Genomic DNA, 72,089 nt, shown 5'->3' on the forward strand with positions numbered 1-72,089 from the left:
GTGCACTTCAGCCATTCTCTAAGCCTCAACTCGATCTGCTAACCATCCGAAACCACCCCGAGGCCCCCGGGACCCCATCCGAATATACCAACAAGTCCTAAAATATTATACGAACCTAGTAGAGCCTTCAAATCACATAAAACCGTGCTAACAATACGAATTGCACATCGATTCAAGCCTAATGAACTTTAAAACTTCAAACTTCTACATCTGACGCCGAAACCTATCAAATCAAGTCCGATTAACCTCAAATTTTGCACACAAGACATAATTGACATTACGGACCTACTCCAACTTCCGGAATCGGAATCCGGCCTTGATATCAAAAAGTTCACTCCCGGTCAAACTTCCCAAAAATCATCCAATTTTCCAACTTTTGCCAATTAACGCTGAAATGACCTACGGACCTCCAAATCAACATCCGAATGCGCTCCTAAGACCAAAATCACCCTACAAAACTATAGGACCCGTCGAAACTCCATTCCGGAGTCGTCTTCACACAATTCAAACTACGGTCAATTCCTAGAACTTAAACTTCCAATTTAGGGACTATGGGTCCCATTTCACTCTGAAACCAAAAACCAAACCTTCCGGCGAGTTACGTAACCATAAAATGAAATAGAGGGAGCAATAATTAGGGGGTCGGGGCTAATATTCTCAAATCGACCGGCCGGGTCGTTACATCCTCCCCCTCTTAAAACAAACGTTCATCCTCGAACGAGTATAGAGACATACCTAAAGTGGTGAAAAGATGAGGATAACGGCTGTGCATATCATGTTCGATCCCCCAAGTTGCCCCCTCGATCGGATGACCCCTCCACTGAACCTTCACTGAAGCGATGTTCTTCGACCTCAACTTCTGAACCTGCCTGTCCAAGATGGCCACCAGCTCCTCAACATAAGATAGATCTTTGTCCAACTGGACTGAGTTGAAATCCAACACATGAGACGGATCGTCGTGATACTTTCGGAGGATGGAAACATGGAACACTAGATAAACAACAGAGAGACTAGGTGGCAGTCCAAGTATGTAGGCCACCTCTCCAACCCTCTCAAGAATCTCAAAAGGCCCGATATACCTAGAGCTCAACTTACCCTTCCTTCCGAACCTCATAACACCCTTCATGGACGAAACCCCAGAGCAAGACCTGCTCCCCAACCATGAATGCAACATCGCGAACCTTCCGATTCGCATAACTCTTCTACCTGGATTGGACTGTATGAAGTCGATCCTGAATTAATTTAACTTTTTCCAAAGCATCCTAACCAAGTCTGTACCCATTAGGCTAGCCTTCACTTGGCTCGAACAAACCCACTGAAGACCGACATTGTCTACCATACAAAGCCTCATACGGTGCCATCTGAATGCTCGACTAATAACTGTTGTTGTAGGCAAACTCCGCAAGTGGCAAGAACTGATACCAAGCACCATCAAAATTCATCACACACGCACGAAGCATATCCTCCAATATCTGAATAGTGCGCTCGGACTGTCCGTCCGTCTGAGGGTGAAATGTTATACTCAACTCTACCCGAGTGCCCAACTCATGATGTACGGCTCTCTAGAACCACGATGTAAACTGCGTACCCCGGTCAGAGATGATAGATACCGGTACACCATGAAGCCTGACAATCTCGCGAATGTAAACCTGAGCCAGCTGCTCCGAAGAGTAAGTAGTAATCACAAGAATGAAATGAGCTGACTTGGTCAATCTATCCACAATCACCCAAACTGCATCGAACTTTCTCTAAGTCTGTGGGAGCCTGACAAAAAATCCATAGTGATCCGCTCCCATTTCCACTCTGGAATCTCTAACTTCTGAAGCAATCCACCCGGTCGTTGATGCTCATACTTCACCTGCTGACAATTTAGGCACCGAGCTACGTATTCCATTGTGTCCTTCTTTATTCGCCTCCACCAATAGTGTTGCCTCAAGTCCTGATACATCCTCGCGACACCTGGATGAATGGAGTACTGCGAACTGTGAGCCTCCTGGAGAATCAACTCACGCAAGCCATCTACATTAGGCATACATAGCCTGCCCTACATCCGTAGTACACAATCATCTCCAATAGTGACTTCCTTGGCATCATCGTGCTGAACCGTGTCCTTAAGGAAAAGTAGATGGGGTTCATCATACTGACGCTTTCTGATACGATCATAAAGAGAAGACTGAGAAACCACACAAGCCAAAACCCTGCTCGGCTCGGAAACATCCAATCTGACAAACTGGTTGGCCAAGGCCTGAACATCCAAGGATAAAGGCCTCTCTGCTACTGGTAGATATGCTAAACTACCTAGACTCTCCGCCTTATGACTCAAGGCATCGGCTACCACATTGGCCTTCCCGAGACGATAAAGAATGGTGATGTCATAATCCTTAAGCATCTCCAACCATATCCGCTGCCGCAAGTTAAGATCCTTCTATTTAAACATATGATGTAGACTTTGGTGATCGATGTAGACCTCACAAGGGACACCATACAAATAATGCCACCACATCTTCAAGGCGTGAACAATAGTTGCTAACTCGAGGTAGTGGACCATATAGTTCTTCTCATGCACCTTCAGCTATCTAGACGCGTAGGCAATCACCTTATCATCCTGCATCAACACCGCGCCGAGACTAATGCACGACGCATCACAATACACCGTATAGGACCCCGAACCAGTAGGCAACACCAACATTGTAGGTGTAGTCAAAGCAGTCTTGAGCTTTTGAAAGCTCTCCTCACACTCCTCGGTCCATCTGAACGGAGCACCCTTGTGGGTCAATCTGGTCATAGGTGTTACAATAGATGAGAAACCCTCTATAAATCGACGGTAATACCCCGCCAAGCCAAGAAAACTCCGGATCTCCGTAGCTGAGGACGATCTGGGCGAACTATGTACTGCTTCAATCTTCTTTGGATCTACCTTGAACCCCTGACTCGATACTACATGACCCAAAAATGCCACTAACTCTAGCCAAAATTCACACTTCAAAAAATTTGCATAATACTTCTTTTCCCTCAAGGTCTGAAGCACGGTCCTCGGGTGCTGCTCACAATTCTCCCGACTCCGAGAGTACACCAGAATGTCGTCAATAAACACAATGATGAAAGAGTCAAGATAGTGCTGAAATACACTATTCATCAAGTGCATGAATGTTGCTGAGGTGTTGGTCAGCCCAAAAGACATCACAGGGAGCTCATAATGACCGTACCGAGTCCTGAAAGCAGTCTTCGGGATATCTGGCTCCCGAATCTTCAACTGATGATAGCTTGAACGCAAGTCGATCTTAGAGAACACTCTGGCACCCTGAAGCTGATCAAATAGGTCATCAATACGTGGTAATGGGTACATGTTCTTCATTGTAACCTTGTTCAACTGGTGATAATCAATACACATTCGCATAAAACCATCATTCTTCTTTACAAACAAGACAGGGGCACCCCAAGGCGACACATTGGGCCGAATGAAGCCCTTATCAAGCAACTCTTGCAACTGCTACTTAATTTTTTCAACTCTGATGGGGCCATACGATAAGGTGGAATAGAAATGGGTTGAGTGCCCGGTAACAAATCAATGCCAAAGTCAATATCCTTGTCGGGCGACATGCCCGGAAGATCCGCCGGGAATACATCTGAATAGTCCCTCACTATCAGAACTGACTCGATGGTAGGAGTATCAACACTAACATCCCTCACATATGCTAGATACACATCACACCCCTTCTCAACATAAAACTACGCTAACAATAATTACGCATCGATTCAAGCCTCATAAACTTTAAAACTTCAAACTTCTACATCCAATGCCGAAACCTATCAAATTAAGTCTGATTGACCTCAAATTTTGCACACAAGTCATAATTGATATTACGGACCTACTCCAACTTTCAGAATCGGAATCCGACCCTGATATAAAAAAGTCCACTCCCGGTCAAACTTCCCAAAAATCATCCAATTTTCCAACTTTCGCCAATTAATTTCGAAATGACCTAGGACCTCCAAATCAACATCCGAACGCTCTCCTAAGACCAAAATAACCCTATGGAACTGTAGGAACAGTCAAAACTCCATTACTGAGTCGTCTTCGCACAATTCAAACTACGGTCAATTCCTAGAACTTAAACTCCTGATTTAGGGACTATGGGTCCTATTTCACTCTGAAACCAAAAACCAAACCTCCCGGCGAGTTACATAACCATAAAATGAAATAGAGGGAGCAATAATTAGGGGTTCAGGGATAATATTCTCAAAACGACCGGTCGGATCATTACAGAACTATGGTTAATACCATGGAAAAACTCAAAACATATTTCTAAGATATTAGCTCTCTTACGGAGAATTGGGCAGCACTTCCCTTATATTTCCTCACTTCTCCGAATACAAAACAACACAAAACAACATCATCAATATCAACAACTAATACTATCTATTCAAACCCTCAACAATGTAAGAATAATTCAAACAATAGTACAACGAGCGACAAGCTCGGTTTGTGATTAAACCATTATAGTTTTAAACTCCTTCTTCCTTCTAGAATTTATCAACAACATCAAACGCCACATATTCAATAATCCCTACTTATTTTCAGCCATAATATAATTTTAAAACGACCTCATAACAGTCCCACAAGTTCAGCAACTCAAAACTGATTTTTTAGTTTACTAAAATACGCTTCCGACTTGTTTTTTCTTTCAAATCGAGCAACACAACAAACAGTACATAATTAAGTTTCTTATCCTATAAACCACCCATGAATTCAACTTAAAAATTGGTTCACAACCAGCCAACAGTGACAAAGCAACAAACAACATACCACTCTTTCGAAACTCACTAGGTCTAGTCTTTTCGATCGAGTTACAACTCGTAGAAACATAGATAGGGAAAGAGAAACATAAGCGTACCTTGGACTGAGTAGAACCCACGAAACCTAGTCCTTCTTCATCCAAAATTAGTCCCCAACGCAGCTACACAAAGGAGAAAGAGAAACTAGCAAGCTGTCCGGGATTTTCGGCACTAGAATCACATCGTATCACCCGAAATCACCTAGGGTTTGTGTAGGATTTTTAGGGAGGAGTTGCAAGGGTTCAATCTGATGTTCTTAGTCTGAAAAATGAGTCAAATAAATGAATTAATAATTCCTTAAAAGTACCTTCTTGGCCTCCCCTCTCTAGTCACTTTAGGAGCTTTTAATTGAGGCCTCTCCTTTTGGCAAGTAGGTGATGCACCTACTTGTCACCTACCAGTTTACGCAGTCTCGCAAAAATACGAATATCTCTCTACTTCAATGTTGTATTAATAAAAGGTTTAATCCGTTGGAAACTAGACTCGTAGATCTTCAATTTTGTAGGTGGATCATCCCATAATTCCAAGTACATTAGGAGAAACGCTCAACTACATTTGACCTAATTTTCACCATATTTATGAATGTAACTTGTAATGACCTTTGCCAACTTTCGTTCCACAACTCGCTTGACTTCAGAAAAATAACACACGACTATCATAAGACTAAAATAACTCATAACATAACTTCTTTATCATGTTGGGCACCCTAGTCTCACCCCAAAAGTACATGTTATAACATTCCCAACTTGTCGACTTTCGACGAAACTTATTTCCTTCAATTCGTTTAGCCTCTAATCCTTCCAACTCTCTTGGTACTTGTTATTCATGATCTTAAATATTTGTAACCTCTAAGGTAACATGATTAACTTACTTTGTGTACTTTTAAAGATGATCTTATTTCTAAGCTTACATCATTTGACTTACGACGTACTCTCATGTACGAAAATATGGGGTGTAACAATATATACGAGTAAGTGTAACCCGGATCAAATAAAACTGATGTATCCATATGACAGACCGAAACAATATCTGTGATGACAACATCTGATACTACAGCCTCAGTCCTACCGGGAAAAACATAACCGGCTTGGCCTCCCCCTCTAGGATATCCGCTACCCGCCTGTCCTCCACCCCTAGCTGGTTGTGCAGGTGGAGTAGCAACTGGAGCAGAAACCACAGCCTAAGTACCATGCGGAGGTCCACCCCTCCCAAGTCCGGGACAATATCTCACCTTTTGCCTAGTATCACCACATTAGAAACAACCTCTTTGCGAGCGTGGATACTGGTATGAGTCTGACTCGGACGGCTAGAATAACCGTTGTAAGCACCCCGTGCAGAAGGTGCACTGGAAGATGACTGTCCAAAATGAGTACTCTGAGGTCCCTGAATAGCTGGAGCACTGTGAGTAGCCTGAAGTGCAAAATGAACTAGTCGACTGACAAACCTTTACCATGACGAGTTGAAACTGTGATGCGGGAACCACTAAATTATCCAAAATCCCGAAGCCTCTTGGCCTCCCTATCCCCTCTCTCCTGATCACGGATACGCTCCAACCTCCTAGTGATCTCCACAACCTACTAAAATGGAGTATCAGTCTCCAACTCCCGCGTCATCCCAAATCTGAGACCATAACTGAGCCAATCGATAAATCTGTGCAACTCTCTCTCTGACTGTAGGAACCAAATCAAGTGCATGACGAGATAACTCACTAAACCACATGGCATACTCGGACACCATCATAGTCCCTTGGCGCAACTGCTCGAACTCGGTGTGCAACATATCCTTAAGGGTCTGTGGAACGAACTCCCTCAAAAATAAATCAGTAAACTGAGCCCAAGTAAGTGGCGCTGCGCCAACTGGCCTACTCTTCTCATAAGCCCGCCATAATCTATACACTGACCCTATCAGTTAAAGTAGTAAGGTCAACCCCGCTCACCTTCACTATGCACATATTGCGTAGAATACGGTGACACTAATCTAGAAATCCATGTGCATCCTCAGAAGTTGCGCCACTGAAAGTAGGAGGAAAGTACTTCTTAAACCTCTCTAGCCTCTTCTACTCCTCCTCTGATGCCACTAGCCTGACCTTAGGCTGAACCGTGATCACGGGTTGTACCGGCATAATACCCGAAACCTGATCAAAATAAACATGCTACTCTGGAGTATGGGCGGCAGGAGTCTGAGCTCCTCCCCAGCCTGAGAAGTAGTTGGTGCAATTGGGATCGATCCCGCCTGAGCCAAGGTACCGAACATGCTCAGAAAATGTACCACAGTCTACTGAAGTCCAGGGGTAGCAACAGGTGCCTGGGGTGCCTTCTCTAAAATTGGAGCTACTGGTGTCTCCTCAGTCGCGACCCTAACATGACCCCTCACTGCAGCACGTGCACTATCTCGGCCTCTACCTCTACGCCGGCCTCTAGCAACACCGGTACCGGGGGCAACATCATTGGTAGCTGAAGCTCATGTCCTCACCATCTGTGAGAGAATATAAAGACAAAGTCTCAATTTCTGAAATCAATAAATACGCACGATAATGAATGAAAGAAATGAAATTTCCTAATAGTTTCGTAGCCTCTCGAAGATAAATGCAGACGTCTCCGTACCGATCCGCAAGACTATACTAAACTTGCTTATGACTCATAGAACCTATGAACCTAGAGCTTTGATACCAACTTGTCACGACCCCAAATCCCACCTTAAGGATCGTGATGACACCTAGTCTCTAAGACTAGATAAACCCATTACACAACAATATTGAACAGGATATAACAACTTAAACAAAACTAAGAAAAATGCTCAAATGATAAACAATATGGTAATACAATAATAAAATCCCAAAACCCGGTAATATAGAGTCATAAGCTCTATTGAGAATATACTAGAAGTCTCAAAATACAACACTAGTTGGAAATAAAGTAAACAATAGTAAAGAAACTAAATAAGGTGACTTCGAGGCCTACGAGCGGATAACAGGTATACCTTGAAGTCTCTGCAACTCTATTTCAACTCAACTCTCTACCGTCCGGCATGATCCGAGGTACCTAGATCTGCACAAAATTGTGCAGAAGCGTAGTATGAGTACGCCACAAATGCTACCAGTATGTATCAAGACTAACCTCGGTAGAGTAGTGACGAGGTTCAAGTCAAGACACTCATTAGACATAAAATTTATGCAGAATATCAATATAAAGCTAACAACGAGAAGTAATCAATAAATGGCAACAAAGAGTAGCATGTAGTAACACAGCAAATTAACCCAAACACAGTTTAAATACAAGTGAATCAATTAAGAAAAATAATGACAATTCAAATCCCCAAGTCATTCCAACACAAGAATTACAACAAGAATCACCCTGAGGTACCACACCTCATAATCAAAAATCACAAGCCCCCTTATGATGTCACATGAGCTTCACATTTTTTAAACATTTTCTCGAAATATCTTCACGCGCATAAGCCTATCTCGCCGCGTGTGCTTCACAATGAAGTATTTTCCCTTACTAGCAATACGTGCATAAGCCCCCTTATCTCGCCGATTGTGCATCTCAATATACACATGTGCCACAATATTACCATAATAACAATACCAATGCCACAATAAGATATAGCCCACAACTTAACAACAATGTGTACAAGAGTCATCACAAATAATATAAGGTGTGGGGAGTGAACAACAAAATAAAGGCATGTTTCATATGACAAACAACTCCAAATCAAGGCATATTAGTAGCCTAAGGTCTAATCTGGTCATAACCATCACATACGCATGTGTACACACTCGCCACCTTATGTATACGCCGTTTCACATAGCACAAATATTGTAAATTAGACCAAATCCTAATGGATTTTTTTTTCACACAAAGTTAGGCAAGATACTTACCTCAAATAACCTAAATCAATCCACTAATAAGTCTTTCCCACGCAAATCAACTTTCGGACGGCTAAAATCTAACCAAAATAACTTAATATCATAAATAAAAGTCATAAGAAATGATTTCGAATAATAAGGCTTCGATTTTTAACTAAAAATAGAAAGTCAACCCTGAGCCCATACCCCAGAACCCGACAAAACTCGTAAATTCCGAACACCCATTCCGATACGAGTCCAACCATGCCTATTTCATCAAATTTTGACCTCAAATCGACCTTCAAAACATCAAATTATGTTTAGAAATCTTTTTACTAAAATCTCCAATTTCTTCAATTAAATTCATCAATCACACATTAAAATTGAGGTTGGAATCATAAAATATAAATAAATCTGAGTCAAAAATACTTACCCCGATTCAAATCGTGAAAATCTCCTCCAAAATCGCCCAAATCCGAGCTCTTTAACTCAAAATATGATAAATAAAATTAAACTCCCGGTTCAAGATATTTTTGCCCAGCCTTTTCGCTTATGCAGCCCATCAATCACATCTACGACACCTAATTTGCAGAGTTATCATCGCAGATGCGGACTCTACTTAAGTCCTAACATTTTCGCTTCTACGCACCTTCACGCGCTCCTGTAAAGTTGCTTTTGCGGATCAAAGAGCGCATCTGTGGAGCCACTTTTGTGGACCCAAGCGCGCACCTGCAGAAACCTCTGAGCTCAACCAATACTGCATTTGCGGTCCCATATCCTCTTCTGCAGACTTGCACTTGCGTGCCAAAAGTCGCATGTGCGAAAGCACCAGAACTGAGCTGCCAAAACCACCCCAAGTAACCCGAAGCCCATCCAAATCTCACCCGAGCCCCCTCGGGACCCCGTACAACCACACCAACCAATACCAATACATAACACGGACCTATTCGAAATCTCAAATCACACAAAATAATATTAAAACCACAAATCGTACCTCAATTCAAGCCTAATGAACTTTCAACTTCCAAAACTCATGCCAAACCCTATCAAATCAACTCGTAATGACCTAAAATGTTGCATGCAAGTCCAAATGGCACAACAGACATATACCAACTCCCGGAACCGTAATCCGAACCCGACATCAACAAATTCAATTAATTTTTTCATTATGAAAGGATATGTTTTTAGAAAATGAATATTTTTTGTCGGCCATCCCAAGAAAAAATAAGAGCAATATAAAGTTATCATCGATTTCAAAATGACATGCTAGAAAATCCCTAAAAATGCAATCATTCACATTTTAATGTAATATGCATTGTGGAGAAAGTTTTGGAATAAAATTTTGTGCCTTTGTATTGGATAATATTTATAAAATTTGAAAAACTGTTTAACATGAAGAAAGAAAAATTATTTTCTATTTACAAAAAGGAAATATTTTCTAAAATCTTGAGTTAGATTTGATTTTGAAACCAACATTTGTCATATTGCTTGAATAACATGACTTTGTTGGACAAAATATGCATTTCAACTTTACAAAAAAGGTATAATAAAGAACTTTATGAAAACAATTTCAATAAAATAAGAAAAAAAAGAAATTTGTTTGAAAGAAAAAGAGAACATTAAGAGAAACAACTTTACAAAAGTTTTCAGTATGATCAATTTGGGAATACGTCTGCAAACATTATTTTGGTAATTATCTTAATGTAATTTTGTTTTAGTTTTTTAATGTAACTTTATCTTTGTTAAGTTAGGTTATTAATTAATTAAGTCTTTTCTTTGTGAGGACGATGTAAGTATTTTCGCTAAGATGCTATTAAATAATGAATTTGATATTATAAGTATTGAACTTAAGATCTTTATATTTTTCTTGATATACTAAAATAGTATATTTGCGAAAAATTGGTTAATCAAGGTATAAATTAGTTTTGAAAAATATTTGGTTGTATTAAGCACTAATATATTATATAACTCAAAATGACTTCAAGAGAAGTATTGCAGATATAGTAACCTTTTTTGTAAGAAAAAAAAGATGAAGAGAGAATATCTTTTTTGGTCATGCAATTAGTGGTATTTTGATTACAAAATCAAAAGTGCTAAATTAGCAAGTGACTTTTGATTATTTTTGATTAACTGTCACACGGTTCACTATGATGCTTTAACTCTTAACTCCTCCAACCAACTTTATCTGCAAGACAAAAAGGACAAAAACAAAACTTTACAATCTTTATGGCAATCGGGAGCCCGGGCTCACTCTCCCCAAGTATATCTTAAATATTCTGGTATAAAAAATGGACCACGGCGATCAGAAGCCTAAATTAAACATTTCAGGCCAAAACCCCATTTTCCTCTCTCTCTCTCTCTCTCTCTCTCTCTCTCTTCACTCCATCTGCGGCTGACAGCGGCAAAAGGCAGATCTGCGCCATCAGCGACGTGAGAGCCGACCCCTCCGCCCATCTCCCTCACCCTTCGAAATAGGTGCATTTGGAAGCCTCACACTACTAAAGCAGAAATTTTCAGCTTTTGTTTCAACCAAATTTTCTTATTTGAAGAATGTTTAGAAGATGTTTTTGTCGATTTGTTGTTGTTCATTTCACATATTTAGGAGCTTCTAAAATGTTTTTTTGGCTTTACTGATATTTACTCCAAAAACAAATTCAAAGTCGCTTCTCCCTAAACAACCTAAAAACTGTTACCCAAAGCAAATCGGAATTGGTTTTTTAATTAAATGAATCTAATGAAAACTAAACCAACACCAATTTATTATCTAATTCAAACGCTGTTAAGTATTTAGTATTTAGATTTTAGTCGACTGCTTTCTTTTGATGTTTCAGATTTTGGTGAATTGGGATTACATGATGGTTGTTTTGTTTTTAACTACAGGAGATTCATGATTTTGTTTTGTTTCTTGTATATGATATGCTCTCTCCTAACTTGGATCTTGGAAACTCTAATTAATAGAAAATCTGCTTTAGAAATTTGAAAAGGTGAGTGCTGCCTGCTGGGATAGTTTTCTACTTTAGATATCGATATTTTGTTCTAGTGAATTTAAAAGTTAAAGGTTATTGATACAGTGAATTGCAAAAGAATAGGATAGCAGGGGTGGCTCATCTTGGATCAGAGAAAGAAGGTGAATAAGAATATCAAAGAGTGACAGAAAAAAATGTAGGGGTTTCTAAATATGAAGAGATTAGGGAAAAGAAAAATTAACTTGGACAAATTAAGGAAGAAAAGCAAAATTTTACACGTTATCTAATAAAAGAGTAAAAAGTTAAATTGTCAAATCAACTTAAATTGAAACGTTGAGAAAACAATTCATCTACCCATTTTTTAGTAAGTCAAATGTTTACTTTATTTATATATCTAAAAAGTTTTATTTTCTTTATATGAAAATATCTACTTTTTATATTAGAAGTACTAAATATAATTATTTTTTAAATACCTATAAACCTTATTTCTAAAAAATGGGCCCCCCAAAATTTGGGGCCTAAGGCACAAGCATTACTTGTGATAACAGTAGAGCCAGCCATGTAGGATAGATCCATGAAGAACGACATCCGCTATTGAGAAAATATAGGAAAAGTTTTAGAAAAGGCAGGGTCCAGTGCCGAGGAAATGCAAAGTTTTTTTGGCAGAATGCGTAAACAAGAGTCTTATATTAGTAGTTGCTAAGAAATTTTTTTTAGAAGGAGTTTGCTATTAATAACATTAATGTCTATATGTTATTGTTCACAGGAACCTCGTTAGTAGCAGTTGTCGTTTGTTCTCACAAGGAAAGCAGTTAAAACTGCTTGAGATACTCTGTATACAATCTTGCAATTCAACACTATCCAGTGAGTTTTCTTTACTATTTATGTGCGTCTATGTGTTTCACTGGTTTGTTGAGGAAAATCAGTAATGATGAGATCACCTTTTTCTTGTTTAGAGTATTTATTTATGGATTTTCAGTTGCTCAAAAGTGTTAAATACAGATGAGGATAGCAGTAGAAGGGTGTATGCACGGAGACTTGGATAATGTCTATGCCACCCTATTGCAGTTGCAAGAAGTTGAGAATATAAAGATTGATCTCCTTTTGTGTTGTGGTGACTTTCAGGTAGATACATTTGTTCCTTGTTAGCTTTTGACACATCAGTTGTTATTCGATTTGTCTGCACGAGTTAATAATGGAAATCGGGCTTTGGCTCATTTTCTTTACATATACCAACCAATACTGACTACACCGGGATTTTGTTGTTCTGAATCTTCTATGCTTATGGTTCATTCACTGGAATATTAGGGTTAGCTCATTCGTTGTAACAGATTCTATTCAGTTTAATTGTGCTCTTCGTTATTTTGAATCATTCTTTGTTAATACATCTTTTTGGTGTTTTGAATCTTCTATGCTTCATGATGTTGGTAATTGATATGAGATTCCATTATTAATGATGCTTAAATCATTCTTGGCCTTTGAATGTGTTGATTTGGCTGAGCAGTTTCAACAGTTTGATGCTCTAAAACACTTAAATCCTCAGCTTGACTAGTATGAATTGAGATATTTTATTTGTGCAAACAGGCTGTTAGGAATGAGAAGGATCTGGAAAGCTTAAATGTGCCACTTAAATACCGGAGCATGAACTCTTTCTGGAAGTATTACTCAGGAGAGAAAGTAGCACCATTTCCAACTATATTTATTGGAGGAAACCATGAAGCATCCAATTACCTTTGGGAATTGTAAGTTGGTCTCCATATATGACAGCTGCAGTCAATGTATGCTACTTTAGGATACGTCAGTTTTAGTATGCTACTTTCCTCAACTTGCTTAACTAATCCAGTGGTTGTTTGTGCATGCAGGTACTATGGAGGATGGGCAGCACCTCAGATATACTTCCTTGGATTTGCTGGAGTAATCAAGTTTGGCAATGTTCGTATTGGTGGCCTTTCCGGAATTTATAAATCACACGATTACAATCGGGGTATGTCAGTCTTTGCAAATATTACCTGGATTTAGATATTGGCATTTTTAGTGTTGATGTGTTAGTGAAAGCAACCTTGTAGGTTTTGCCAAAATGCAAGTTGTATTAGTGGACTAATTGACTGTTCCTAGCTCCTCTAGATTTGCTACTGAATATAAGCTTTAAAAACTTGAAGTTGGATATACACAATTGTTATCTGTGACGTGCCTGATATTGGGCAGGGCACTATGAGAAGCTGCCTTATAATCAACGGGATATTCGATCTATATATCATGTTCGCGAGTATGATGTTCACAAGCTCTTGCAAGTTGAGGAACCAATTGATATCTTTCTTTCACATGACTGGCCTGTTGGCATCACTGACTGTGGGAACTTGAAAGCTCTTCTTCGTCAGAAGCCTTTCTTTGAGCAAGAGGTAATCATTAGCGGGTTCACTTTTTCCATGGCTGATATACCTTGTTAAGATAAAATCTTATATGCAGATCTGCTTATCCTAATGGAAAATACCTTAGTCCTTTTATATGCTTTTTTTATTAACTTTATATGATACATAGACATGATATCTCTCTCTCTCTCACACACACACACACTTGCATGAACGAGCACACAAGGTAAAAACCAGAGCAAAATATAATTTCTGCTGTCTTCCATTAATGAATTGTTTGAGTAGTGAGATATTATCCATTAACTTATTCTCTAATTGACAGTTCTCCAGGAGGTTCTCTTGTCTGTGATGAACACTGTATTTGTCGTTACACACACTCTTCATGTTTGACGGGGAAATTCTCCTTTAATGCCCTTGTTGCATGAAGTTATCCTTAATATGCCCCAGATGTGCACATATACAGTTTTTTCTTTTTTATACAAGTGGGGTCTGAGGAGGGTAGTGTGTACGCAGACCTTACCCCTACCCCGAAGGAGTAGAGAGGCTGTTTCCGATAGACCCTCGGCTCAAGAAGACGAGAAGAGAAGGGACAATATATTAGTACCATCAAACATAAACCAAAGAAATAATAACATCATAAGAATTAGAAAATAGTTGAAATGCAATAAAAAACCATAAAATAAGCCCGATGCTATGAAAACGTAAGGATAGGGAGAACACTTGTTGTATTTGGTTGGTTAGTAGACAAGCTAAATCAAAAGATTCATTAAGTAGTGGCAACAAGTAGTAACAACAACAAAATACTAAGAAAACCTAAGCGAAAGATAATAAGAAAACAACAGTTAGTAATAGCAATCTAAGAATAAGAAAAATACCAGACTAAGATTAATATTACTGGTATGCGAAAGAAAAGGAAAAACGTTCGACTATTATTGGTATGTGAAAGAAAAGGAAAAATGTTCGACTACCTACTAATCTTCTACCCTAATTCTCGACCTTCACACCCTCCTATCAAGGTAATGTCCTTGGTAAGCAGGAGCAACGCCATGTCTTGTCTAATGACCTCTCCCCAATACTTCTTTGGCCTACCTCTACCTCTTCTCATACCCACCAAGGCTAATCTCTCACACCTCATAACTGGAGCATGTATGCTTCTTCTCTTCACATGTCCGAACCATCTTAGCATCGCTTCCCATATTTTGTCCTCCATGGGGGCTACTCCTACCTTTTCACAAATATCTTCATTCGTAATCTTTTCTAATCTGGTATGCCCGCACATCCATCTTAACATCCTCATTTCAGCTACTTTCATCTTCTGGATATATGAGTTCTTGCCCGACCAACACTCTGTCCCATGTAACATAGTATGTCTAACCACCATTATATAGAACTTACCTTTAAGTTTCAGTGGCACATTCTTATCATATAAGACACTGATGCGAGCCTCCATTTCATCTACCCCGCTTCAATACGATGTGTGACATTCTCGTCAATCTCCCCATTTTCTTGGATTACTAATCCAAGGTACTTGACACTTCCTCTCTTGGGCATAACTTGTGTATCAAGACTCACGTCCATGTCCGCTTCCTGGGACACGTAGCTGAATTTACACTCCAAGTATTCTGTCTTGGTCCTGCTCAACTTGAAACCTTTAGACTTAAGGGTCTGTCTCCAAACCTCCAGTCTCTCGTTAGCACCGCCTTGCGTTTCGTCAATCAGAACTATGTCATCTGCAAATAACATACGCCATGACACCTCCCTTTGAATGTGGCGCGTCAGTGTCCATCGCCAATGCAAATAAATAGGGGCTAAGAGTTGATCCCCGATGAAACCCTATCACAACTGTGACGTGTTCCGAGTCTCCTCCCACTATTCTTACTTGGGTCTTAGCTCCAAATACATGTCCTTAATCACCTTAGTGTTAGCTACATGCACACCTCTAGCCTCCAAACATCTCCATAGAACCTTCCTTGGGACTTTGTCGTATACTTTCTCTAGGTATTGAACACTATATGCAAGTTCTTCTTCCTCTCCTTATACTGCTCCACTAATCTTCTTATAAGGTGAATGGCTTCCGTAGTCGAACGACCCGGCATGAATCCAAACTAGTTTTCGAAAATACACACATTTTTCACCCACTTTTACCACCCTCTCCCAAACTGTCATAGTATGACTTAACAACTTGATACCCCATAGTTGCTGCAATTTTGGATATCACCCTTGTTCTTGTACAACGGAATTATCGTACTCTACCTCCATTCTTCAGGCATTTTCTTCGTTCTAAAAATGACATTAAACAAACCACTGAGCCACTCCAAGCCTGCCTTACCTGCGTTCTTGTAAACTTACACCGGAGCAGGAAAACCATACGGCATATTTTTTTTTTTCAACTCAGTGGTTCATCAATGCACATTGGAATCTTCCTGCTCAAGAGGATCCGATAATGCCTAAAGAAACATTCAATCAGATAAATCACCTTCCTCTGTTTCGATAATTTCTGCAACTCAAGGTTCTTCTGACCTTTTTTCCATTAATATTGGTTCTCTTACCCCAATCAAGTTGACGTCACCAACTATTTTTCCTGGCATACCTAATGGGAGTCTTCTCTTGTTGGCTATGATTTTGAAAAATACATTGACACCTCCTGCTTCTCAGCCAGGTTCGATTTTTTGGAAGCGTCAAGATAGTCTTCTTCGCACTGCTTTGATTTTCACTTTCAGCTGAGATTGTGCCTTTTGTCATCACTGCTAAGAATTTGTATGCAACTCCATATCGTGCACATCTAATGAGTTTCCGAGATAGTCTCGCAAAAGTATTGAAGTACTACATGACGATTACTGCCTACATTCAACATGTTCGATAAATAGCAGATCAATTTGCAAGCTCTAGATCTCCTGTTTCACTTGATGATCTTGTGCTTCATATTCTCAATGGCCTTCCCCTAGAGTTTGATTTCATTGCTACAACTATTCAAGTCAGAGATTCTGCAATTTCTATTGGGGAACTTCATCAAAAGTTGCTTGGATTTGAGGGTCGGATGAATCGACACATACTACAATTGCAACACCAATCACAACTAACTTTGTTGCAAAACAAGGCAACCCAAATCAGTCTTGCAGCCAAAGATTGAACCATCAGGGAGGCAACTCGAACAATCAGTTTCGGTCGCAACAATTTTATCCCAACATATCCTTGTTTACTAACAACAATCGGGATAATAAAGGTGTGGTAGGCAAATACTAGGTGATTTCTTCCCATCTATCCAAGCCTTGGTGGATAGAGCTACCTGGTACCTGTTGCTGGTGGCAGGTATCCTGTGGAATTAGTCGAGGTGCGCGCAAGTTGGCCCGGACACCACGGTTATCAAAAAAATAAAATAAAAATAAAGGTGTGGTATGCCAACCGCGTGATAAGCCAGGACACACTGTGAAGATTTGTTGTAGCCTATTGGGTGCTTTTCCGTGGATGGGCAACTCTAGTTCGCCAACTCAAGTCTTTTCTCAACAGCTACAAGCAAATGTTGCTACTACTTTACAACAAATACACCCTGTTGGTCGACCGACTTTGGAGCTTTGATCATGTGACAACTAATCTGTCCAATCTCTCCTTGCACTCAGATTATTATGGTATTCATTGTTGGTGATGGTAATACTCTTCTGATTACCCATACAAGATCTTTATCTTTGCTTTCTTCACAAAAGCCAATGTCTCTTCAAAATGTACTTTCTGTTCCATCCATGAAACATAATCTTATACTCCCTCAATTTCAATTTAGATGAGGTAGTTTGACTCGGCACGTAGTTTAAGAAAAAATAGAAGACTTTTAAAACTTGTGGTCTTAAAAGCTTAAGGGGTAAAAGCTTTGTGGGACCATGACATTTGTGTGGTTATAAAAGTTTCTCATTAAGGATGAAATGGGTAAAATGAAGTTTAAAGTTGAATTATTTCCAAATTTAGAAATGTGTCATTTATTTTGAAACAAACTAAAAAAAAGTACCTCATCTAATTTGAAACAGAGGGAGTATCTGAGACTATATCTGTTTATAGTCTCTGTTGTGATGATTTTTTATCTGTTAAGTTCTCATCATTCAACTTTGTTGTGAAGGATTTTTGCATGGGGGATCCGCTAGTGGACGGACTGCCTAAGAGTTGTGTTTGTGAATGGCGAACTGATATTCCTGCTTTGTTGGCATCTTCTCGTCCTCAAGTGAATGTTGCTTCTAAAGTCACTATGATCTGCTGGCATCATCGCCTTGGTCATCCATCCAATAGAATCTTGAATAAAGTCTTAGGACGAATTTTCCTTCAATGTCTACTGTTTCTTCTACATCTTTTTTTTGTAATTCCTGCAAATGCAATAAAATGCATAAACTTCCTTTCTCCGTCTCTACTTTGTCTAGCTCAAAACCATTGGAACTTTTGTACACTGATGTTTGGGGTGCTTCACCTGGAGTTTCAATTGATGGCTATAAATATTATTTTATATTTGTTGATCATTTAACCAAGTATATTTGGTTTTTCTCGATGACAAACAAATCCGATGTTCCTATAATATTTCCAAAATTCAAGGCCACAGTTGAAAAGTTTTTCCAAAAGTCAATTATCTCTCTTTACCGTGACAATGGCGGGGAGTTTATCCATCTTCGATTCTTCTTTGGAAGTCATGGATTCTCTCATTTTCTAACCCCTCACCCTCCTGAACATAATGCTCACGCTGAGCGGCGTTATCGCTACATCGTAAAGATGGTCTATCTATGCTTAATCTAGCCAATCTTCCACTTTCCTTTTGGTCATATGCCTTTATTGCTGCTGTCTATCTCATAAATCGGATGCCCATTTCTGTTCTTAATTTTGATACTCCATATTTTGATTATTTGGCAAAAATTCTAATATTTTCAAACCTCGGGTCTTTGGATGTTTATGTTATCTTTGGCTTAGGCCTTGTAATAGTCACAAATTACAACCTTGTTCCACTCTTTTGTATTTTCTTAGGTCATAGTAAGACTCAAAGTGCATATTTTTGTTATGACCAAGAAAAGTCAAAAGTTTTTATTTCTCGTCATGTGGAGTTTATTGAGAATATCTTTCCATATAAAGATTTACTAACTCAATCTCCCAAAGTTGACCTTGACAAAATAAATGTGTAGCTTCCTAATCACTATGTTATTAAATCAAATCATGCTGAGCGACGTTATTGCTACATCGTAGAGATGGTCTAACTATGCTTCATCTAGCCAATCTTCCACTTTCCTTTTGGTCATATGCCTTTATTGCTGTTGTCTATCGCATAAATCGGATGCCCATTTCTGTTCTTAATTTTGGTACTCCATATTTTTGATTGTTTGGCAAAAATTCAAATATTTTCGAACCTCGGGTCTTTGGATGTTTATGTTATCCTTGGCTTAGGCCTTATAATAGTCACAATTACAACCTCGTTCCACTCTTTGTATTTTCTTAGGTTATAGTAAGACTCAAAGTGCAGAAAAGTCAAAAGTTTTTATTTCTCGTCATGTGGAGTTTATTGAGAATATCTTTCCATATAAAGATTTACTAACTCAATCTCCCAAAGTTGACCTTGACAAAATAAATGTGTAGCTTCCTAATCACTATGTTATTAAATCAAATCATCCTGAACGGCGTTATCTCTACAACGTAGAGATGGTCTAACTATGCTTCATCTAGCCAATCTTTCACTTTTCTTTCAGTCATATGCCTTTATTGCTGTTGTCTATCGCATAAATCGGATGCCCATTTCTGTTCTTAATTTTGGTACTCCATATTTTTGATTGTTTGGCAAAAATTCAAATATTTTCAAACCTCGGGTCTTTGGATGTTTATGTTATCCTTGGCTTAGGCCTTATAATAGTCACAAATTACAGCCTCGTTCCACTCCTTGTATTTTCTTAGGATATAGTAAGACTCAAAGTGCATAATTTTGTTATAAAGTCAAAAGTTTTTATTTCTCGCCATGTGGAGTTTATTGAGATTATCTTTCCATATAAAGATTTACCAGCTCAATCTCCCAAAGTTGACCTTGACAAAATTAATGTGTAGCTTCCTAATCACTATTTTATTAAATCAAATCATTTTGACAATTCTTTCTCTCTCAATTCTCTTATTTCGCCATCAGTTGGTGACACATTGCAATGCTCAATCTTGTCCCCTTCATCAAGCGGATCTTCCGGTACTGATTCTTCAACAACCAGCGAAGCAGTTGCCAACTCAACAGGTGCAAGTCAACACTCACTCACTGTACCTCTACTAATCAACCTCCTTCAGTTCCATCCCATCACACACATCCTATGAAAACACGCTTAAAGAATAACTTCTTTAAATCAATTTCTCACCTTACACATTTTGTTGTCACAAAATCCAACTCCCAAACCTTGGCTATTGCACCATCCGACTCTGTTGTTTCTCTTGCACATCACCAACAACTTTCATCATACTTGACTTTAGAAACTAAGTGGGGAAAAGAGAGAGAAGGTCTGACTTCTCTCTAAAAAAAGTACTTTTCAACCTTTAGCTTTTCTGACATGGCAACTCCTTTTCCGGTACCAGCTTAGTCGTATTTTAACATGGGGAAAATGTTATCTTTAACGCGGGGATTAAATCTTTTGAACTCACAGATATTAACAATGGTCATTACAGGTGGTTCCTTCTTACCGAGAGGAGCGCTCGTTTTGTCAGCAAAATTAAGATTGACGAGAATAATCTACGATGGATATGCGTCAATTTACGACAGGCTTCTAGAGGTACATAGGATCTCTACAGGAAATGGGGACGAAAACAACAGAACTTATTACATAGGGTCTATCAGAACTACAACATTTATGAGCGTTACATTTGAATCGAGAAATGGGTTGGCGATAGGAAATCAACAGTCATAATCCCGGAGGCAGAATACAACTTGGGCTGGTGCGATGTTGCTGATAAAATTACCAGATTTCTGGGGAGCTCTAACCCAGACCTTCAGAGATTCACATCATCGGAGAAATCTTACATCCAAGCTGCAAACTTACAGAAATGGCCGGCGATGGAAACCCAGAACAAAACGGAAGAAACAAATTTGCAGTTCCTCTCTTGCTGCCTTGTTGGTGCCTTCAACGACTCCTTCTGTCATAACCCATCTACGGAGGTCTTGCAAAAATGGTTCACCAGTCAGTGGTCATTGACGGCTGGTCCGAGAGTTTCTTCTCTTGCTCACAGTCTTTTACTTTTTGAACTTTCGTCTTCGAAGGAGGCGGAGAGGGTCAAGTTTGGTGACTGGTTCTGGAATGGCATACGACTCTCTCTAGATTGGTGGTCACCGGTCTTGGATCTTAAAATTTCAGAGCAAATATCAGGTCACCGATGGATTAGGGCTTTTGGCATCCCATTGCATGAGTGGTATGAGAAAATCCTAAAGTTCATCGGCGATGAATGTGGTGGCTATATAGATTCCGATGAAGATACGAAGAAAAAGAGTAATCTCCTCTGGGCTCGCATCTGCATCAAGGATTCAGATTCAGAACCTCCTTGCAAGATCGATTTGGCTGTGGGTGATATGGTCTTTGAAATCTCAATTATTCTAGACGGGCATGTCAAGATAGCCGGCGACGGAAAGGGCAGAAGGTCACACATGAGAGACCAAAGGTCCAAAGAGTTAAACGCTATGAAATCCACGCCAGTTGATTTAAAATTTGAATCAAATTCTCAGGCTGGCCCATCTCACAACCCGGTCCATACTAAAGCCAACAATCAGGTCAATTTTCATTTACTAATGGGCCACCACTATTACTCAAAAGAGAAGAAAGGAAAGAGGCCCAACTCTTTTATTAAAAAGAAGAAGCTGATGGAATGGAGAGCCACTGGTCGGCCCAACTTCAACAGCTCTCAAAAACCCCAGGTCTGCCTTTACAAAAGGGAGTCACAAATCAGCTGGTACCCGATATTAGGTGCAACTCTGAATACTCAGACCAAGGTGAAGAAGACGCAGACGATGAAGCTGAACTCATGCAATCTCTTTCTCTCACCAAATCTTTTCCTTATCCAAATTTCTCCATGGTCAGATTTAACGACTCAGATGTGTCTTCTCTTTCGGGTAGCGAGCTCCTGCCCTTACCATGGTATGAGGGGAACTCTCAAGGGCAACATTTAATCAACTCACCTCAGGTTATTGAGACCTCTCATTGGACCAAGGTTGCTATGACCAAAGCATGCAAGGCTTTCGGAGTCCATTCTACGGGCTTCGAGCGTGAAATTTTTGATATGATTGTTAGAATGGAGCATAAGAGGCAAGCCCAAAAGCTACTGCAAAGGGAGGAGAAAAATGGGGAGAACAAAATCCAAGAAGAAGGGGGAAAAAGAAACCAAGAAGCTGGTATGCACTGTTACATATGAAAAGGGAGAAGGGTCGGTTAGGGGCAGGTATCACAAGGCTTTCTCAGAACGAAAGCGAAATTAATCGGTTGGAACATATGTGGGCTCAATGATACGAGCAAGAGAAGTACTATAAAGTCTCTCATTAAAAAATGGAAACCTGATTTATTGTGTTTACAGGAAACAAAAACTGAAAGTTGCTCTGTAGCTGTAGTTAGAGATCTTTGGGGTTCAAGATGGGTAGGATGGGCAGAATTGAATGCTAGTGGCAGAAGTGAAGGAATTATCATCATATGGGACAAAAGACAATGGACTTGCATTGAATCACAACAAGGGAAATATTCTATTTCTACAATGTTGGAGGGGGTACAAGTTGACTTTAGATTTTGTTTTACAGGGGTATATGGCCCTCACTCCAATTGGGAGGGTAGAATTCTGGGAAGAACTAGCCGTAGTTAGAGGATTATGGAATGACAGCTGGGTAATAGGTGGAGATTTTAATGTATGTCGCTTTTAGATGAAAGACTCAACTGCATTAGGAGAACAAGGGCTATGAAGGTTTTCTCTGATTTCATTCAAGACATGGGTTTGGTGGACCTTCCTTTGCAAGGAGCTTTTTACACATGGGCTAGGGGTGAAAACTCATTGCAGGCTTCTAGAATTGATAGGTTCCTAATCTCTACCGAGTGGAATGATTCATTTGACTTGGTTCATCAGAGAGCTCTCCCCAAAGTAGTATCAGACCATAGACCTTTAGTTCTGGAATGTGGTGATTGGACTGCTGAGTCCTCTTATTTCAAATTTGAAAACATGTGGCTTCAACATGAGGGATTTGGTGATTTGATCAAGCAATGGTGGTAGGGATATGTGGTGAATGGCTCTCCAGATTTTATTCTATCCCAAAAGCTGAAGCTGTTGAAGAAGGATTTGGTTACCTGGAACAAGGAGATATTTTGAAAAGTAAGCACAAGAACACATAAAGCTCTAGAAGAATTGTTACTAATGGAGTAGGCAACTGAAGGAAGGCTAACACAAGCTGAATCTAGCAAGATCATGCAATTGAAGATGGAGCTTCAATAGTTAGCCAAAGCTGAAGAGATATCATGGAGGCAAAAATCTAGATACTTATGGTTGAAGGAGGGGGACATGAATACTAAATACTTTCAAAGAATTGCCAACTCTAATAGGAGATACAGTTGTATTGACAGGTTACAAGTAGGAGATGATATAATTGAAGACAAGGAACAAATCAAAAGTGGGATTCTGGGCTTCTACAAGGAGCTTTACTCTGAGAATGAGAGCTGGAGGCCTAATGCTACTTTTGAAGGACTGGGAAGCCTGGACGCTAAGCAGAAGGACGCTCTGGAAGCTGCTTTTGAAGAGGAGGAAGTAGTAAATGCAATCAATTGTTGTGCACCTGATAAAAGCCCTGGACCTGATGGACTGACTATGGCTTTTTATCAAAAATGTTGGGATACTATTAGGCAGGATGTCATGGGGACTCTTAATCAATTTCACAATCACCGCCACATGGTCAAGTCCTTTAATGCCTCATTCATAGCACTTATTCCTAAAAGGAAATGAGCAATTCAACTCAAAGATTTCAGACCTATTAGCCTCATAGGAAATGTCTACAAGATTGTGACTCAGAAGGGTGATGGGGAACCTGTTTTTAGGATATCAAAATGCCTTTTTAAAGGGGAGACAGATCTCAAGGAGCTACTAATCTCTGTGCTAATCCAGTCTTCTGTTCTCGTATGAAGCACATCGAAGTAGATTATCTCTTCGTTCGCTCCAAGATTCAAGCCGATGTGCTTCGTGTTTCCCATATCTCCTCTGCTGATCAACTAGCTTATGCTCTTACCAAATCTTTGTCTCGTACTACCTTTGAGAAGATTCGATCCAAGATTGGTGTTTCTGTCCGACTCACCATCTTGAGGGGGCGTAATAAGGAAACATCTATGCTAGCTCCAGACTAGCTCCAGCTGGCTGATATTGTTACCATTTCTATTGATTCTCTTTGTTCGTAATTGCTGTAATCAAGTTATTTGATTTATTCTTATTTCGTATTTTTGATAGCTATCTCTCTGTATAAAAACAACACCATTCTTCGGTAAATAACTGAGAGAATATTTTATGACTTTCATATTCTTTACTTGAAGCATTCTTTCTTTTTGTTGCCTCCTCCTCTTTCTGTTGTGGCATCCCTGAGTAAACACTTTTCTCTTGGAAAATGATTAATCTGGTCTCTGCTAGAATCTAAGCCCTTTGACATGGCTTAATCACAATTAGGAGGAGAAATATCTTCCATCCTTGTTGAATTTGTTCCTTCTTTACATCGACTTTGAAGGAACTACTCTTAAGTAAAGCTAGGACTGTTGGCTGTTCTAAGGAAAAAGGTTTATAACTCTGCTTATATGTGGTTGTGGTGCATTTTGCTTGACCTTGTTGCTCAAAATTCCTAAATGAGTACATGCCTAAAAGCTATCCTGTGTGGAATGAGAGGCCTTGTTTTTCTTCTCGTCTACAACAGTCTGCTTGTTTCAGGTCATAGTTGATTTTTACCAATATTTGAAAGCACTTTCTCTCTAATAATACTAGACAAAATTTCTTTATTCAATTTATAGTCATCATCATATGCAGTACCAATGTTATCAAAGGCGAAAAGCGCAAAAAAGCTCTAAGGTCCGTTGGGGCTTTAAGCGCAAATAAAGCGTGGGCTTTAATGAAAAAGGCGCAACTGGAGAAAAAGTAAAAATATGTATATGTAGTTCAAGACTAATAATTATAAGCATGAAAAACAAATATACGTACAAAGAAATTGGAAAAAAATTATGATAAAGTAAAATATTAATTGTTTAATGTCGTCTTTTCATGATTACACTCATTGGCAAGGAATAGTATGCCTTAGAGCCTTGATGTGATACTAAAGCGCCCACAAGGCGAGGCGAAGCGCTCAACATGTTTTGAGCCTCGCTTCAGGGCTTAAGCGCGCCTTTGACAATACTAGCAGTAACTTAGCCGTAGAAGTGTTGAGTATTCTTACATTACAAATGGTTCATGACACAGCGCAATACTCAATTTTCTTGAGTATTGCAAATAGACCCAAGTTGCACCTTTGGTTGTTATTTAATCTGAACACTATCTAATGACGCTCATTGGACTTCCCTTTTCATTTTGTTTCAAATTGCTCAATGGCTGTAATTGCACATCTGGAGTAAATGTTGGTATGCCATTTGCTGGAGACATTCTTGTGATCACAGATCAAGTTCCAATTTTTCTAATGAAAAAAAATAGAAAAATCTTGCAGGTGTACAAGATATGTAGTTGGTTGGTGCATTTTGTCATCTGCAAATATTTCAGCTCCCTACTAAAGTCATGTGTAGTGTGCTTTTCTGCCTCCAGGTTAAGTTAGTGGTTTTTCCATGGCATTCCTTTCTAGGAGGTTCAGCACGTCCTAGACCACTACTACTGCCTTTTTTTTTTGGTTCCCCGGATATAGTAAACCCCACCTCCCAAACCTCCTCCTTGTAAGTCAAGAATGGCTGCTACCAAGAACCCACTTTGCTCCCTTGGTGACTCGAACTGCCAACCTCTTGGTTGGTTGGAGTGGAGTGTTTTATCGCCTGGAGCAACCTGATTGTCTCAACTCTCACTTGTTTTCTTCCCTTTCACATTTAAATGGACGACTCTTTGGTCTAATATTTTGTTATCCTTGGACTTCCTGTTAGTTTAGTTCTCTACGCCAAGAACATATCTAGATATCTGTTATGTTGATAGAAATTGTGTTGAAGCCATAAGTAGCACATATATATGTGTACATTTCTTTGACTTTGTGCTTGTTATTTGTCTTCTGAAGTCCAGAATTCTTTTTTACTTTATTTTTTCGATCCCTTAATGCTCTGATAATTTAAGATATGTAGTCTTTCAGATTCAGGAAGGAACTCTGGGAAGCAGACCTGCTGCAGAATTACTGGCAAAGTTGACGCCTTCTTACTGGTTTTCTGCACATCTGCACTGCAAATTTGCTGCTTTAGTTCAGCATGAGAAGGATGGTCCTTCCACAAAGTTTCTTGCCCTCGACAAGTGCCTCCCTGGTAGAAAGTTTTTACAGGTATTTCTCTGCACCCCGTTGTTTACGGACCTTTTCTACAGTTCACACATAAAGTTAATGTTTTGATTTGGGTGGCTGAGCTTCATAGGTTATTGAAATTGAGTCCGGACCAGGACCTCATGAACTTCAATTTGATGAAGAATGGTTGGCAATCACAAGAAAGTATAATGCTGTCTTGCCCTTGACAATCAGGAGTGCAAACTATAGGTATGTACATTTCTTAGTTCTGTTTTTTATTGTATTTCAGGAAATCAGCTTGTACACAACTCCCTCCTTTTTTATTGTAGTGATGTACATCTTGACACAGAAGAATGCCACCAGTTTGTAAGAAATAAGCTGCAGACAAGAGGATCCAAACCGTTTGAATTTGTTCAGACTGCACCATGCTACAATCCTTATCACCCTGTTGCTAATGGTGTCTTCCACGGTGATGATCTGTATACCAGGACATTATCTATGTGCTTACTTTCTTTTGTGTCATAAGATGCTTGGTGCAGTTGATTGAGTGTCTGTCATCGTCTTCTAGAATAAAAAATGAGTTTATTTGGAACTATTCAACAAGTGAGATTGAAATCTGTCCAGTAGAAGCTCACTGGTATCTTCATTTTGAAATCTCTGAATACAGTTAACCATAATACTATTTCAAATTGAATGCCATGCTTTCCATTTTTACCAGGCCAAACTAATGTCTATCTTTCCTAAAGCATAATACTCTTCCACTTATGATATACAGTTAAAAGCTGTGAATCTCACTGTAAGACTTCCAAACATCTAAATAAACCAAAAAGTAATTTATGACCTTACTTGTCATTGAGCAATCTGTACTCCCGTGCATTCTAAATAATTGGTTTTCTCTTAAAACTGTAAACTTGAACAATGATATTTGAAATGAAGTATTCGTTCAGATGGTGGTCACACGAGAACATTAAAAAGGTGTTGCTCTACTTGTTGGTCTATCACTAATTACAGCATCGAGTTGTTTTATTCTTAAGAAGGCGGCGCATTTGAAGTTGTTAAAGAGCAAAGACGAGGAGAAGAGGACGAACATGGAGTGGTACAAGACGGCTAAGAGGGAAGAAAAGTTAGCGGTTACGTCAACAAAGACATCAGCGTTTGGACGCTTGTATGAAGAACTTGAGGGGAAAGGCGGGGACATGAAGCTATATAAGCTAGCCAAGGTGAGAGAGAGGAAGGCCCACGACCTAGACCAAGTGAAGTGCATCAAAGACGAAGAAGAAGAAGTATTGGTAGAAGATGCGCTTATTAGACGAAGATAGCAAACGTACTTTCATAGACTCTTGAACGAGGGGGATTGGAACATTGTGCTAGGTGATCTGGAGCACTCCAAGAGTTGCCTAGATTTTGGGTATTATAGGCGGATAAAGGCCAAAGAGGCGGAGTGGGCTATGCGTAGGATGAACAGGGGAAGAGCGACCGGGTCCGACGAGATTCCGGTGGAGTTTTGGAAGAGCGTGGGTAAGGCAGGTTTGGAGTGGCTCACAAGCCTGTTTAATGTTATTTTTAGGCCATCCAAAATGCTCGAAGAATAGAGGTGGAGTACGATGATCCCGTTGTATAAGAACAAGGGAGATATCCAAAATTGCAACAATTACAGGAGTATCAAGCTGCTAAGCCACTCTATGAAAGTTTGGGAGATGGTGGTGGAGATATGAGGGTAAGGAGGGGAGTGTCTATATTCGAGAACTAATTCGGATTCATGCCGGGGCGGTCACCCACAAAAGCCATTCATCTTATAAGGAGGTTTGTGGAACATTATAGGGAGAGAAAGAGAGGCTTGTATGGAGGTTTGTGGAACTAAGCCGTTCATTGATCTGGAGACAACATACGATAAAGTTCCAAGAGAAGTTTTATGGAGGTGTTTGGAGGCGAGAGGTTTCCCTATAGCGTACATTAGAGCGATTAAGGATATGTATAGTGGAGCTAAGACCCGAGTTAGGGCAATAGGAGGAGACTCGGAATACTTCCCGGTCATGATGGGGTTACACCAGGGATCAACACGTAGCCCGTTCCTATTAGTCGTGGTGATGGATGTATTGACGCGACACATTCAAGGGAGGTGTCATGGTGCATGTTATTTTGCAGATGATATAGTATTGATTGGCGAGACGCGAGGTGGAGTTAACGCCAAGCTGGAGGTTTGGAGACAACCTTGGAATCTAAATGGTTCAAGTTGAGCAGGACTAAAACAGAGTACATGGAGTGCAAGTTCAACGGCTTAACTCATGAGGATTTAGTGGAGGTGAGGCTTGATACTCAAGTCATCCCCAAGCAGAGTAGTTTCAAGTATCTTGGGTCATTAATCCAATGTAATGGGGAGATCGATGAGGATGTCACACACCGTATTGGAGCATGATGGATGAAATAGAGGTGGAGTACGATGATCTGCGACAATTACAGGAGTATTAAGCTGCTAAGGCACGTGTTCATTGATCTGGAGACAACATACGATAAAGTTCCAAAAGAAGTTTTATGGAGGTGTTTGGAGGCGAGAGGTGTCCCTATAGCGTACATTAGAGCGATTAAAGATATGTACAATGGAGCTAAGACCCGGGTTAGGGCAATAGGAGGAGATTCAGGATACTTCCCGGTCATGATGGGGTTACACCAGAGATCAACACTTAGCCCGTTCCTATTCGTCGTGATGATGGATGTATTGACGCATCACATTCAAGGGAGGTGCCATGGTGCATGTTATTTGTAGATGATATAGTATAGATTGGCGAGACGCGAGGTGGAGTTAATGCCAAGCTGGAGGTTTTGGAGACAACCCTGGAATCTAAAGGGTTCAAGTTGAGCAGGACTAAGACAGAGTACATGGAGTGCAAGTTCAACGGCTTAACTCATGAGGATGTAGTGGAGGTCAGGCTTGATACTTAAGTCATCCCCAAGCGGGGTAGTTTCAAGTATCTTGGGTCAGTAATCCAAGGTAATGGGGAGATCGATGAGGATATCACACACCGTATTGGAGCAAGATGGATAAAATGGAGGCTTGCTTCCGGTGTCTTATGTGATAAGAAGTTGCCACCAAAACTTAAAGGTAAGTTATACAGAGTGATGGTCAGTGGCGTACACAAGATTTTTCGTAAGCAGTGTCACAATTTTTTAGTAGTGAACGACTAACAATTCAGTTTAATAATATCATACTTAAAAAAACACCGTTCAAATCATAATAATAAACCACAATTCAGGTATATTACGACAACTCTTATCGATGAATTTTCATTTATAAAAATGTATCGAAATAACCTCATTAGGAATAATATTAAATACCTTTTTTATATAAAGGACCAAGAAATCACACACAAAAATAATCATTTATTTGATTCCACTAATCGTTCTTAATCAATTTCATGCCGGGAGAGAAGAGGAAAGGACAAAAAGATGATTAAAAAAAACTTGAAATATCAACCAAATAATTTATTATCGCTATATTAACCAAATTTGACTCTTGACATATTGGTCGAGAGTCTCTCTCATAACACTAATAGGTCAGTCGTTCAAACTCCACCGAACACAGTTTCTATTTCATACATGACACAAAAAACAATTTAAAACAGAAAATGAAGCTGTCTGGTTTCGAACCCCTGACATCTCCCAAACATCTGCGGCGCTTGACCAAATCTGCTACAAAGGCAATGTGTCAAGTGGTCTCACGTTTACTTTATTTAACCTATTTTCATTTCTGCATTTTAATTATATGTACATGTTTTTCTGGCGAAGCGGTGTCATGACACCGCTTCGCCTAAGGTAGATCCGCCTATGGTGGTGGTTAGAGCGACTATGTTGTATTAAGTGTTGGCCAGTTAAGAACTTTGATGTCCAGAAGTTGAAATAGCGGAACTGAGAATGTTGAGGTAGATGTGTGAGCATACTAGGAGAGACATGATTAGGAATGAAGACATTCGTGGACAAGGTGAGCCCTCATGGAGGATGAGTTGCGGGAAATGAGACTGAGATGATACGAGCATGTGAGGAGGAGATGCCCAGATGCCCCAGTGAGAAGGTGTGAGAGGTTACACACGGTGGGTCTAAGAACTAAGAAGGGTAGAGGAAGACCTAAGAAGTATTGGGGAAAAGTGATTAGGCATAATATGACGCATCTTCAGCTTACTGAGGACATGATCCTTAATAGAAAGTTGTGGAGGTCAAAGATTAGAATAGAAGTTTAGTAGGCAGTATAGCGGATTATCCTTTAGGTAGTCTAGCGGATTATCCTTACATACCGGTAGCTTTAGTATTACTCGAGTTGTGTCTTATCCTTGGATTTATATTATTACTTGATATTGCTTTTATCCCGCTATTGCTTATGTTTCCTTTTCATGACTTGTTCATTTTCATTATTGCATTTCTTTACTGATACTATGCTTACCTGAGTCGAGGGTCTTTCGGAAACTGCCTCTCTACCTGCATAAGGTAAGGTAAGGTCTGCGTACACACTACCCTTACCATACCCCACTTGTGGGAATATACCGGGTATAATGTTGTTGTTGTTGAGTTGTTTTATTCTTAAAGCCACTTCATCCCCTTTTATATCGCCGATCAATATCTATCTTTGCTCCTAATTATCTGACTTCTTTTAACCATAAAGTGATTTGGTCTGTGATTTTCTCTGGTGAATACAAAGGAGCGTTTCTTTATGTACACCTGTTGCAGCTTTCGTAATACCAGTGTTTTAGTCGTATTATATGTGTCCAAGCTTTGCTGCAAATGGTGGTGTTAACTTCCTGTGTTGTTATCATTTCCGTTTCGCAACTGTTCCAGAGAGAAACCAATGGATTTTCCCATTTTTAATGTTTCTTTGGCATGGACAGTATGAGTCTCGAACTATCAGATACTAGATTAACTTCTGCAGTTATAGTTCTTTTTCTCTACCTAGTAGTACGTTGTAAGATAGTTTATAGCAGTGGATGTTGATTTTCTCACCTTTCTGTTTCCTTCACAGGTTTCTATAAAAACCCTCAGACAGAAGCTCTATTACAGCTTCTAGAACTCGAGTATGTTCTTAATAAAATGCCAGAATCAAGGGAGCCTGCTGCAGGTACAGCCTCATTTGTTTCAGGATGTAAATGTTCTTCCTCTATTTAACCGGAAAAATTATTTAGTCTTGTGATTTATGATCCATTATCTGTATTCAACTGATAATGGTTGAAGTTTTACTACTCTTTGTTTATTATGACATGGGAAGAGAAGAAACCACAAGTTCTAACACTTGAATTAGTGGTTATTTACATTTCCTCCCCTGGACAACGATTCTCTGACATATAATATAGAGCCTTCACACTTTTCCTCCTGAAAAACAATTCTCTGGCGTAAAATATAGAGCCATCTTAGAGTACAATTGAATATATAATGTGTTTGACCGTGGGCCGTGGCTAAGGATTCAATTAACTAGTGCAAGAATGAACTGATGCTAAAGCTTAAGCTCTGGTTAGTTTAGGTACATTACGTGTACATTAAGAACTGACAAGCAAAAATCTTATACGTAGTCCTTTGAAGAGTGATAGCTTTTACCTGCGTTCCTTGTTAGAACTACAAATATTTAGGTTAGTCATGTTTTTTTTTTTTTTTTTTTTGAATTGCCTTACTTGATTGATTCAAAATTTGCATTATCTGCAGCTGTAGAGACCTTCAATTTCGTGTTCTGCTGAGTAAAAACTGTGGATATTACCTTATATGCACTCACATTTTCTTTTCTGTAATGTCCTTTTATACTCTCAACACGGGTACTCTGCAATTTAACCAAGTATAGCTGACGTGTTTTTAGCATAGAGATATCTTGTATGCTAGAGTCCACATTCGAGTCTCCTATTTCTAGTTTGATGTATATATTTTATTCTAGAAGAGCTGCATGCTTTTTCTAAATATAAGTAGACTTTAATATTTTGGGTGTGATCTTTACCTAGTTTTGCTGCATTTTCAGGTTCCTTTGATTACGAGAGTGAAGATATACCCATAGATGATGTGGATGTGGATGTGGATGTGGATGATATCAACAAAGTGGACTCGGAAGATGCTTAAGGAGGATTAATCTAAAGCTCAGATCACAACCTAATCTAAAGCTTAAAGGTGGATTGCCGCTATAAAGGGTAAATGAAAACTGCAGTTTTAATGGGCAGCTTCACTTCACGAAATTGTTTTGACATTTTAAACGGTGCCCCTTCTCATTAATCTTGGCCATTTAGACGGTAGTACCTTCTACTTTTGCTCTCACCTCACTTAGCAAAACCTTCGAGAAAAAGGTTAGGTGGTGATAAGCTTTCTCGGAGTTCATGATTAGTTTTATCACGTCCCAAACTATCCTCTAGATTTGATTGGCACCCATTTAACACCACCCCAAGCGAACCAATTTTATACAAGTTCAAACTCATTAATAATTATTTAATGGGAAATATTTATCCAATCAAATCCTTAATTGATCGATAGAAAAAATCAACGAGCACTCAAACAATATATTTCGAGCCCAATTCCACACTAACATGACTTTATCGCGGAGGCCATCATTTCACCAATAGAATCACCTTGAACAAGCTCGTCAGCTACTAGTCTCGTCCCTAGCAATTGTATCTACATGGACATGCAGCTAAGGAGTGAATGATATGCATAACCCAGTAAGATTCTCGATCTACCCTTGAAACAAGTATTAAAAAATACGAAACCATACCACAACAAACATGATATAATAAGCACAATAGTTATACAACAACACAATATATATGTATTAATAACATCATATAATAAGCACAATAGTTATACAACAACACAATATATATGTATTAATAGAGTTAATATTACCTAACAAGAGTACACACATTTCAACATATTACACTAAGGACTTGTCATAAATGATAGTGAAGGAAATTAACCAACATTGAGTCCACGATGGCACCATAATGCCTCAAATATATGATGGAGCATACACATTACCCCATTGAAGCATACACAATGCTCCAATTATATCCAGAAGCATACATAATGCAGTGATGTATAAAAGCATACACAATTACGGGTACGTATTTTGTATGTCTGCCTCGGCTCCCATATAGCTTCCTCTGTCGGATGGTTGTGCCATATTACTTTAAGTTGCACTTGCTTATCAAGAATTGTTGCACTTGCTTATAAAGAATAGCTATCGGACCTTTTTCATAAGTTGAGTTTTTATCAAGCTCCACAACTTCGAGCTGAATCTTATGGCTATCGTCACGAATATATCGTCTAAGCATAGACACATGGAATACGTGATAAACAACGTATAACCTCGGAGGTAAAGTAAGTCTATACGCAACCGACCCGATCAATCTAAAATCTCATACTGACCAATATACCTCGAACTTAGCTTGCCTTTCTGTTCGAATCTTACGACTCCTTTTGGTAAAGGACACCTTCAAAAAGACTTTTTCGCCCTTCATGAACTACAAATCACAAACTTTCTTCTCTATATACGACTTTTGTTTACTTTGTGTTGTCCGAAGCCGTTCTCGTATTAATGTTACTTTCTCCAAAGCTTGCTGAACCAAATTCGGACCCAATAGTTGTGCTTCACTAGGTTCAAACTATCCAACTGGTGAACGACACTTGTGACCATATAGAGTTTCAAATGGTGCCATCGGTATACTTGATTGGTAGTTATTATTATAAGCAAACTATGTAAACGACAACTGATTGTCCCAATGACCACCAAAATCAATCGCACAAGCTCTAAGCATGTCTGCCAAGATCTGGATAACCCGTTCGAACTGTCCGTTCATTTGCAGATGAAAAGTTGTGCCTAACTCAATCTGTGAATTTTAACGACTTCTGAAAGGATTTCCAAAACTCAGCAGTGAATTGTACACCACGATATGATATTATAGAAATAGGCACACCATAAAGCCGAACTATCTCATGGAGGTAAATATTTGCTAACTATTCTGTGGTATGAGTAATTCGAACCAGTATGAAATGTGTAGACTCCATGAGACTGTCCATGATCACCCAAATTGAATCATGTTTTTTTAAAAGTATGTGGCAAGCCAATTAAAAAATTCATGGTAATTCTCTCCCACTTCCACTCACGAATAACCAAGTTTTGCTTTACCTCACCAGGTTCTTAGTGCTCATATTTTACATAACTAGTCACATGTTTTAGAATATCTTCCTTTATACCTTTCTACTAGTACAATTCACGCAAGTCTTGATACATTATCGTAGCATCTGGGCGGATGGAGTATCGGGAGCTATGAGCCTTTTCAAAAAATCAACTATTATTTATCATCCACCATAGAATACATAGTCTATTGTGTCGACGTAACACACATCGCCATCAACAATGAATGATTTAACACCACCATTCTGCACTCAATCTCAAAGTCTAGCAAGACGGGGATCCTCATATTAACGAGCCTTGACCTGTCCATCAAAGGATGATTGTGCCACCATACTCGCAAGTAACCTGCATGGCATTATATGATCAATTTGAACTCCATGATTATCCAATATCTGAATATTCATAACCATAGGCCGCTCTTCTGTTGTGAATCGGGCAAAACTACAATTAGAATTTTTACTCACAGCGTCTGCCATCATATTCGCCTTCCCAGGGTAATACAAAATAGTAAGATCATAATTTTTACGTAATTTAAACCACCGTTGATGTATCAGGTTCTAGTGTTTTTGCTTGAATATGTATTGCATACTTTTATGATCAGTATAGGTTTCATGCGATCACCATAAAGATAGTGACGCCAAATCTTCAGTGCAAATACGACCGCAACCAATTCCAAGTCGTGAGTCGGATAATTCTTTTCATGGTTCTTTAGCTATCGAGAAGCATAAGCTACCACTTTGCCATTCTGCATCAACACACAACCCAATCCGACTTAAGGTGCATCACAATAAATAGTAAAACCGCTTGTACTTGTAGGTAATTTCAAAATTGGAGACGTAGTCAAAGCAGTCTTTAATTTCTGAAAACTTTCTTCACACTCAGCTTACCACCAGATTGCAACACCTTTTCGAGTCAATCGTGTCAACATGGAGCTATCTTTGAGAAACCCTCCACAAACCTTTATGGAGCTATCTTTGAGAAACCCTCCACAAACCTTTTGTAATATGTGGCTAGTCCCAAAAAGCTTCGAATTTTTGTAGGAGTATTGGCACGAGGACAATCTCGAACTGCCTCTATCTTCTTTGGATCAACTTGAATCCCATCTTGTAACACTACATGTCCCAAAAAGAAAACTATGCCCAACCAAAACCCACATTTTGAGAACTGAAATAAAGTTTTCGCTCTCTAAGTGTTTGTAGCACAACTTTGGGGTGTTGTTCATGTTCTGCTTCACTTCGAGAATATACCAAAATATCATCAATGAATACAATTACAAAATGATATAAGAATGTGATGTTCGGTAAAAAATACATATATTTAATCATTGCTGTCTCACATTTTTTAATCATCTTTTGAGTACTAGTTATATTACTTTATGCTTAATGTTATATTTTAACTGTGTAGGAATAAAGCGGTGTGAAGATGAAAAGATTTGGAGCAAAATTGGAAAAAACGAGAAAAAGAAGGAAAATAAACTAGAAGAAAAAGGTGGGACACCCTTTTGGTATTTGTGCCCCCAAGTTGAAGACAAGAAAGAAAGAGAAATACAATTTAAAGCAAATAGTGAAAGAAGGCAAAAAACGTACCTGACATATGTAGGATTCAAATCGCAAAGCTCACTACTTCCAGCGTTAGGCTAGCGCCTTGCGCCGGTCTGGATGCTGTGTTGCGGGTTTTTTTATTCGTCCGGGACAATGTTTTTTCGGCTCTATACGGTCCCAATTCGTATAAAATGGGTCTTACACCTAATTTGGAGGGGATCTAAGATATGTTTGGAAGGAGAACACGTCACATTGGAGGGGAGAACACAAACCACGCTCGGAGAAGGCTTCTAATTAGTTTTTCTTCTCTTCACTTCCATTAATTCACAATTTATTAGTTTTAGAGTTGTGGGGTGCTACATAAACGTTGTGTCTTAAGCTTGAATTGTTCTTATTATTTCATCATATTGGTTTATTTATTCAATCTTGCGCTTAATTATTTGATTGCTTGATTACCAATTGAATACTATCTATGAAACTAGGATTGAACTTGGGAGAGGGAATTCTAGATTGCATATATAATTGTAGAGCAAGATCTTGAACCTCAGTATTAGGAATGGATTTGCGGTTAGGGTATGGATATACCTAATCGTCTTGCTTGATTATTATACAGGAATTACTAATGCATTCTTGTTAATCCTAATTCTATAGGAATATAGGCATTATGTTAGCATGAATAGACGAGTAGTATTTCGGGAGAATAGTACGAGTAATATACCTTATCAATTAATAAATCAGATAAATTAAGACAATTTAAGTGGAAAACTCAACGGGATTGTTAGCTAACCCATAGTGTCACACCCTTTTTTACCCCAAAAGATATATGTTATGGATTGTTGTGGGTTAAAGAGTTTTTCCAAGTAAAGTGACAATTTGAAATAGAGATTATTTTATTGTTCAAAGTCGCCATTTGGAATTTGATTTTTGGGTGTCAAGTCACCTTTTATTTGAATCCCTATTCAAAGGAAGATTTGACTATTTTATCATTGGTCTGCGAAAACAAAGTTCGGGTAAGAAATTCTGTTGACCGGGGAGAAGGTGTAAGACATTTTTCGAGTCTCGTGGTTCTAACATGGTCGCTTTATTAAACCACAACGTGACGTGAATTAATTTTGGACAAACTGTGTTTTTATTTGATTTTCATGTTTTACCCATCTGCTTTTATTTATTAAAATTATTAAAGAATGATTTGAATAATACGTTGTCATAACCACGCCTCGCAAACAAATGTGTGATCGAAACAAAATTAATTAACTTATCATAATTGCGCCTCTCAAGCGAATCTAAAATCATGACAATCAATTATTTATAATACTTTTGAGAAATTACTACATTTGTGCTTGAGAAAATTAATTTTAAAATTTATTAAATGTCACTATCGCGCTCCGCAAGTGAATCCGTGATTATGGGGAGTAATTAAATTAGGAATTATTTTAAAGCTATTGGATATGATATGAGATTATTGAGTTAATTTATTGAATGTTAAACATCACGCTACGTATGCGAATTTGTAAATGAAAAAAGTTAAAGCGTGCCTACCAGTTGCCTAGCGTTAAACTAATTAAATTATTAAATTAGTTAAACAATAAACTAATTTTTGTTTTTGGATTTTATTATAAAAAAAAAAATGGAGAATCAATGATGGGCCAACTCACTTGTATTGGAAAAGCTGGCCCGTTTTATTTATCATATGGCCATTGGGCTAAATTATTTGGTACTTGGCTATTGGCCCCTTTTGAAATTAAATAGTCATTGGGCTAATTGCTGATTATTAAAGGAAATTGACCATCTTTATTGAAAGTATGGGCCTGCTATATTTAAAAATAATGAACCAGCCAGCTTTGTTGGAATTGGGCTGGCAGAAATTCGGATTTTATTTGGCCCACATGGTTATTTTAAAAAAGAATAACTGGCTAGCTAGCATGCTTCAATGCTTCAGACCTGGACTTAATTTATTTGGCCCAATTACTTTATCTTTTACATGATACCTCATGGCTCATTAATTCCAAAATCCTACTACTAATTTAATTACTACTAATAAATAAATACTACAGTCCAGTTAGCCTAAAAGTAACCCAGCGAGCAAATAACAGTGATAAAACTCTCAGCTTATTTGTAATATAAATTCAACGAATCATGAGATGAAATGGCGCAGGACAAAAATTAACCACTGTACCAAACTTAACCCAAGAATCTACTTGACTTTTAGCTTAATACAGAACCTTTCCTTACTTCAAAATTAATCCTTTCACCACTTATCAATAGAGCCACAAGACACTAAAAATTTCATCTAATCTATTATCCAACTCAAAGTACGTAACAAATAATGAAAATAGATAAACAAACAGAGAAAACATAAATTAAAGAAAACATAATATGATAGAAGAACAAATAGGTGATGGAACATTCACTAAGCTTAACAAAAATGAAGTAAACAAAAGAAATGGACCTTTAACAACTAAATAACACTAACAAAGTATTGTTTTGTAAAGAAAAATGAAAGCTATAGGTAAATACTACAGATTTACATGCTATAACACTGATGTAACAATTATCTTTGAACAAAATCAGATATTACATGTTCCACCAATCAAACGAGTTCAAATCTTTTTCATTGTCATCAAGAATCTGCAATACAAAGGTTTAAGAGTTACCTGATTTGCAACAAAATGAAATTCAACAGTGAACGAGCAGAAACTCAGCAACAAAGACAGCAGAAACAACGACGAAACAATAGCAAATCGGCCCGGTAAAGAACTCCAAACAAACCCATACTAGTTTCAAAGAACAAGAAAGTTTCAAAGAGTTTTTGTTCTCAGTTTATCACTCAACGAAAAAAAAAGCTCTCAAGTTCAGCTTCTTTTTATATTTTTCAGCTCATGTTTCTATCTCTCAGATGTGTTTTTTTTAGAGTATGTAAAGATGTGTATTCAACTCAGAGTGAAAGATGTCTTCTAAGTGTAATAGAGTGTGTGTGTAAAGTGAGGAAAGAACAACCCTTAAGTAGGCAAAGAAATCCAATTTTTATTTTGGACAAATTTTGGTTCACCAAAAGTGTGTCCAAAAAGACTGACTTTGTGTACCAAATTACTGCCCAAGGGCTATCCAAAAGGTGAAAGGACAACCTGAAACCTAATAGGGCAGAAGCAAGGAGGAAAATGGTCCTTTCAGCCACCCTACTAGTAAAAAGTAGGCTACTAGTGTACCCTATTTCATCATTAAACTCATCTACCCTCTAGGGCGACCTCGTCCCTTATGACCTCCACCCCGAGCTGACTGATCAACGGGTGGTGTAGAAACTGGTGCGGGAGTCATAGTCTGGCCTCCCTACTACACGGGACCTCCGAGGAAACATGGGCAATAATTCCTCACATGTCCCAACTCTCCACACTCGTAGAAGCTCTCAAGGTCTGCGAACGACATAACAGCTACCTCGTAGTCTCCACAAGCTGAAATCGGTGCAAACCTCTAGCCCCGAAGTACCTGGATCTGCACATAACATGCAAAGTGAGTACGAGTACAACTAACCCCATGTATTCAATAAGTAATAAACATAACCTCGGGCTGAAAGTAGTGACGAGCTCAGAAGAAAGTCAGTATCCAGCACCAATAATCAACAACAACTCATAATATAGTGAAGACAGTAAAAGTAAATAACTCAAAAGATATCATATTTTGCTCGTTTACAATTACGAAAAATTAGACATTCTTTCCAAGTATAACAGTCAAAGCCATCTTTCATCGAAATTTCTCAAAATGCGAGTTTATTAAGGAAACCGTGGTTTTACAAACTTTCAACAACAGATAAGACATTTCGTTTACCAGCTAGCATGAGAAAAATACATCTCTATGCCTACATGTCAAATATACATGTAAAGTCAGTAACATCATGGTGAAATCATCAAGTACACTCACTCTCAGCACACTCACGGTGCCTGGCTCAAGTGCCCCTCACCATCTCACACACAACCACACTCAGCACTATACAAGTGCCTGGCACAAATGCCCTTCACCAAAGCACATGTATAACTCTATGCCAGCGCTCACTTGAGATCAGACTCCGGAGAGGCGGATCCTTGCCCAAGCGTTAATCAATAATCAATATAATCGTTGCGGCGTTCATCCCGATCCAAATATCAATATGTTGCAGCGTGCAACCCGATCCAAATATCAATCTGTTGCGGCGTGCAACCCGATCCAATATAACTTATATCACGACTCTATGGCCCACATCAGACATCAACCGCTCAAGTCTCAATGGCTCACATATCATAGAACTCATTCCATAGAGTATCACATATAGAAAGCAACAACCACATGTGATATGACAAATAAATAATGTACAGAGACTAAGATATAACATGCCGATGAAGAATTATGACTGAGAATATGACTACAATTAAGGCAAACAACTCAAAACAGTAAGAATAGCCCTATCATGTCTCAAACAAATAAATACAGAGCATAGACATGATTTCTAACACGAATCATAGCTCAAATGATCATACAAGTAGAGAAAATATGGGTATAACGAGGCATGAAAGAACCCAACTCTTATAGTAGCCTAAAGTTCACACGGATCAGGAATACCCCGGTGTACGCACATACACCCATCACCTAGCACATGCGTCACCCCAACACATCTCAAGTATCAAAGTTCACAGAGATAATTACCCTCAAACCAAGTTTAGATATGTTACTTACCTCAAAATGTGTGAATCAATACTCCAAAAAGTCTTTCGCACGCAAATCGACCTCCGAGCGACTCGAATCTAGCAAAAACAACTTGATATCATCAATAAAAGCCATAACAAACAACCCCAAACCATAAATCTAAGATCTTGATTCAAATTTGTATAGTCAACCCAAAAAGTCACTCGGACTTGCAACCCGGAACCCGTATAAACTTACAAATTCCGAACACCCATTCCGATAAGAGTCCAAATATATGTGTTTCACCTAAAACCAACCTCAAATCGGCACTCAAATCATCAATTTTCACTCTCCAAAACCATAGTAAAAAATTCCCAAATTTCACCTTTAATTCGCATAAACTATGTGCAATAATCCATGTGTAATCAATATCTAACATCAAAATTAGTTAAACTTCACTTACCTCTTCAATTGTAGTGATAATTATCCCAAACATTGCCTCCAACCGAGCTCCAAAACTCCAAATAACGAAAAATGACCAAACCCTTCAAAATATAAAGTCTGCCCAGAAATTCCGCATTTGAAAATAGTCTGCCGCATCTGCGGCTCCACTTTTGCGATCAAAGGCCCGCATCTGCAGTCCTCACTTAAGTCCCGACCTCCCGCTTCTGCGGTCTTCCCCGCGCAGTTGCGCACCCACTTCTGCGATCTCCTATCGCATGTGCGGTCTCGCTTCTGCGCCAAGCCTTTCGCATCTGCTGACATAGCTCCTCCATCCCACTCTCGCATTTACGCTCTTAGGACCGTATCTGTGGCGTCGCAGCTGCGATCAGACTTCCGCAAGTGCGAAAGCATCAAACTCAGCCAAACTTCAGCATTGTCAACAAAACTCAAAATGATCCGAAATCAATCCGAAACACACCCGGGGCACCCAAGACCCCATCCAATCATGCCAACTAATCCCAAAACATAAAACAGACCTACTCGAGGCCTCGAATCACACCAAACAATATCAAAACTACGAATCAGACCTCAATTCAAGCCTAATAAACTAATGAACCTCCAACTTCCAAAACTCATGCCGAACCATATCAAATCAACTCGGATTGATCTCAAATTTTGCATACAAGAAAATGACACAACAGACCTATTCCAACTCCCAGAACCACAATCCGAACCCGATATCATCAAAGTTAACTCTCGGTCAAACCTATGAACCTTCCAAACCTTCAGCTTTTCAATTTTTGCCAAAAAGTACCAAATCAACCTACGGACCCCAAATCTAAATCCGGACATATGTCGAGGTCCAAAATCACCATACGGACCTATTGGAACCATCAAAATACTATTCCAGTGTCGTCTACACAAAAGTCAAACTACGGTCAACTCTTTCAATTTAAGCACCCAACCTTGAGACTAAATGTCCCAATTCAATCCAAAACTTCCCCGAAGCTAAACCAACCCCTCCCCCCCAAGTCCCACAATCACAAATACACATATGTAATTCATCAAATAGGAGAAACAAGGCTAAAATACACAAAACGACTGGTTGAGTCGTTACATTTGGTGACACATACTAGTTTAACAAGAGTTATTTGCAAATAGGTTCCCTAACGCACCTTAAAAAATATTAGGTGGTGACTCCTCTCTTTTTAATACCCTTTAAAAGAGTTGTCAAATGTCGAAACCTGCTTTCGCGAGAAAATGAGGCGCGAGAAGGTGGACGAGCCAACTGAATTAACTGAGGTAACAATGCAACAGGCTAAAGAGGAAACAATCAAAGAAAATGTGGTTGCAAAAAGAAACTGAGCACGTGCAAGAGAAGGCATGAGAAAAGGCGCCTGAGCAGGAATTGACTCAAGCCAAAAAAAAGAAGAGACCTCTAGCACCCTTTCCGCAGAGGTTGGCTAAATACCATAAAGATGACCAGTAAGAAAGGGTTATTGAGATGTTAAAGCAGATTCATGTAAAAATTCCACTAATAGATACATTGAGAGAGATGTCAGGATATGGTCAAATGATGAAGGAGTTGATGTCTCCCAAGTTTGACTTTTAAGACCTGGCCATTGTGACATTGACTCAGACTTTTAGTGTTATGGTTACAAGGCTTGTGGCTAAGAAGCTCTCTAATCTTGGGAGTTTCACAATTCATGCACCATAGACAACTATGCGTTTACCAAAGCATTATGTGATTTGGGAAAAATTATAAATTTGATGCCCATGTCTATCTATAAGAATTTAGGCATTGGAAGAGCAAGACCCACATCTATGTTACTGCAACTAGCTGATCGAACAGTGAAGAGGCCATCATGTCCACTTGACCATGACTTAATGCGAAAGACTCTCTAGTAGCCTGCATAATGAACTTAGAATAGGTAGACAGCGAGGACTCACCGATGTGGGTATTGGCTTTTGAAGGCCATGGGTACGTGAAAAGGGAGCCGCAATTCACACCCTTATAATTAGAGAAAAGAAGAACCCCTATGGTTAATCCATCGATTTAGGAACCACCATAGTTGGAGCTCAAACCGCTCCTGACTTATCTTAGGTATGCTTTCTTGGGACCCAACTCTACTTTACATGTTATTATCTTATCTTGTTTGTTAGATGTGCAGGTGGAACAACTTTTGTAGGTATTGAGGGAGTGCAAGACTATAATTGGTTGGACCATGATAGACATAAAAAGTATTAGCCCAGTCTTTTGCATGCATAAAGTTCTACGGGACGATAAGCACAAACCTTCCAGGGAACATCAAAGAAGCCTGAACCTGAATATAAAATAAGTGGTAAAAAAAGAGGTGATCAAATGATTAGATGCAGAAATCATCTTATCCAATCTCAAACAACAATTGGGTTAGCCCAGTTCAAAGTGTTCTGAAAAAGGTGGGATGGTTGTGGTACAAAATGAGAACAATGAGTTGATCTCAACTAGATAGTCACAGGTTGTCGAATCGGTATGGACTATAGGAAATTCAATAAAGGCACTCAAAATGACCATTTTCCCTTGTCGTTCATTAATAAAATGTTAGATAGATTGGTAGGGAGGTTCTACTTTTACTTCTCATATGGATACTCGAGGTATAACTAGATTTCCATTTCCCCTGAGGATAGAGAGAAAACATAGTTCACCTGTCCGTATGGCATTTATGCCTTTCAGAAAATGTCGTTTGCCTATGCACTGCACCTGCCACATTCTAGAGGTGTATGATGGCCATCTTTACTGACATGGTTGAGGACATTATGGAGATTTTCATGGACTATTTCTCAGTGGTGGGGAATTCATTTGATGATTGCCTTGGGAATTTGAAATAAGTGTTAAGAAGATGCATAGAGATAATTCTAGTGCTAAATTGGGAAATGTGTGACGAGCGCAAAACACACCCTTAAATATCCTCGCTAGTCGAATATAATATAATAAAATATTGTATCCACGAGGATTGGAGTTAAACAATATTTTCGTAGTTTATAGCTTGGCCTCTATCCAAGATGATCAACAGTTGAGATTTGTGTGATTAAAAACTATAATTAACTAAAAGTCTAAACTATTGGCTAATGACAATCATGACAAGAGTAAGCAAAGAAGATATCAATGGGAGAAAATAGGGGTTGATTGGATAGGTGCAAAATACTTGTCTGGGATTTAACTCTAGTTGATTCACTTATAAGGTTCAAGTGAGTCTCTCGAATTCACTCAATTATTAGTTCAAACGTTTAGTGGAAACTCCTCTCTCGATTAAATCTCAACCTCACAGGATGAACTAACACACCCAAACAAACACACCTTCTCCTTCACGAAGTAGGACTTTTCCCGGATAGGACGTGCGCGGCCGCACACCTGGGAGTGTGCTCGCGCATTAGGCCGCGCACTTTGCGTAGTGTTCTGCCTCCTATGCGCGCCCAGTGCGTGGTCGCTCACCTGGGTGACGTCCTGCTCGATTCTTCGTTTCTCATTTTGAATGCACTAGTGTCCGTTGATCCCCGAACTCGATTCCAACTTAATCCTTGGGCTTTTACTCAGACTTCAAAGCTTCAAAATAGCGTGAATTCATCCCATAATATCTACATAGCTCGGAATCACTCCTACAAGGCATTAAATATATAATTAGTGCAAAACACTAGTAATTAAGGCTCAAACTCAATTAAAGTGCAGTAAATTAGAGTGCGACAAACAACTAAAGCACACAATTATAGCCTACCATAAACATCCCACACTTAAACCATTGTTCGTCCTCGAGCAATCAAACTACACTTTATAATGACACGACCTTTTTAATAATTCTCATAACTCATCATACCAAGAATATTTAAAATAGACTAAGCACAATAGTGTAACATCCTAGCCTCAAGATTTGACTCTAAAGTACTACGCATTATTTATAACTCGCTCACTTACTCTAACACATAGGTCAACAACATTACCTTTCCTTCATGAATCACATGCCCTCATAACAAAAGAGAGTAGTTCCACACACCATAGAAATTAAGAACAATTAGGAACTCAAGATAGAAAGAATTCACTCACTCTTAGAAACAATATTCATATGCCATAAAAGATGCACTATAGGCTTGCTCGTAGTATACTACTCTACTAATTCGAGCTCATTCAGTCAAGGATCAAGTATGACTTTAATTAGTTGTAATGTAGGCTGCGGGACGGGTAGGATAAATTTAGATATAAGAGTGACTATACCTCCCGAAGCACTTTAATACATATATTTCATTCAAAACCCCACACTTATGTCAAACCAATACTCCACCTTCATATCAATATACATTAACTCTCCACTTCTTTAAGCACAAATACATCAAGAGCTACTACTTATCAATGAATAATTTTCACAACAATACACTATGTATATATTTTTTTCCTTTTCAATTTAAGTGGCTCTTACTTTTTCAAAACAGTGCACCTTTCTCCTTATTTTATTTGCTCCACTCAAAAACCAATCCAATCACCCCACACTTCAATTTTTTATAAAGTTCATAACAATTTCAAGTGCTCATGAGAGGTACAGAGTTCAAATAGATGGTCAATTCAAACAAATGGGTAATGCTTGTAATGTAGTTGCCAAAGAAACATGATTAAAGGCTCACAAACTGAGTCTAAGCGTCACAACTAAAGCACTCACTATTCTCAAGGCGGGGATTAATACACTACATAACAAAATAAAATCTTTTTGTCTTTTTTCTTTCAACTTTAATCCCTCAAGAAATCTGTCGAATGATATCCATCGTCGGGAAAAATCAAAAATTTTAAATTTTTTATGGTTTTCCAATTTTTTTCTATCAAACTACTACAACTAACCAAATTAATATACATATAATATACATACAAATATATCCCCTACCCCACACTTTAAGTTGTGGCATATCCCCATAACATACAATTAAAAAGCATAAGGTAGAGGAAACTTTCCTGAATCTCTAGTCGGGGTCTGAGTCAAAGTCGGGCTCCATTCTGCATGCCCGAACTAGTGCACACATCCATGCGGATAACTTCTTCTCAGCCTTCTTGGGGTACACCCCACACTTGTCTTTCTCAATCACTGGGACCTTCTCTTTCAAGCTTTTTACTGTCCACTCTACACTTGCAGCTGGTTTCTCCTTTCTCACCTCCATCTCCACATTCATCTCGAAAGTCACCGTCTACTCACCTGCTCTAAGCATGAGCTTTCTATCATGCATGTCTGAGATTTCTCTGCCCGTCGCTAAGAATGGTCTTCCTAAGATAAGGGGGACCTCTTTGTTCTCCTCCATCTTCACCACAATGAAATCTACAGGAAATACAAACTTATCTACCCGAACTAAGACATCTTCAACTATCCCCTCAGGTATCAAAGTTGTTTGGTCGGCCAACTAAAAGGATATTAGTGCAAACCTTATCTCTCCAATCTCATTCTCCAGCTTCCTGTAAATAGACAAAGGCATTAAATTAATTGAGTCACCAGAATCACATAACAATTTATCAAAATTAAGAGTGCGTAACAAGCAAGGTATAGTAAAACTCTCCGGATCTTCACACTTTTATGGGAGTTTATTTTGCAAGATTGCTCTGCAATGCTCTGTGAGCTTGACCACTGAGGTCTATTCTATCTTCCTCTTCTTTGTAAGGATCTCATTCAAGAATTTGGCATAAGATGGCATTTTTGAGAGCACTTCTATGAATGGCAAGTTTACATTAACCTGCCTCAGCATCCCTAGAAATTTCTCAAACTGCTTGTCCAGCTTTTCTCTATATAACTTTTGGGGAAAGGGTAGAGCGAGTATGCTCTTATTAGATTCCCCCCTTCTTGAAGTTTCCTCCTTTTTCTCAGCTCATTTATTGCTTTTCTTCTTCTTCTTCTTATCAACTTCATTTTTCAGCTCCTCCTCAACTTCTTTTTCAGGTACACTCTCTTGTTGGACAGGGGCGGGATGTTACAACACTTGCCCACTTCTCAAGGTCACAACATTCACCGTTTTTTGGGATTTCTCTCAGTGTAAGCTGGTAGAGTACCTGGGATTCTCTCAGATAATATAGTTGCAATTTGCCCCACTTGCTTCTCCAAATTTCGCAAACCAGTGCCAAGTTCTTTGATAGCTGAACCATGAGCATCTAATCTCTCATCTGTCTTGATAATGAAGGACTTCATTAGATCTTCTAGCCCAGGATGAGTGGAATGTTGAGGCTGGAACTGCGGCCTCGGCTGATTCACAAAACAAGGAGCTCCTTGTCCTTGAAATCTGGGATTGTTTTGTTGCCATGCGTTTGCCGTAACCCCAAGTGAAATCCATGAAAACCCGGGGTGCTTCTGACCCATTGCATTGAAGTTATAATTCCCAACATCATTTACTTTCTCAGTTGAGGCCTGACAATCATGTGTATGGTGTCCTCTTCCACATATATCACACGCTGCATGGGGCTCACTGTGTATCGAGGCTAAGGTCAGCTTCCTTATTTCCTTGTCCATGGCATCAAGTTGTACCTGTACAGATGTGTTAGCGTCAACTTGGTGAACACCAATTGATCTTTTTCTTTCAGCAATTTTAGAGGGCCACTGATTTGCATCCTCAGATAACTCATCTAGAATTGTGACTATCTCCTATGGAGTCTTTTTCACAACGAGCCTCCAGCTGCATTTCTCAATGTTCTGCATGAGGCTGGTGTCAATCCATCCCAAAAGTCCTGGAGTTGCATCTAGAGTTCAATTCCGCTATGTTGACACTTTCGCACTATCTCCTTAAAACTTTCCCAAGCTTCAAACACAGTTTCAATCTTGTTCTGATAGAAGTTATGGATTTCTCTTCTAAACTTGCCCGTCTTAGATGATGAGAAATATTTTTCAAGAAATTTTTTGGTCATCTCATCCCATGTTCTAATTGATCCATTAGGCAAGCTTCGAAGCCAGTGCTTTGCATCGTCTTTGAGAGTGAAGGGGAATGCCCTTAAGTAAACTGTATCTTGTGACACACTATTGTATTGAAAGGTGTTCATAATCTACTCGAAGTCCATCAGATGATTGTTTGGGTCTTCGTTCATCTTTCCTCTGAAGACACAACTGTTTTGAAGAGTTTGAAGCAACCCCTGCTTTAACTCAAAATTGTTAACTGCAACTGGAGGTGGTCTCACACTTGATAAGCCTTGGTTGTAGATCGGTCTATCATAATCGCCAAGTGGTCTCCCAGCACCGGGAGCTATGTTTCCGAATTGGTCTGCAGCCAAAGGTTGATTCTGAGCCATTCTCCGAGCCCTCTCCTCCTCGTAAACAAGTTGTGCATTTCGAAGAGCTTTCTCCTCAGCATCTCGTGCAGCTTTTTCTCTTTGCTGGGCTACCTCTCTTGCAGCCAAATCAACATTATCATCATCTCCTGCCATAATTTCTTTGGTTAAGGATTACCCAACCTTCTTTGTATTCTCGGGGAGCCTTCCCCAACTTTCGCAGTTGTTTCTCGATTTCTAGTTCATATGGGAGCACTTCCTTCCAAGAGGATCGAGTCATGCACCAATCTAACCTGTAGCCTGAGCACAATCAAGTGACACCAAACGTAAAAAGAGAAAAATAAAATTAAAAAAAAGATTCCTGAATTAGCACTACAAACTATTTCAAACACTATTAATTGCTAATCCCCGGCAACAACGCCAAAATTGACGAGCGCAAAACACACCCTTAAATATGCTCGCTAGTTGAATATAGTGTAATAAAATATCGTATCCATATGGATTGGAGTTAAACAATATTTTTGTAGTTTATAGATTGATCGCTATCCAAGATGATCAACAATTGAGATTTATATGATTAAAAACTATAATTAACTAAAAGTCTAAACTATTGGCTAATGACAATCACAACAAGAGTAAGCAAAGAAGATATCAATGGGAGAAAATAGGGGTTGATTGGATAGGTGCAAGATACTTGTTTGGGATTTAAATCTAGTTGATTCACTTATAAGGTTCAATTGAGTCTCTCGAATTCACTCAATTATTAGTTCAAACGTTTAGTGGAAACTCCTCTCTCGATTAAGTTTCAACCTCACAAGATGAACTAAGTTAAGCTCGGTGAAGATATGCAGGAGTTCGCAGTAGATTGGTCTTTAGGAGAACCTCTTCCGATTATCCTCCTAACTATGTCTAAACAATAATTCAACTAGCCTCTTTTTATTACTATGAAGAATCAATGAATTCAACCAACAAGATAATGAACAAACATAACAAGTTATGCCTCTTTCGATTACATGAACATGTGAAAATAAATGCAATAATTAAAACACCCAAAATGATCCAAAACATAAAAACTAGAGTTAATATCCACAAATAATTCTCAATACGCTATCCATCAATCCCTAAAGAGAACTACTCCATAGATATGGAGTAATTCATCACAAATAAGTTTAAGTTAAAGGAAAGCATAAACAATCCAAACCCTTGTCTTGGGTGAGGATTCAATGATGAAATACTTGTGCTCTTGCTTCTCCCACTTCTCCTTAGCTTGCTTAGGTATTAGATGTGTCAAAAGTCCTCAAAATACCATTTTCCATGTATATATACCAAGTAGGGTCGGCCCCAAACAAACACACCTTCTCCTTCACAAAGTAGAACTTTTCCCGGACAGGAGTGCGCGGCCGCACACCTGGGAGTATGCTCGCGCATTAGGCCGCGCACTTTGTGTAGTGTTATGCCTCCTATGTGCACCCAGTGCACGCCCAGTGCACGGTCATGCACCTGGGTGACGTCCAGCTCGATTCTTCGTTTCTCTTTTTGAATGCACTAGTGTCCGTTGATCCCTGAACTCGATTCCAACTTAATCCTTGGGCTTTTACTCAGACTTCAAAGTTCCAAAATAGCGTGAAGTCATCCCATAACATCTACATATCTCGGAATCACTCCTACAAGTCATTAAACATATAATTAGTGCAAAACACTAGCGATTAAGGCGCAAACTCAATTAAATTATAGTAAATTATAGTGCGACAAGCAACTAAAACACACAATTATAGCCTACCATCAATGTGCCATTTTATAGTATAGGAAGGTATAGTCTTGGGGTACCGTGTATCAAAGAAATGTATTGAGGTCCATCGTTCTAAGGTTAACGTGATAGAAAAATTGGCACCACCCGCCTCAATAAAGGCAATAAGAAGTTTTCTTGGACATGTCGGCTTCTATAGGTAATTTATAAAAGGATTTTTCCAAAATTGCTAATACTTTGTGTAAATTGCTTGAAAAAGATCACCCCTTTGTGTTTTATGATGATTATAGGGTAGCTTTGGAGATGTTGAAGAAGAGGTTGTGACTGCACCCATTATAGTTGCACCTGACTAGGAGTAACTATTTAAGTTGACATGTAATGCAAGAGACTATACTGCGGGAGTAGTGCTTGGGTAGCAAAAGATAAAGTCATGCATCAAATCTACTATGCAAGTAGAACCTTGAGTGGTGTCCAACTCAACTACACAGGGACCGAGAAGGAGATACTAGCAGTGGTGTTCGCGTTTGACAAGTTCAGGACATACATGATTGGCTCAAAGGTAATTGTTTATACTGATCATGATCTCTAGGTACTTGATTGAAAAGAATGAGTCAAAATTGCGCCTGATTCGTTGGGTTCTACTACTTCAAGAATTCGACTTAGAAATTCGTGACCAAAAGGGAATGGACAATCAAGTGTGTAACACCCCAGAAAATTTCGATGTGCTAAAGTGTAAAGCCCAGTAAAATTTGCAAAGAAAATAATATTTCATGGTGCCAGACTAGGCTTACGTGTTTGAGGATAATCACTCTACGGGCCGCATAATGACCGCAGAAGTGAGCAGGAGAGGGCCAAATCTGGCAGCAGCTATGCGGTCAATTATGCGACCGCAGAACCGTTCCGGAGCTCCATTTTTGGGTTATTTAAAACCCGACCCTATTTCGTTAAATACACTCTTTGGGCCATTTTTGAGCAATAATCTGACACTTTAGAGTGAGAGAGAGTGCCCTAGAGTGAGAAGGTGTTCTTCAATTCTTGCTCAAGTTTTGGATGATTAAGGAGGGAAACTCATTAGGTCTTCATCCTAGAGGTAAGATTCTACACCCTAACCCTCAATTTTGAATTTTGTGTAGGAATGGATAATTAGCAAGATAAGTTTTGGGCATGAGGGTTGTTTATTTTACATGCATGTGTTATTAAAGGGTGTAGGAAGATTGTTGAGCTAAAAATGGTAAAGATTGGGTTGTGGGATGATGGAATCCTTCATAAAAAGGACCTTGAAACCATATGCACAACTAGTGTTTGATAAAATGATCAAGTGAGCTAGAACCATGATCATCTTCCTAATTTTGGTACAATTTGTTATATTTCTAAAATAGATTGAAGTTGCTAAGAATTCCGGAATATTTAGAGTGTAAGGAAGCTTAAGTGAGATATGTTGGCTAAACTCTTCTCTTAGAATTGAATCCCACGATATTCATGTAAGTTATGTAAGTCCCGAGTGATTCATTATGAAATTGGCTATTCCGAGTAAGATTGGGTTGAAAGATATATGTTCAACAAGCATCCCAAAGTTTCTATTCATGTTATGTTACCAATTGAGGATGTATTAAAATATGGGCTGTGCATTAATAATGTTTCGAATTTAAGTCAAGTTCAAATGAAGGCTATTATGCCAAATTTTGTGAAATATCTCTATGTGCATTAGACTCTAAATTGCTCACATGTGTACTACACACTTTGATTTGAATTGTGTTTGTTGTTGAAGATAAGGATGATATTTGAAATTGATAAGGTGAGTATGAAACACTGAATATGGCCAACGTGCCAAGAATGATCTTATAATTATGGCCATTAGTGCCAATGAAATAAAAAGATGTGAAAGTAATATGAAATGCGATGATTGATATAAAAAGGTTGATGTCTCAAATAAGACAGCCTAGCCGGTTGGGTCATGATCGGACACCATGCCGCACACATGGTGGTGATTGTGCTGGAAATTATAATTGAAATTGTGATTGTGGTCGATGTCCCTAATGGATAGCCTAGCCAATCGGGTCGTGATCGGACTTCGTGTTAAAGACAGTGGTATTGATATTGAGAGAAATTATGGTTGGTGTCTCTAATGAGATAGCCTAGCCGATCGGGTCGTGATCGGATTCCGTGCTAAGAGTACGGTGGTACCGGTTTTGTGAATAATGGTATTGTAGACAATGGTATATCGATACTAAAAATCTCCCAATATGAGATATGGAAATTAATTTGAACGCTGTCTTAATCCTAAATTGAGGTTTGATGTTGATTAAGGCTTTCATTGATATTATGATAATCTTGTTTGTATTATTTGTCATTCTATTGAGAGGGTATTTAGTTATACATACTAGTGCTATTTGACAGTACTGACGTCCCTTTTGCCGGGGGCGCTGCATCTTTAAATGGATGCAGGTGGTTCCACAGAAGGAGATATTGATCAGTGATAGCAGTACGCCTTCTTTCCAGCTGACTTGGTGAGCCCCACTTCATCCCGGGGTCATGTATCTTTTGTACTTTGTGTATTTGGTTTGAGGTATAGCCGAGGCCTTGTTGCCGGCATTATCATTGTACTCTTTTTTATCTATAGAGGCTCCGTAGACATAGTGTGGGTTGTGTATTGGTTCTGGGAAAAGACAAACTATGTTATGTTGTGGTTGTATTACTTGTCCATTTGAGACTTTAAAAATGATGAAACTATTGGAAATGAATTAGTATTGTAGACATGAACACATTTTTGTCTAATTAATGAAAATATGTATTATCTCTATTCGTGGATGAGTTTGGGTAGAATAAAATCTAACAGGCTTGCTCGGTCGGGTTCACTCGGTTGAGCACCATTCGTGCTCCTCGGTTTTGGGGCGTGACAAAGTGGTTGATCACTTGTCCAGGCATAAGGAGACAAAAACAAAGTTGAGGTGGAAGATATCTTGGAGACTTTCCTAGATGAACAATTGTTAGCAACAAGCCTTGAGGAAGTGCGTGATGACCCAACCGATCGTTTTGAGTTCTAGTATCTCGTTCTTTGATTTGACACTTTGATTGACTTCTTATGGTGTATTATGACTTGAAGGCATGATTGTTTTTGATTTTCGAGCGGTTCGTAATTGATTTAATAAAGTGATTCTCAAGTTTATAGCTTTAAGTTGGAAGAGTTAACCAAGTTTTGACTTTTGAGTAAACGACCTCGTATTCATGATTTGATGATTCCAATAGGTCTGTATGGTATATTTGGACTTGGATATATGTTCGGATTTGCATTTGGATGTTCCTAGAAGGTTTTGGCTCTATTTGTCGAAAGTTAGCAATTTGAAGAATTGAAGAATTTATAGGTTTGATCGGGAGTTGACTTTGGTGCCATCGGAATCCTATTGTGTTTTTGAAACCTCGTATAGGTTTGTTTTGTTGATTGGAAATTGTTTGCAAAGTTTGGTCGTGATCTAGAATGTTTAAGTGTAATGCGGGCCCGTTTGGCGAAGTTTGAAAGTTAAGAGAATAATCTTGATCTTTAATTCTTCATTTTTATTTACTTATTATGTTGCCTTTGGATAAGTGTGGATAATGTTTTTGGACTTGTTGGTATGGTTGGATGGAGTCCCGGGGACCTCGGGTGTGATTCGGGGTGATTTCGGACCATTTTGGTGATGTTTAGAGCTGATCGTTTCTGATGCCTCAAATGTACTCCGCGATCTCGAAGGTGTAAACCTAATCCCGTAGTGTATGTTGGGAGCTGGGGCTTTGTGAATCGCATTGTCATTACCAGTCACGCATTCGTGAAGAGTTAGCAGAAGGTATCCGCGTTTGCGGTGTAGCGCACATGTTCGTGTGGAAGTATAGCATTGCTGGGTGCTTGGTGCTCGCATTCGCGATGTTGGTATCGCATTCGCATTGTGTTCAGCTGGATGAGTTTCACGATCGCAGTGAAGGTTCTAGCAGTGGGCAGATTTCTTCTCTACGAACAGGATGGATGTCCCATGTTCACCATAAATACTGATGGGCAGTGCATTTAAGTTGTCAATTTCGGGACTTTACCCATTATTTCATATTTTGAGCCCTAGACTTCGAGAAGAGGTGATTTGAAGAGCAATTTCACTACTAAATATGAGGTAAGACATTTTCACTTGGATTTGAATTTATATCTTGATTTCCCATGGATTTCTATACCTAAAACTTGGAATTTTGAGATGGAATTTGGGGTTTTGACTACTCTCTAAGAGAGCGTATTTTGGAATTTGGAGTACCAATTTGGACTCGGTTTTAGAATCTAATCATATATTTGGACTCAGTAAGTTATGTATCATCGAAATTTGGTATTGGTTCCAAATTTGGGGCACGAGGGCCCGAGTTGACATTTGTTGACTTTTGGGAATTTTTTCAAAGATCAATGTTTTATTGATTGAGATTATTTTCTATGGCATTTATGGACTTCTTTGATTGATGTTTGGTTAGGTTTGAGCCTATTAGAGGTTATTTCTCAAGAAATGCGATTTTGGAGCTTCAGACTAGCCCGATTGAGGTAAGTATCTTGCCTAATCTCGTCGAGGGAATAACCATTAGGAAATGACCTTGTTTGTCTAATTGAAATATGTGAGAGGCAAGGACGAGCGTATATACGGGTGCTATGCATGATTCATGACTGGAGTAGTGTTTAGACGGTACTATGCCTTTATTTGAATATTGTGCTTCATGCTATCATGATTTATATGTTTGTAGACTACGTGAGCTCCGTGAATCTTACTAGAGATTATGTGTAGGTGTTGATTTCCTGCTGAGCATGATATTTGCTGTTGTATGGCATATCCGCCTGATTTGAGCTGTAGTTGTATGCTTGCACATGCATATACCTTAGCATGCTATCTTCTTCAGTCCATGAATATGTGACTTGATATCCATTATACGTATATCTGTATTCCTGTATATGCCTTCTGTGTGATGGACTGGATTGGCAGCATGTGAGTGGTCTGTGCGGGATAAATTATTCTGGCACGTGATTTGTCTGTGCGGTATTATGATTATAGCACGTGAGTTGTCTGTGTGGTTGTTATTATTGGCACGTGAGTTGTTCGTGCAGCAAGTGAATTTTCCGAGCAGTGTGTAGATAAGGATCCATTCTCCTTGGGTCACCCTCTCATGTTTTTATCTTGATGGTGTGCATGAAGGTTGTGAGAAACTGACGGGTTTATGGTTGACGTGGTTTATGGAATGTGGATCCTTAGTTGGACTTTGCATATCTTCTTTATTTACAAACTCCTTGGATGATACATGATTTTTACTGCATATCTTCTCTATATGCAAGCTCCAGAATGTATACATTCCTTTATGCATATCATCTCTATATATTGTCTTACTTGATGAGGTGATTTACGGTACATATCTTCTATATATGTGGATCCGTGAGACATGACTTGATGTTTCATGCATATCTTCTCTATATGCAATTGTTGAAGGATTTCTTGATGTTTCATGTATATCTTCTCTATATGCAACTGTTGAAGGGTTACTTGATATTTCATGCATATCTTCTTTATAAGCAATCATTAGAGGATTATTTGATATTCATGCATATGTTCTCTATATGCAACTGTGGAGGGATTATTTGATATTTACGCATATCTTCTCTATATGTAAGATTCGATGATTTAATGATGTTGGACGTATATCTTATCTTATGTTGAGTTGTTAAACTGGAGTAGTATCAGTGCATATCTTCTCTATATGCAATTGTTGACATGATATCTGATATCAATTGCATATCTTCTTTATATGCTGAACTGTTATGAGACTTGCGCATATCCTCTCTATGTGCACTATTTGGTGGTATCTGTATTTCCTATGTAAACTTCAATACTATTGCTGGATACACGCATAAATTTTTGAGTTGTACAGGTTATATGTAGTGAGTATCTTGGACCTGAGACTTCGTCACTACTTCAACGAGGTTAGTCAAGATACTTAATGAGTACTTGGGGTTCAATTTTACTCATATTATACTTCTGCACAGGGCATGCAGATCTTGGAGCCGAGATATTGTGGATGATGGTAACTAGCATTGAAGATGTACCTGCATTCCGGTTATAGCTACCACTTGTTCTTGGTAGTTTAGGATTTGTACTTCTGTTTATGTATATTCAAAATAGATGTTGTACGTATTTTCAAACCATCTTTGTAAATCGAAATCTTAGTGGCTCATAACTTGTACTACAAATCCTTGGAATGTTGTATAGAATTTAGCTATTTTTATTCATTGTTATTATGATCTTTCACTTGAGTTACATTATTTTATTTTTGGCTTACCTAGCATGTTGGGATTAGGTGCCATCACGACTAGGTGGATTTTGGGTCGTGACAAGTTGGTATTAGAGATCTAGGATAATAGATTCTACGAGTCATGAGCAGATGTGTGGTAGCGTCTTGCAGATTTGTATGATGACGTCCATACTTATCTTTGAGAGACTATAAGGCATCTAGAAAACTTCACCTTCTTTCTTTCACTATCGTGCGACCTTAATTTAATTTGAAGCTTACATCCTCGATTCCTTTCAATTAACTCGTATGTGATGTTGAGTACTCGGTATCAGCTATGCATCGACTACTTATGATGTCGCAGATGAGGTGTGAGATGTATTTTTTGTGTTGTGAAGTTATTTGTAGGACTTGAGGAGTGGTCTAGACCGTAGCTTGGGTTCGGTAGTTTCAGTTATGTGAGTATGTGCATTTAGACTTAAATTTCCATAAGTGTCCCTAGGAGTGGGATTGATGGCTTAGTGAGTGGCAAGATAGCTTTATTATGAGTATTATGTGACTGAGAACTATGCTTAGATAGTTTGGATGCGATAGGAAGAATTGACTTGGGATGCAAAAGGCTATTGATGCTTGATTTATGTCTTGATGTGTTGTACAGTCTTGAGTTATGCGTATGTTGATGGATCTTTCAGTTGTTCATTTGTAAAACAAAGTAGATTCTTATGTCTTGTTGGCGAGTATAGACTCGGAAAGATTAAGTGATTGCATAGTGGTTGTGACCATGATAGGGTCATAGAGAGATGCCAGTTTGAAGCTAAGCAGGCGGGTTATCTCCTGCGGGATGATCTGAGGTTGTGTGATCCTTATGATGTTTCTATGAAGAGTTTACCTTCTATCCAGTAGGATGTGTGTGCTATAAATAGAGTCCGAATTGATTGAGGAAGTTCGCACAACGATCACGAGGATGAGTATGCACGAGGCAGATGATTTGGAAGGTGTGATGACTTGTGCTACATGATCTTATGAAGGATTCAGCTGGATAACAGTACGAGATCATGGAAATTATGAAGGAAGAGATGTTATGTTCTGTGGCTTCGAGCCTAGTGGGGGGGGGGGGGAGGCTATCGACGATCAAATTGCAAGGTCATGTGTTATATTAGTTTTGGACTGAGGCAAGCATACGAATCAGTTATGACTTGAAGAAGATAACTTCGAGGATGATTCGAGCAAAGGATTTGTTGGATGCATTGATGTAATATATTTTATCGATATATGAAGCTTGTGAAATGACTCAGGTTTGATATTTGTTATGAATATGGTGTGCAAGGAGAAATATTTACTCAGTTACCCAAGGATAATGTTGTTTTTAGATTATATGTGTTAATGACGAGTGCAAAACACAACACAAAATTATTGCTCGCTAGTCAAAGATAGTATAGTAAAATATCGTCTCCATAGGGATTGGATTTAAACAATGCTCGAATAATTTCTAGTTTAATTGCTATTCAGGAGGATCAACACCTGAGTTAAATGATTATGAATAATGTTTAACTACTAAAATAAAGCAATTGACAATTGACTGCAAAGAACTAGATATTCGCAGAGTTAGTTTCTTATAAATGTGAGGAATAAGGGTTTGACAAGATAGGTGCAAGATAGCTATTTGAGATTTAACTCTATTTTAATTCACCATAATGTTCTAATGATTCTCACGAATTCACTCGATGATTAGTTCAAACGTGTAGTCAAGACTCCTCTCTCGATTAAATCTTAACTCTACGAGGTGAACTAATATAAGCAGTGTGCAAGTATGTAAGCATGCGTTAATGGATTAGTCTTTTAGGAAAACATCTCTCGAAAATTCTCCTAACTTGATTTAATCAACAATTCAACAAGCTTTTTTGATTACTTAAGAGAATCAGTGAATTAAATCAAATCAAATAATGCAAAGATAATCACCAAAATATTTCTCCTTCGATTAAATAAACGGGTGAATAAAGTTGCAACAATTCAAAGCTCCATAAACGAATTCAAGCACGAACTAGAGTTAAAATCCACAAATATTTATCAAAATACCATATCTGTCAAACCCTAAGGTAAACTACTCCCTAATCATGGAGGAAGTCATCAAAATTATAATTAAAGAATAAGAAAGCATCAATCTAACTTTACAATCTAAACTCTCATATTGAATTGATGGAAAGATGATGAAATCCCGTGCCTTGTAGCCTCCAATGCTCTCCCAAAGGTTCCAAGGTCAAAAGTCCCATCCAAAACGTCTTTTTGGTGTATTTATACCCTGTAGGAGTGGGCCCAAGTGAAATTACCTTTTCCTAGCCGAAACAGGACAACTACTCTGAGAATATTACACAGGCGGCCCGCACCTTGCGTCGCCCCATGCGGGGCATTAGTGGGGAAGTTCAGAGAACAGGTTCTGACGAGCAACAACAGAAATACACTGACACGCCGCCCCATGTGCCTCCTCATGCGGCACGACAATATAAGTTTTATAGAGTGTTTTGTTTTCTTTACATGTTGACATCCAAACTTGGCTCTCGACCCCCAAACGCGATCCCAGTTTAATTCTTTGGGCTTTTACTTAGACTTCAAAGCTCCAACTTGTTCAATTTAGCTCTCGAATATCTTTTTAACTCGAAATCACTTCATTTAAGACATAAAATACATAATAAGTGCAATACACTAACATTTACACTGAAACACAAGTAAAATGCAGTAATTAGAGTGCAAACTATGACTAAAACACGTGATTCTAGCCTACCATCAACACCCCACACTTAAACCATTGTTCGTCCTCAAGAAATCAAACTGCACTCCACATAGAGACGACCTTCTTATCATACAACTTCCCTAACGCATCATGCCAAGAATATTTAAAGCAGACTAAGCACCCTATCATAACATCCTCACCTCAAGGCTTGACTCATGATCACCATGAATTTTTCACAACCTGCTCACTTACTCTAACACAAAAGTTAAAGATTTCACCTTACCTTCGCAAATCATGTGCCCTCACACAAATAATAGAGAGTAGTTCCGCATACAATAAATTTCAAAAATAATTAGGAACTCAAGATAGAAAGAATTCACTCACTCTCAGAATTAAGATTCATATGCCACAGAAGACGTACCGTAGGTTTGCCCGTAGTGTAACACTCTACTAATTGAGCTCATTCAGTCAAGGATCAAGTAAGACTCTAATTGGTTGTACTGTAGGCTGCGGGACGGGTATGATACTTTTGGATATAGTGATTACACCTCCCCGAGCACTTTAATAGGTGTACATTAACACATTAAACCCCACACTTATGTTGAACCAAACCCCAACCTACATTCATAATAGCATCAAGATCCCAATATCTTTAAGCACAAACAATATGAGAAATACCACTAGCATGGAATCCATTTTTTCTTTTCTAAGTTATGATTTTTTTTCTTTTCAATCAAACTCTCTTGTTTTTTCAATTCTTTACAAGTGGCTTTCACAATTTTTCAACTAGTGCACCTTTTTCCTTTTTTTATATTTCCACTCAAAACCCGACCATACCTCACTTAGATTTTACAAGCTCATACAAATTCAAGTGCTCAGGAGATGTAAAATGTTCAAATAGATAGACAATTCAAATAAAGTGGTCAAGCTTGTAGTGTGGTTGCCAAAGAAATAGGAATACAGGCTCAACGGGGTTAACTAAGATACTTCACAATTAAGTGGGTAAAACATATAATTGGCTCAACAAAGAAATGCATATATCACTTCCTAGATTGAACAAGACTACTATTTCGCTTTTCAAACACACGGGGCAAGTTCTAGATATCAAATGACATGCACAAAATATCAACAAAATTTCACACATACATTGGCATATAACTCACTTAGGATCGGATCCATACCGACTCTCTAGTCAAAGCAGTTAGGCAAAGTCAAAATCAAACAATTTAAGGCACTTATACATGAGTCAAAAATTGAGCCTAGGTGTCACAACTAAGTCACTCAATACTCTCAAGGCACAACAATGTCAAGAAAAGTCATATCCATTTAATATCATAGCACAAGACTTCACTATTTCTAATAAAATAAAAAATAACTACACCCGGTTCAAACAAAATCCTAGGAAAAGAACCGCGACACAAAGAAAAATCAAGGGGGGATTATTACACTACCTAAGAAAAACAAACCATTTTTTTCTTTGACTTTGATTCCTCAAGAAGATAGTCGAGGAAATCCATCGTCGGGAAAAGTCAATTTGTTTTTCAAACGAAATCAAAAACACACATGTACATATTTACATCATCCCCCACCCCACACTTTAAATTGTGGCATGTCCCCATGACACAAAAATAAAAATCAAGAGGTAAGGAACTTCCCTGATTCATCTAATCGGGGTCTGAATCGAAGTCGGGATCTCCTTTGCACGCCCGACCCACTGCACATATCCATACTGAGAGCTTCTTTTCCGCCTTCTTTGGGTACACCCTACATTTATCAGCTTCACCCTTTCTAATTTTCTCTTTCAGGGCCCCCCTTTCTCCTTCCATTTTGAAGATCAGCCTTTCATCCCCCACTCTGAGCATGAGCTGCCTTTCCTGAATATCTAGAATTGCTCTGCCCATAGCCAAGAAGGGTCTTCCTAAAATCAGCGGGACCTCCCTATTCTCCTCCATGTTCACCACAATGAAGTCCACCAGGAGCACAAATTTGTCTACTCGAACTAGCACATCCTCCACTATTCCTTTCGGTATGATTGTGGTCTGATCCACCAGCTGCAAGGACACAGGTGTCGACCTAATCTCTCCAATCTCTCCCTCCAATTTCCTAAAAATAGACAAAGGCATAAGATTAATGGAAACACCTCAATCACACAAAGTACTTACTAAAGAGCAAGGTATAGTAAAACTCCCCGGATTTCCATATTTTTAGGGAGCTTATTTTGCAAGATGGCACTACAGTGCTCTGTGAGCTTGACCACCGATATCTCTTCCACTTTTCGCTTCTTGGACAATATCTCCTTCAAAAATTTAGCATAAGCTGGCATCTGTGAAAGCACCTCTATGAAAGATATATTCACATGCACATGCTTGAGCACTTCTAGAAAGCGCTCGGATTTTTTGTCCAACTTTTCTCTTCTTTGCCTCTGGGGGAAAGGTAGAGCAGGCATGTATTTTCTCTCTTCAGTCTCATTATTTGTTGCATTATCATGCTTCTTCTTTTTCTGAGATCTAGTCTTCCCATTTTTCTTCAGACCATCATCTACCATTCTTGCACCTTTTTGCATGTTATCATTTTTCTGCTCTTCCACAATCTCCACATATCTTTCAATTGGCTCATCCTCTAGCATTGCTATGAGATCCTCCAACTCGTTCCCACTCCTCAAATATACTGCATTTATTATCTCTTTTGAATTTCTTTCAGTTTCAGCAGGGAGCATTCCTGGAACCCTCTCAGACAATATAGTCGCTAGTTGCCCAACCTGTCTTTCCAGGTTTCGAAAATCCGTGCCCAATTCTTTGATAGCTGCACCATGTTCTCATATAGTTGAGCTATGGGTTTCAAGCCTCTCATATGTATTAATAATAAAGGCCTTCATAAGATCTTCCATGCTAGACTGATTGGACTGTGGAGGCTGATATTGCTGCCTCTAGAGTTATTTTGCTGCCATGAGTTCAAGCTACCACTTGGTGAGTTCCAAGAAAAGCTTGGGTGCCTCTGTCCCATAAAATTGAAATTATTACCACTCTGGTAGTTTCCTCTATCAAAGCTTCCCACAACATTCACTACTTCATCTGCAGCTAAGGCCTGACACTCATGCGTTGGATGACCCATTCCATAGAAATAACAAACTGGTGATGGTTGGCTCTGGACCTTGGCTAAGGTCAACTTTCTTTTCTCTTTGGCCATGGCGTCTAGTTAGGCTTGCACTGTTGTGTTAGAATCTACTTGATGAACCTCAATGGATTTTCTTCTATCATTACTCTCAGCAGGCCACTGGTTAGCATCTTCAGAGAGCTCATCAAGAGTTGCCACAATCTCCTCAGGAGTTTTCTTCATTAAAGGACCTCCAACTGCAGTGTTCAGAGTTCGTCGTGAGGGAGGTGTCATTCCATCCCAAAAGTCTTGGAGTTGCATCCACAATTCAATCCAATTATGCTGACACTTTCTTAATATCTCCTTGAATCTTTCTCAGGCCTCAAAAACTGTTTTGGTGTTAGTCTTGCAAAAGTTGTGAATTTCCCTTTTGAATTTCACTGTTTTAGTAGCTGAGAAGTATTTGTCAAGAAACGTTTTAGTCATATCTTCCCATATCCGGATCGACCCCATTGGTAAGCTACGAATCCAGTGTTGCCGGTTGACATCTCTTCTAATTCGTCGATACAAGAAGCAAATTGTTGTGTGAATGGATCAATATCTATACATAAGCTAAGAGGTAGATCTGCTTCGCGCCATCCTTCAGTGAGAAGGGGAATGCCCTTAAGTATACTGCATCTTTTGACACTCCGTTGTACTGGAAGGTGTTCATGATTTCCTAAAAATCCATCAAATGAGTTAGGATCTTCATTCACATTCCATCTAAAGACACAGTTGTTCTGGATAGTTTGAAGCAAGCCTTGCTTCAGCTTGAAATTATTTGCTGCTACTGGTGGAGGTCTAACACCGGACAGTCCTTGATTGTAGACTGGTCTGGCATAATCATCCAATGCTCTACCAGGCCTGGGTACAACATTCTCAAACTGTTCTTCAACCAAGGGTCAATTTAAATTGAATTTTCGACCCCCATCATCGTCGACGGTCTCATCAACAGCTCTACGGGCTGCCTCAGCTGCTAACCATGCAAATTTTTGTCTCTGGTGTGATGCCTCTCTTGCAGCTAAATCTACGCCGTCCTCACCATTTTAAGCTGTTTTGGGGTTGAAGGTTGCCCAAAAATATTTTTGATGAGTTATTTCTCTTTCCTCAACTGTCGCCGTCTCTTTTCCACCTCTGGATTGTATGGAATCAATTCCTTTAAAGTCGATCGAGTCATACACCAGAGAAGTCAATCTGTTGCCTGCACACGGAAGAGGAAACCAGTGAAGAATAAAATAAAATAAATTCCTGAATTAGCACCAAAAACTAATTTAAACACTATTGATTTCCAATCCCCGGCAACGGCGCCAAAATTTGAAGAAGCGCAAAACACAACACAAAATTATTGATCGTTAGTCAAAGATAATATAGTAAAATATCATCTCCGCAGGGATTGGATTTAAACAATATTCGAATAGTTTTTGGTTTAATTGCTATTCAGGAGGATCAACACCTGAGTTAAATGATTATGAACAATGTTTAACTATTAAAATAAAGCAATTGACAATTGACTGCAAAGAACTAGAGATTCACAGAGTTGGTTTTTTATAAATTTGAGGAATAAGGGTTTGACAGGATAGGTGCAAGATAGCTATTTGAGATTTAACTCTATTTTAATTCACCATAATGTTCTAATTATTGTCATGATTTCACTCAATGATTAGTTCAACATGTAGTCAAGACTCCTCTCTCGATTAAATCTTAACTCTACGAGGTGAACTCATATAAGCATTGTGAAAGTATGCAAGCATGCGTTAATGGATTAGTATTTTAGGAAAACGTCTCTTGACTATTCTCCTAACTTGATTTAATCAACAATTCAGCAAGCTATTTCGATTACTTAAGAGAATCAATGAATTAAATCAAATAAAATAATGCAAAGATAATCACCAAAATATTCCTTTTTCGATTAAATAAACCGGTGAATAAAGTTGCAATAATTCAAAGTTCCATAAGCGAATTCAAGCATAAACTAGAGTTAAAATCCACAAATATTTATCAAAACACCATATATGTCAAATCCTAAGGTAAACTACTCCATAATCATGGAGGAAGTCATCACAATTATAATTAAAGAATAAGAAAGCATCAATCTAACTTTACAATCCCAACTCTCGTATTGAATTGATGGAAAGATGATGAAATCCCATGTCTTGTAGCCTCCAATGCTCTCCTAGAGGATTCAAGGTCAAAAGTCCCTTCTAAAACCTCTTTTTGGTGTATTTATACCCTGTAGGAGTGGGCCCAAGAGAAATTACCTTTTCCAAGCCGAAACAAGACAACTACTCTGAGAAAATTACACAGGCGCGCCGCTCCTTGCGTCGCCCCATGCGGGGCATTAGTGGGGAAGTTCAGAGAGCAGGTTCTGACAAGCAACATCATAAATACACTGCTGCGCCACCCCATGCGCCTCCCCATGCGGCACGACAGTACAAGTTTTACAGAATATTTCGTTTTCTTCGCATTTTGATATCCAAACTTGGCTCTCGACCCCCAAACGCGATCCCAGTTTAATATTTTGGGCGTTTACTCAAACTTCAAAGCTCCAACTCATTCAATTTAGCTCCCGAATATCGTTTTAACTCGAAATCACTTCCTACAAGGCATAAAACATATAATAAGTGCAATACACTAACATTCAAGCTCAAACACAAGTAAAATGCAATAATTAGAGTGCAAACTATGACTAAGACACGCGATTCTAGCCTACCATCAGTTAATTGAGCACAAGTTGTTCTGCTCACATTGGTCGTGCATCATATATTAGAGCAGCATGGATGACTCTCAAGAAGGCTTTAACGTGTTCGTGATTTATAGGTGGTAATTAAGGATTTTTGAATTTATGTATGGCTAAGATATGAGAGTTTCATCAGATGGTGCTGAGACTTGTAGTATTTATGTATCATAATTGATTCTACCTTTTAGTATTAGAGAGATGGAAGGAACAACTTCAGATTCATAGAAGATCTTTTCAGAGCGGGCATTTCAGTTTGCGGTACTATTGGGGGCTTGATAGGGAATACAGTCGCTTATGGGTCTTAGGATGTCATGGTTTCATGTTAAGGTGTCTAGGGGTGAGCTTATATTGAGGTCCGTAGTGTACTGGCAAAGAGAAGTGTTATCTTAGAGGCAAGTTAGGAGGAACTCGAAGAAATGGGTTAGCTAGGTAGTGGTTTGGATAAGCATAGTAATAGAAATAATCGATTCCTTTGGTATGGTGAGGCTATATAGGTGTTTTGTGGCAATACTTTTGGGTTGACAATCTACGTGACTTGATTGAATTAGAAGGATTCAGTTTGATGTTTTGGTTTAGGTCAAAATGGGTTTCGAGGAGTTCATAATGGATTAGACCATAACTCGAGGTTGATGTCTTCTATAAGTGTGGATGGTTTATTGCGTGTTGCGATGTTCTCCTATATTGAGTTAAGTTAAAGGTTTTTGGTTGATGGGGGCTATCCTATTTGTGATTCAGAGTTGATAATGAGATTTTCGTGTTTCCATATGATAACATGATAGATGTGGTGCATCGTGTGGGATTGAGATTTGCATGTGCAAGGTTGCGATTCAGTTTCAAAGGGAAGGTCATGAGTTCTCGACAACATGGACGATTTCATATGTTTAATAGAATTCTGGCACTATCTGGTATCGGTTGAAAGGGGTGTGGGGTGGAAGGCACACTGCGCATTGACTTGCAGATTCTTGACTAGTATTACGATAATCGCCTGGTTATTAACTGCTGATGTTCAGGTTTTACTACATGGCGTCGAAGATTGATAGGAGTATTTCCCTTGAGGTGATTGTGTATGAGTGATGTGACAGTCATTTGAGTGGATGAGTTGTTATCAGATATGGGGGTTCCTACATTCTTGAGGTTTAGAGACAAGATGTTCTTAGAGGTAGACTATTCCTCGGCTGCGGACTATGAAGATGTGTTAAGAGTTAGACACCTAATGGTATGTATTATGGATAGGTTACTATGGACTTTTAGAGGATATTTACCTATTATGGGATGATCAAAATTGATTTGAGGGCCCATTGGTAGGCCTAATGAGAATATGTATTCTTCATCGGATCAGGTTTGCTCACTCTTGCACATCATTTATTGTGGGTGTGTCATCAGGAAAAATGGATATTATTTGTGCCCTGATTTGTTTCATGAGTTGCTCTCTTATGCTAGGATGGGTTGTGAGACTGTTTGACTATTCACACGCATGATGTGGTTCTTTTCAGGCCTTGTGGCGAGATTAGAGCGAGATGACTCTTGGGGTGTTGTGTTGCTTATTGCACCTTAGTCGTACTTTTTTTGTATGTGGTATATTGTGCTATCTAGTCCTCCATGGTTATAGTCATGCACTTCGCGTGCTTATTGTTTATACACATGTGCTTGTTGATTGTGAGCATCATATCTCGATGAGTTGTTCGTGGAATGTTGCATTGGATCGAGTTACGTGCTGAAACAATGTTATGTTAGGATATGATCCTTAGTGCTTAATTTGTGTGTTTTTCTTCTCCCTTCTGGGATGGAATTATAGTATTGTGCCTTGGTTGTATCTGCTGAACTTGTTGGGCGGTACTCTTATTTGGTTCTCTTTCCATCATGGGTTACGATCGAGTTGTTGCTTGTTTAGTGCATGAGTTGAATCGTATGTGGATCTAGATGGCATTTGGTATGGACTGTCAGTCGAGCAACTTGTACTGGGTGAGATGAGGTTATTGGATATGGAATTAGTGATATCAAATTTGGTTAAGGTGTGTTTGGAAGAATAATGTTAGTAGTCAGCTTAGAATTTGGCAATGGTTCTTGTCGAGCGAGAGAGCTCCACGACTTGTTGATCTGATGGGTGTGTATGAGTTTATACATGTTTATTTTATCATTAGCAGTATTGTAAAGGTCTGGAACAAGGTTTTACTTGATATGAGGTATGTTGCCAGTACCAGAGTTGTTAATGAGCAGCTATTACGTTATGTAGATATCACTATGAGTATTGTGGTACATCGTGTGGTTCTATTTTGATAATATGGTTATGGCTTGATGCAGCTTATTCAGACTTGTACTGTGTTTATATGCGAGAATCATATCTCATAAGTAATTCTGGATGTTAGAATTTGGTTCTAAGGTGTATGGATTAATGTTGAAGAAAGAATCTTCATTCGAGGTTGTACTAATGGGCTTATATAGATTGTGGTGACATTAGATCACCCATGAGTAGGTGCAGGATGATTTTAACCAGTGGTTGAATGATATTAGAACGATTCTTTACACGTTCGAGGATGAACGTATGTTTAACTAGGGGAGAATGTACTGACCCGACTGGTCGTTTTGAGTTCTAGTGTATCATTCATTGATTTGAGAATTTGAGTGACTTCTTATGGTGTATTATGACTTGCATGCATGGTTGGTTTTTATTTTCAAGTGGTTCAGAATTGATTTAATAAAGTGGTTCTCAATTTGGAAGCTTTAAGTTGGAAGAGTTGACCAAGGTTTTACTTCTAACTAAATGAGCTAGGATTCATGTTTTGATGGTTCCAATATGTTAGTATGGTAATTTTGGATTTGGGTGTATGTTCGTATTTGGATGTTCCTAGAAGGATTTTGCTCTATTTATCAAAAGTTGGCAATTTGAAGAATTGGAAAGTTTATACGTTTGACTGAGAGTTGACTTTGGTGCTATCAGACTCCTATTGTGGTTTTGAAACCTCTTATAGGTTCGTTTTGTTGATTGGAACTTGTGTGCAAAGTTTGGTTATGATCCAGAATGTTTAAGTGTGATTCAGATGCGTTCGACAAAGTTTGAAAGTTCGAAAGTTAAGAGAATGATCCTGATCTTCGATTATTGGTTATGATGTTATTCATGATGTTTCGAGCCTTTAGATAAGATTGGATAATGTATTTGGACTTGTTGTTATGGTTGGACGGGGTCTCGAGGGCCTCGGGGGGTGATTCGGGGTGGTTTCAGAAAATATTTATGATATTTGGAGTTGCTGGTTTTTGATGCCTCAAATGTTCCTCGCGATTGCGAAGGTGTAATCGTGATCGCGTAGTGTATGTTGAGAGTTGTGGCTTCATGAATCACGTTCGCATTACCAGTTACGCATTCGCGAAGAGTTGGCAAAAGGTCTCCATGTTCGCGGTATAGCGCACGCGTTTGCATAGAGGTATAGCGTGGCTGGGTGCTTGGTGCTCCCGTTCGTGATGTCAGTTCGCGATGTGTTCAGCTGGGTCAGCTTCGCAATCGCGTGGATTGTTCTGCGATCGTGCTGAAGGTTTGAGCAGTGGGTAGATTTCTTCTCCGCGAATTCCACGGATGTCCCACATTCGCGATGATTACTGTTGGGCAGTGCATTTAAGTTGCCAATTTCGGGACCTTGCCCATTATTTCATATTTTGAGCCCTAGACTTCGGAAAGAGGAGATTTTGAAGAGAAATTTCACTGCTACATTGGAGGTAAGAAATTTTTACTTGGATTTGACTTTATATCTTGATTACCCATGGATTTGTACACCTAAAACTTGGAATTTTGAGATGGATTTTAGGGTTTTGACTACATTCTAACAGAGTGTATTTTGGGTTTTGAGTATCGATTTAGACTCGATTTTAGAATCTAATCATATATTTGGACTCAACAGGTTATGGTTCATCAGATTTTGGTATTGGTTCCGAATTTGGGGCACGGGAGCACGAGTGGACGTTTGTTGACTTTTGGGAATTTCTTTAAAGATCGAACTTTATGGATTGGGAATGTTTTCTATGGCATTAATGGACTTCCCCGGTCGATGTTTGGTTAGATTTGAGCCGATTAGAGGTGATTTCTCAAGAAATTTGATTTTTGAGCTTCACACTAGCTCGGTTAAGGTATGTATCTTGCCTAATCTTATTGAGGGAATAACCCTTAGGAAATGACCTTGTTTTTCTAATTGAAATGTGTGAGAAACGACATATATGCGAGGTGCTATGTATTATTCATGACTGGAGAAGTGTTTAGGCGATACTATGCCTTGATTTGAATGTTGTGCTTCATGCTATCATGCTTTATATGTTTGTATAACTACGTGAACTCCGTGAATCATGCTAGATATCATGTGTAGGTGTTGATTTCTTATTGTGCACGATATTTGTTGTTTTATGGAGTATCCTCCTTATTTGAGTTATAGTTGTACACTCGCACATACATACACCTTAGCATGCTATCTTCTTCAGTACATTGTATGTGACTTGATATCCGTTATTAATATACATGTATTCCTGTATATGCCTTCTATATGATGGACTGGATTGGCAGCACGTGAGTGGTCCGTGTTGGATGAGTTATTTGGTACGTGAGTTGTCCGTACGGTATTATGATTATGACACGTGAGTTGTTCGTGCGATTATTATTATTGGCACATAAGTTGTCCATGCAGTGTATGGATAATGATCTATCCCCCTAAGATCACCCTATCATATTTGCCTCTTGATGGTATACACACAGGTTGTGAGAAACCGATGGGTTTCTGGTTGACGTGGTTTATGGAATGTGGATCCTCGGTTGGACTTTGCATCTCTTCTCAATTTTCAAACTCCATGGATGTATACATAATGTTTATTGCATATCTTCTCTATATGCTAGCTTCGGAATATATATATGCCTTTATGCATATCTTCTCTATATGATGCCTTACTTGATGAGATGACTCACGGTACATATCTTCTATATATGTAGATCCGTGAGACATGACTTGATGTTTCATGTATATCTTCTGTATATGCAATTGTTGAAGGATTTCTTGATGTTTCATGTATATTTTCTCTATATGCAACTGTTGAAGGGTTACTTGATGTTTCATGCATATCTTCTCTATAAACATCCGGTTGATGATTATTTGATATTCATGCACATCTTCTCTATATGCAATTGGGGAAGGATTATTTGATACTCTATGCATATCTTCTCTATATGCAAGCTTTGGTGATTTAATTATGTTGGACGCATATCTTCTCTATATGCAATTGTTGACATGATATCTGATATCAAATGCATATCTTCTTTATATGCTGCTGTTAAGAGACTTGTGGACATCCTCTTTATGTGCACTGTTTAGTGGTACCTTCATTTCCTATTTGGACTTCGATATTGTTTCTGGGTACACGTATATGTTTTTGAGTTGTACATGTTATATGTAGTATGTATCCTTGACCTGAGACATCGATACTACTTCACCGAGGTCAGTCAGGATACTTATTGAGTATATATGATCGGTTGTACTCATTCTACACTTCTGAACCTTGCGTGCAGATCATGGCGCCAAGTTGTTGTGGATGATGGTAGCTGGCATTGAAGATATGCTTACGTCTGGTTATATCTACCACTTGTCCTTGGTAGTTTAGGAATTGTACTTTTGTTCATATATATTCCAAAAAGATACTGTACTTATTTTTGAACCAGCTTTGTAATCTAAATCTTGATGGCTCATGACATGTACTAACAATCCTTGGGATGTTGTGTGAAATTCAGCTATTTTTATTCCTTTTTATTATGATCTTTCACTTGGCTTAACTAGCATGTTGGGGTTTGGTATCATCACGAGTAGGTGGATTTTTGGCCGTGACAGAGTGCCATGGTATGCAGACATTGAAAATTACCTGGCGAGCAGTATTGTTCCCTATGACCTATCCTTTATGCAAAAGAAAAAGTTTTTATGTGTTTGTCGCATGTATTACTAGGATGAGCCTTATTTGTTCAAGATTTGTGTTGATAATATGATCTATTATGTATACCCGGGATAGACAAATCCTTTATAGTCACGCTTCACCATATGTTGGACAAGAATATGCTTGAGCTAAACTTTAAGTCAGGGGATAGGGTGTTGTTGTACAATTCGAGATTGCAACTATTTTGATATTACACCCCATATTTTCGTACATGAGAGTACGTCGTAAGTCAATTGTTTGAAGAATTTCTTGGAAGTTATTAAGGACTCAACAGAGTTAAGGTATATTAAGTCTATCCCTTATTTCCTTTTGGCATGATCCATATGATACAATGAAACGAGCAAACATGCAACTTTCACAAATGACTCCATTCTTAAAAGTACTAGGGTTCTTGATTCCCCATGTGTCCTATTATTCTATCGTCTGTTCATGGGTATCAGAAAATACGTAAGTTGATAAAGTTAATTTCATGATATTAACCTAAGGCATATTGATCTTATGACATCCCGAGAGATCTTACTGACTTACTTCTTATGCATTGCATTCATTTATACATGTACATTGACCCATGACATGACGGCCTTTCTGGCCCACTTACCCATGATGGTATGATAAGAAAGATATGTTACGTTGGTACTCCATTGAGTAAGGCACCGGGTACCCGTCGCAGTACAAATATTTAAGATCATGAACTGCAAGTACCAAGAGAGTTGGAAGGCTTAGAAGCTAAATGATTTGAAAAAAATAAGTTTCGTCGAAAGTCGACAAGTTGAGAATGTTATAACATGTATTTTTGGGGTGAGACTAGTGTGCCTAACATGATAAGGAGGTTATGTTATGAGTTATTCTATTCGTATGATAGTCGTGTATTATGTTTTGAAGTCAAGCGAGTTGTGGAACAAAAGTTGGCTAAGGTCATCACAAGTTACATTCATAAATGTGCTGAAACGTAGGTCAAGTGTAGCTGCGCTTTTCTACCAATATACTTGGAATTATGAGATCTTCTACCTATCAAGTTGAATATCTATGA

General features: G+C 38.8%; 1 protein-coding gene across 4 annotated transcripts; it reads left to right on the top strand.

Moving 5' to 3' along the window:
* Positions 1–10,975: 10,975 nt before the first annotated feature.
* Positions 10,976–36,577, top strand: LOC104106600 (lariat debranching enzyme). Of its 4 annotated transcripts, XR_688609.4 has the most exons (12): positions 10,976–11,158; positions 12,416–12,513; positions 12,652–12,774; positions 13,234–13,391; positions 13,512–13,633; positions 13,855–14,048; positions 26,311–26,493; positions 26,582–26,700; positions 26,781–26,920; positions 31,457–31,552; positions 32,435–32,600; positions 36,002–36,577. XR_688609.4 is itself a non-coding variant. In XM_009615179.4 (11 exons), the coding sequence occupies exons 3-11, from the start codon at positions 12,652–12,654 to the stop codon at positions 32,530–32,532; spliced, it is 1,233 nt and encodes a 410-aa protein (XP_009613474.1). In that variant the 5' UTR covers positions 10,976–11,158; positions 12,416–12,513; positions 12,629–12,651; the 3' UTR covers positions 32,533–32,702. The 4 variants fall into 4 exon arrangements, 3 of the variants coding, with proteins under 3 accessions (XP_009613474.1, XP_009613475.1, XP_009613473.1); XM_009615179.4 differs by lacking the exon at positions 36,002–36,577 and having other exon boundaries at positions 12,629–12,774; positions 32,435–32,702; XM_009615180.4 differs by lacking the exon at positions 36,002–36,577 and having other exon boundaries at positions 12,640–12,774; positions 32,435–32,702.
* The last annotated feature ends 35,512 nt before the right edge of the window (positions 36,578–72,089 follow it).

The sequence above is a fragment of the Nicotiana tomentosiformis genome, chromosome 4 (assembly GCF_000390325.3).
Source record: "Nicotiana tomentosiformis chromosome 4, ASM39032v3, whole genome shotgun sequence".
Taxonomy (NCBI): domain Eukaryota; kingdom Viridiplantae; phylum Streptophyta; class Magnoliopsida; order Solanales; family Solanaceae; genus Nicotiana; species Nicotiana tomentosiformis.

Bases quoted from the DNA above. Each gene is read 5' to 3' on its own strand.
- LOC104106600 (XM_009615179.4), top strand. From the start codon at position 12,652: ATGAGGATAGCAGTAGAAGGGTGTATGCACGGAGACTTGGATAATGTC. The intron at 13,634-13,854 runs GTATGTCAGTCT...GATATTGGGCAG, and splicing joins ATCACACGATTACAATCGGG to GGCACTATGAGAAGCTGCCT. The intron at 26,921-31,456 runs GTGATGATCTGT...TTTCCTTCACAG, and splicing joins TGCTAATGGTGTCTTCCACG to GTTTCTATAAAAACCCTCAG.